Source organism: Lactuca serriola, chromosome 6 (genome assembly GCF_051521515.1).
Source record: "Lactuca serriola cultivar US96UC23 chromosome 6, Lser_US96UC23_V15, whole genome shotgun sequence".
Taxonomy (NCBI): domain Eukaryota; kingdom Viridiplantae; phylum Streptophyta; class Magnoliopsida; order Asterales; family Asteraceae; genus Lactuca; species Lactuca serriola.
This window is the reverse complement of record NC_136413.1, coordinates 82351507-82412500: the sequence shown is the minus strand read 5'-3', so window position 1 is coordinate 82412500 and position 60994 is coordinate 82351507. Positions and strand designations below refer to the sequence as shown.

The 60994-nt window shown below is 34.4% G+C and overlaps 4 protein-coding genes, 1 long non-coding RNA gene, 1 other non-coding gene and 1 pseudogene across 9 annotated transcripts; 3 read left to right on the top strand and 4 right to left on the bottom strand.

The window, feature by feature from the left end:
- Positions 1–549: 549 nt before the first annotated feature.
- Positions 550–3352, bottom strand: LOC145059378 (protein farnesyltransferase/geranylgeranyltransferase type-1 subunit alpha-like). Its single transcript, XM_079007232.1, has 5 exons — positions 2998–3352; positions 2458–2567; positions 2226–2346; positions 2039–2134; positions 550–1114 (listed from the first exon to the last, which is right to left on the bottom strand). Exons 1-5 carry the CDS (start codon positions 3226–3228, stop codon positions 656–658), a joined length of 1017 nt encoding a protein of 338 aa, XP_078863358.1. The 5' UTR covers positions 3229–3352; the 3' UTR covers positions 550–655.
- A 1369-nt stretch (positions 3353–4721) lies between these two features.
- Positions 4722–9178, bottom strand: LOC145059377 (sodium/hydrogen exchanger 8-like; annotated as a pseudogene). Its single transcript, XR_013686753.1, has 19 exons — positions 8861–9178; positions 8590–8640; positions 8406–8497; positions 8240–8317; positions 7997–8154; positions 7759–7860; positions 7572–7689; positions 7437–7489; positions 7295–7360; positions 7157–7201; positions 7016–7071; positions 6697–6881; positions 6573–6620; positions 6387–6494; positions 6113–6317; positions 5747–6037; positions 5564–5667; positions 5124–5255; positions 4722–5035 (listed from the first exon to the last, which is right to left on the bottom strand). The product of XR_013686753.1 is annotated as a sodium/hydrogen exchanger 8-like (transcript).
- A 4343-nt stretch (positions 9179–13521) lies between these two features.
- LOC145058231 (uncharacterized) lies at positions 13522–16900 on the top strand. 3 transcript variants are annotated; one of them, XR_013686281.1, is made up of 7 exons: positions 13522–13778; positions 13943–14067; positions 14137–15708; positions 15810–16061; positions 16134–16284; positions 16478–16612; positions 16724–16900. It is a non-coding gene; the product is annotated as an uncharacterized LOC145058231 (long non-coding RNA). The 3 variants fall into 3 exon arrangements; XR_013686282.1 differs by having other exon boundaries at positions 16137–16284; positions 16478–16900; XR_013686280.1 differs by having other exon boundaries at positions 16478–16900.
- A 4750-nt stretch (positions 16901–21650) lies between these two features.
- Positions 21651–22283, bottom strand: LOC145059960 (uncharacterized). The gene has a single exon (XM_079007714.1). It carries the CDS (start codon positions 22281–22283, stop codon positions 21651–21653), a length of 633 nt encoding a protein of 210 aa, XP_078863840.1.
- LOC145059959 (uncharacterized) lies at positions 22280–23299 on the bottom strand. Its single transcript, XM_079007713.1, has one exon. It carries the CDS (start codon positions 23297–23299, stop codon positions 22280–22282), a length of 1020 nt encoding a protein of 339 aa, XP_078863839.1.
- A 28752-nt stretch (positions 23300–52051) lies between these two features.
- Positions 52052–54450, top strand: LOC145059375 (uncharacterized). The gene is made up of 2 exons (XM_079007231.1): positions 52052–52206; positions 52708–54450. The coding sequence occupies exon 2, from the start codon at positions 52710–52712 to the stop codon at positions 54285–54287; it is 1578 nt and encodes a 525-aa protein (XP_078863357.1). The 5' UTR covers positions 52052–52206; positions 52708–52709; the 3' UTR covers positions 54288–54450.
- Positions 54451–58123: 3673 nt separating this feature from the next.
- TRNAN-GUU (transfer RNA asparagine (anticodon GUU)) lies at positions 58124–58197 on the top strand. Its single transcript has one exon. It is a non-coding gene; the product is annotated as a tRNA-Asn (tRNA).
- The last annotated feature ends 2797 nt before the right edge of the window (positions 58198–60994 follow it).

Here is a 60994-nt window from a genome sequence, read left to right as displayed (position 1 = left end):
CATTTTTAAAATTTTAGATATTTTGAAATTTTTTTGGTATGATTATCTATTATGATATTAATTCAGTTATTAAAAAAAAGTATAGAAAAATATTAAAGTTTGAAATGGATATCTATCGTCAAATCACAGATCTTATTATTATAAGATCACATAAAAAATAAAATTAAATACATAAATAAATAATCATCTAAATCCAAACATACCCCAATGACGCTACCATGATAAGTGTAGAAAGCATAATCAATCCTAAAAACTCAAAACACGTGAGGCATCACAAAGTTAGTAGTTGTCGTTTACGCCAAGAAGTTATAATTTTCCTTAAATTGACTTGGACTAAACATATTCTTCGGTTCAAAATCATGCTTTAATTGGTTTCTATAAGATAAGGATGTATCATTTAGGCCACTCTAAATACTAAAATATTTTACATTACCAAACAACAAAATGTTTTCCTACCCCCATAAACTTAAAACCATTCAAATGGTGAAAAATAAGTTAATTATTCAATTTGTAAACTTAATAAAAGCTTCCAAACAAACAAACAAGATATCAAGACAAAAAACTGAAAATTTCATCAAATTGACATTAGTCTCATCAGTAGTGTCAGTCCAATGCATGTCAAATACAATGTCTTGTCCTAAATAACAAGTGTGGCTTAATGAACACTGAGGTTTTTAACTCCATCTTCAACATGAGAAGAAAGACTACTCTTTCTCCACCTCCAATAATTCACCCTCATCGGATCCATAATTTCCAAAACCAAACAAACCCTAGCCGCCACATCGGAATCCGAATTGTTCGACTCCGGAATCAGAGATTCCAGAGCATTTTTCAGGTCTTGGGTAGGTTCAAAACCATGGACAAGGAGATCCAACAAAAGGCTAAGAGCAAACACACAGTTGACTTTGGAAGTCAACACTTTCAGACAAAGCGTTGAGACCTTGGAATCTGTTACAAATGCCTTCATGTTGTTTTTGTAGAGGCCACGAAGGTATCTCCATGGGCTTTCGTTCTCTGGTTTTGTCAAAATGGCTTTTATGGTGTAATTAACCTCGGAATCTCTTATTCCCTCTATGCCTCCTAATCCCGGGTGTCTTGTTACAACAAAGTATCTCTGAAAAAGAATCCAGTTATGGATTTATATCTAATAAACAGTTATTTACAACTTTAGTGTATAACATCTCTCAAATAAACATTTGTTTGGTTATTCTTATTCAGAATCACTCTTAAATAGAAGGGCAAAATGGTCATTTATTCACATTCAGACAGCTCATCATGTATGAAAAACGGCTATTTACGGTTTTAATTTACGACTGTATTTAATGAATAAACAGTCATTTGTTATTCAACATTAGTTTTGAACAAATGGGTAAAATGGTCATTTACTCACATTCAACCGAAAAAACATTTATGTTCAACTTTAATTTATAGCAGTTGTAAGAGAAACAGTCATTTGTCATTCACAATCACTTTTAAACAGCTAAAAACCCAAAATACCATAGGAATGGGGTAAGGATCAGCAACATTTTTTAAACAAAAGGGTAAAATAGTAATTTATTCACATACGTAAAATTTATTCGGCCCAAAAAAACAGTTATACAATTTTAGTTCATAACAACTCTTGAATTAACAATCAATCGTTATTCAACATCACTTTTAAACAGAAGGGTAAAACAGTCATTTACTCACATTCAGACAGTTCATTCTGTTAAAAAAACAGAATTTGTGTATACAACATTTACTCCAGGCATACATCATTTCAGCACTTAATGGGAAAAGATACAGGGTCTAAGCATGATGAATGAGATTATGTATGAAGAAAAAAGTAATTAATACAAAATAAGATGTTAAATTAGGAATTTAGGGTGGTAGATTTAAACAAAATCCTTGATATATATTCATGGAAAACAGTTTCTAGACCCCAAGAACTGAAAGAGCATTTTGGCCCCACTGATTACATTATGATCTATCTTAGTAATTTCAGCAGAAAGCATGTAGTAGAATAAAGATCTCATGTTAAGAAACTTAATCTATATACCTGATTCCAAGCAGAATTGTTGAAAATATCATCTTCAAGTAGTTTATCACAGTAAGCAAGTTCATCTTCCCAGCCTCCAAGATTTTGAAGGACCCACTGAATATGAAAAAATAAATAAATCAAATCTGAAGCCTTTATACACTATTGTAATAAAGATTGGAAGCAACATGATAATTAAATTGGATACCTGTCTATGAGACCAAGCATGATAATTCTTAGCATCATTTAAGAATATGTTCTTGGTGAACTCAAGTTCTCTACCTGCAGCTTCACTCCCCAATTTCTCAGCAACCCACCTCCTATGGTGCCTGTATTAAGATTTAAGAATATTACAAATCATATCAGTTACAACTTACAAGCTATTTTGGTAGAATCAAAATGCTAAGTGATTTGATCTAAGCAATAGTATATTGTCTCACCATAGTTGGTAGTTTTTTGAGTTCTTGCTAGCAAGATGCTCAACGAATTCTAATTCATCATGCAAATCAGCATTGAGAGCCTCAAGTATTACTCTTCTGAATTGCCACACCTGTGATGTGAAAGACAAAAACATGTTACACGTTGGATTTCATAGTAGATAGAATTGGCGTTTCTTGCTTCAACTATGTTCCCATCAATTTCCTTCATGTATTGCTAACTTCTAATCATGCTATCAAAAGTTTCTTTCTGTTTTGTTAAAACCATGTACCAAACTACTGAAAACCCCCAAATTACTGGTTAATTACCATATTGAAAGATAAAAAGTGGTTTCAATTGTTGTTTCTGTGCAAGTTATCTAGTTTAATACAATCAAACGTATATTACAGATTCATAGAAAGCCATACAGAGATTGAGATCCAAACAGATTCGATCACTCACAAACGAAGTAGTAATAAAACTACAATTAATAGTCAAAATTAGTTTGAGGTCAATATAAGATTATTTGCACGCATAGAGATAGAGAGTTTGTTAATTCTTACGGTGTAATTTCCAGCATTGAAGTGAATTGCTTCGGAGGTAAGCTGAAGAGCGCGATGTGATCGCTCATCGGCGAGATATACAGCTCGAAAGTAATCCATAGTCTCGGCGAACTCTTCAGAGTACGCAATTGGAACAACGGGGTTAGGACCATCGTCCTGCGGTACGGGAGTGATGTCGGACCATTCCGGTCTTTGACTAAGTGGTATCCTCTCATCTTCATCAGAATCCATTCCGTCGACGACGATGATGCTCCGATCCGGCGATCCCCCTATCTCTACCAGAAGTTGGAAGTTCTGCTTTATTCTCTTGAGCTTCTCACTACTACCCTTTTTACCCCTCCCTTGGTCAGCCGTCAATTTACAGTGTTAAAACTGTATGCTGTATAGATCGTTGCTGTACCTCGGGTAAAATAGAATGTCACGTAATAATAGTCCTTTTTTTTCAATATAATAGTCAATTTTTAAAAATAAATACAGATTTTACTAAAATACTTCTCAATATTAGTTAAATGCAACAAAAGAATGGAATTAATCTATCATGGAATTAAATACAACAAAAAAATAAAATTAAATGCAACAAAATGGCTTATAGCCTAATGGTATCTGGTGTTTTCCTTTCTTCTTGAGATTGAAGGTTAAGTCATGCTATGGACATAGATGAATTTAATGTCTAGTTTAGGAATAGGTTAGAATTATCGTTTAAAAAATAATAATAACAAAGTTAATAGTAATTAATATTTTCTTAATCCGTTGGTTTTTATTTTCCATTTCCTCATAGCTATCCATGTTTGAAGGTTTTTTTGTTGTCCATTCTTCTCTATATTTGAAACCGATGTAAAATTTTCTGTGTTTGTTTCTCAATTTTCTTGTCTATATTTGAAACTTACTAGGTTAAAACCCGTGGAAACCACGGGATATAAGTTAGAAATTTTATATAGTAAAAAAAAATTAATAAATATACAAAAACATTTGATTGTGGATGGTAAGTAAGTACAATTTTATTTGATTTAAAAAAATAAACATAAATGTTCAACATAGATTTTGAAATACTTCCTTGAACACAACATTGGAAGTTTTATTAGTCAAATTACCATCCTTATCTAAAATCAATAACTTCAGTCCTTCTCTACTCTTTACTCTAGATAAAGCAACGTATAACTGACCGTGTGAGAAAACCGGTTCTCGCAAAAACAACCCAACCCTTTTTAACGATTGGCCCTGACCTTTATTTATGGTCATAGCAAAACAAACCGTTAGGGGAAATTGTCTCCTTTTGAACTTATATGGAATTTTGTTGTCTAAAGGTGTTAAAGACAACCTTGAAATAAAAACTCGATGTCCAATGTTACTTCCAGTTAAGACCACTGTTTCTATGATGCGATTACCCAATGATACGACCTGAAGTCTAGTACCATTACATAACCCATTTTTCTGGTCGATATTTCTTAGTAACATAACTGGAACACCGACCTTTAAAATCAACTTATGGTTTGGCAAACCGGAGATTTTAAGTCCATTTAGAACATCAGGTGAATATAAACTCTCATCAAATTGATCGTGAAGAAACTCTGTTTGGCAGATGTCTATATTTGAAACTTATGCTGCTTCATTTGCCTAATTATCAACTTATACGCTTCTGAAAATTATTAGGCTAAAGGTATGGGATAATTTTTGTTTTGATATTATTGCGTTGAAATTGAGTTTGCTAGTGTTATGTGGGATAATTTGATGCGAATTCTAAGGTTTAGTTAAACTGAATCATAAATGTCAAACTTGAAGCTGAATCATAAATGTCAAAATTATGGATAATTGCAAATCTCGGTGATATTCTCAACCGATATTGCAAAATTAACTACACACACCACGATTATGTAGTTCCATTATCTCTTTGGTAGACATGGACCCCACAATTTGCTCACACAAGATGGATGGAAGGGCTCCCAAAAGAAGGATTTGCATTAGTCGGATCATATTCATGTTCATGTGCTTTGGGGATCTTAAATAAACAAGGATTTCGCGCAAGTTTCTTCAAGTCACTCTGCATTAAATCCAGAATAATAAAATGACTTATTCATTTAAGCCACAGAAGGCTAATTAACTTACATATCTCTGAGGAATAAGAATACCTGAATGGAATCATGGAGATGAACCAAATCCTCCTTCTCTAACAATCCACACTTGTCAAGATCTTCAACGTATTCATTTAGATGATTTAGCACTGAATATGTCATTTGCCTTGTTTTTAAAACACCTAAAACCTTTTAAAAAAAACATCATTATGATGTATATGATTATGTTCTATGAATTAAAATTCTAACACAAAAACACAAGAGAAAACAATACCAGAATCTGATTTCAACCCCAAAACGAGACACAAAATTGCTCTAAGGATTACAGATAATCATTCCAAAAGCATGCTAAACTTTCTATCCATCCCACTACTAATAGGGTACATATGTAACAGAAACTAAAAGTAAAATACCAATTTCGCCCCTCCACTACTTGCTGCTTACAACTCAAGTGATAAATATATACATATAAAAAAAAGTTTGGAAAATAAAATAACCTGTGGGAAAGTGATGCGAACATCTTCCAGAAACTTTTTTGCTTCCTCTCCTTCTGTCTCACTCTCATTAATTACTTTCAAAGCCAAACCATTTTCACTATCACCTACAAATACAATAAGACTTACAATCTTGGTAAATTACTAAAAAAGCCATTGTAATTTTTTTCAGCTATTATTAATTACCTATAAAGTCATGTAATTGCTGTCTAGCAATCTTATGAGCACGAAGAAAGGCAGCAGATATGTAACATGCAGATTCCAACTTTTCACCTGTGAAATATGTCACAAGCTTCCATGGAAACTTACAATAATTAGGGAAATGAACATAATCCTTCAATCCAATCCAATCACACAGTGGTTTAGAATCAGATGACACCACATCAAGTGCTTCATACACAGATTGCATCAAAATCTTTGATGTAAACTGTGTAATCCTACCTTCCTTCAGCATCACACAATAAGCATCTTGCACACCTAACATGTAATTTAAATAATATAGTATTTAGAAAATGAATTAAGGCGAGGAAAAAAATCAAAATTGTTAATTACCATTTAAGAAGCGTATACGTATCTGTATATCAGATTCAGATAGATACATGTCATGCTCCCCTTCTTTTTCATCATGCAAACATGTGATGTAATTCTTGACACTTTGCCAATCTACAGATCCTAATTCCTCATCATCAACCAGATCACTGAATGCCTCCAGTGATTTCCTCATCATTTCATTCTTGGTGTAATCCAGTATACGTTTCTACCACAATCATTCATTAAAAATCACTTAACAATAGAAATATATACATATAGTTTATTATATTTGTACCTTAGTAGCTGAAATCTTATCCATTTTTAGCATCTGTAAAACAAACTGAGTAGTTGATCCGTTTACAATAAGTGTTAGAAACACAATTCCACCAGTGAACACCACAAACTGCAAAACAGAGTAAAATTTTTAATTTAGATTCTACATAATTTACAATGTCAAGATAAAATATACAAAGAAAAGTACCAGTGTTCCTGTTTCTTGATTAATGTATGCTGATGTGTCACTAGATTGCTGAAAAGAAGTTAGATAAATTAAACATAAGAGATAATTTTCAAGATTTGTTATCAAAGTGTAAAGGATAACTTGCCTTAACTGATAAAGCTAGAGACAATGCTACAGGGCCTCTTAAACCAGACCACATAAGGACAAAAGCTTCTTTCCAATCTAAACCATAACCTAAATAACTCAGAAAGGGATAAAATGATCCAATCACTATACCCCGTGACAGCTGTACTATAACATAGAGGAGGATGACATACCCCCAATAATTTTCTGTGTCAAAGATAATAAAAATATGATCATCCCAATTGGAAATAAAATATAAATATAACTGAAAATGCAAATGTATCTATGATAGCTAGAAGAAATGAAGATATACTTATTCTATTTGATCCTGATCATATTACCTTCATGTTTGAGGATGTTGTCACCTGTGAGTGTAGCTTCAGCTATGATTGCTCCACTTCAAAATAAAAGAATTAAAACAAAACTAATAAATCAAGTAATAATGAAAAATGGGAAGTTTTATTTATTATAGGAATGCATACCACAAGATGAAGATTAGTGTATTTGCAATATATGCCACCATTTCCCTGCAGTTCAACATTAGGAAGGCCTAAAAGTGTTTTAAGTAATTCTTTTTTACATTATATTTATAGCAAGTATTTAAAAAGGTAACAAAATACCAGAAATTACGCAAGATTTCATGTGTTTCACTATCGAAAGCAGTTCTAGCTACAGCAGCAAAGAACCTGTTCAAATATTCTTCCTATTCAAATTAGTATTTTTTTTAAAGGGTATTTGACTGTTTGAAGAAAGTCAACTCACATTCCCAATGCCATTACTGTTAATACTCCAGAAATATCAGCAACTTCTTGAGACTATCAAAACAGAGATACAAATATCAGCATCAAAAGTATAAATATTAGTAAATATAGGTTTGTGAGGTAACATATTACATACCATGAAGTAAGCAAGATAGCTGATAGAAAAATTCATTGTAATTTCTATCACTGGATCTTTGAAAACAAATCCAAGCCACAAATAAGACACCAAACCAAATGCAATACCCATTCCTACACTGAATCAAAGTAAACAAATACTTTTTTTTTAAAAATCAACTATCAAAACTTTAAAGAATAACACTTACGCTCCAAGAGATGCTGTTGCTAAGAACATGATCATACTCCCCCAGCTGAAGCTTGATCCAGTTACCATTCGGAAAAAAAGTGTATACACAACCATTCCCATCCTGAATATTATTTACATGGTCACTGATTAATACTTAACTGATTATCTTGAAGACCTTTTGAAAAAAAATGAAAATATAGCAAGTTTTGTGGGACAAAATATGTGGTAAGTTTGATTGATAAACAGAAAATGGATACCCATCATTCATTATTGATTCCCCTTCAATAATAGTACTCAGTTTTTTGGTTGCACCAAGTTCTTTTAAGGAAGCAAGCACAGCAACAGGATCAGTAGCACTTAAAAGTCCTCCAAGTAGGAATGATATTTTCCAGCTCCAGTTATATGGGAAAAGCAGCTGTAGTTATGTTATGTATTTTGGTTAGTATTTAGAAAATAGATAATGACATCAGAAAACCTAAGAAATATGTATATAAGAAAACCTTCAAAGCTAACCCAATCAAGAATGTTGACATTAGAACCCCAGGCCCAGCAAGAATTACCATTTGTGCCATGCATTTCTGAAAGGATATGAAAATAGCAACTTTTTTTATGACATAACAATTATGTTATATAGTATGAAATGAAGTATAAAAGATTAAAATCAACCTTTATTAGGTGCACATCCATTGAAAATGAACTTTCAAAAAGAAGAGCAGGGAGAAAAACAGCTAACAAAAGATCAGGGTCAATATTTACCCCTGCATGTGAACCATATATGACTTATAAAGCAAGAATAGGAAAGCAAGGCTCAAGTCTGTGCAATATTTCAAAAGAAGTTGATTTAACTTACACATCCTGATTCCATCACCAACCTTTCCTAACCCATGGTTAGTTCCATATTCTGCAAAATATAAATTTTCTGACTTAGGAAAGAACACAATGCTAGGCTACTAAAAGGAAATTAAATCAATCGAAAGGTAACAAAATCAAATCATGCTAAGGAGTAAGGAGAAAGCAATCACATATGAGTACTACCAAGCACCAATTAATTTCTTCCACATTATGTAATCAAGCAAACAACCATGGAAAACAGGATCACGTAACTTACAAATTGCACAAACCTAGTGATCCCATGGCGATGCCAAGAACGAGCAGAGCAGCTGTATAAGGAACTCTAGTTCCTTTAAGTAGATGTCTCAATGCGATTCCGAATACCAATGAAATACCCGCGAACAACACCGCGTCTATCGGATTCGAAGACCCCTCGGAATCACCCTCCTCCACCACAATTATGACGTTTGACCAAGGGCTTTCAACCACCGATACCATTGCCAACACCAATTGAGACCTTCCTACGCCACCACCAAAAAGAAAACAAGATTATACATACGCATACACAGATAGGCAGATACACCAGCAAAGTGACTAAGTGAGGATGAAAAAACCTGTGGATCAGGCCAGAAATTGAAGGTGAGAACGCAGAGTGCTTTAGAGTTGGTTGGTGTTTGGCTTAGTTTTTAGATATTTTTGAGATTTAAAAAAAAAAAAAAAAAAAAAAAAGAAAAGAAAAAAAAGAAAAGATAAGATAGAAGCCAAAAATGGTTGGTAAAACAATTTTAAAACTTACTTTTGGTTCTGAAAAACTCAAAAAAATCTGACTTTTGCAACTTTTCCAAAAATGATTTTTAGCCCTTAAAAAGCTAAACCAAACAACTCCTTACTGCGATCGAAGAAAACAAAATTGAGTGAAATGAAGTTCAGGCAAACACTCTATTTTCACTTTTAAAAAGACTAAACATTTTAATAACATATTTAACAATTAAACTTTTTTTTATTATATAAATTGTTTGTTGTTCATTTATTTTTACTTGACTACTTCATGTGTACACAGTAACAACCGTATTCAACGGTATTACAAATACAACTTTAATACGTGTATGCATATACTACTTACTATATCACTTTTTTTTAGAATTTGACCAAACTTATCAATATTAGCAACCCTATGCACAAATGAGACTAGAAAGAGTTTGTGGTAGATTTTAGTGACAAAAAGATGAAGAGTGTACCTGTACGGTGACTAGTGGAGAGAGAAAGCAAGAACACAATGGAGAGAAAACGTTGAAGGCAATGAGAGAGAGAGAGAAGTCTGGTGAGTTTTACGGTAGAAGAGTAAATACTAGATGAACTTGTCGAAGTCTTTTGATTCCGGTGGATCCGATAAATCTTATGAGTTGAACAGCAGCGCTTAGAGTTTCGTTTTGTGACTCATTTTTTGGTGTTTTGTAGAGACAATTATTTTGTTTTCTCGTTAAATTAGCTTTTCATTTTGATAACTTTACAAATAAGATTAGTTTTACCTTTTTAATAGTTTAAATAGTGTACAAAAGGTTGACGGGGTAGTGACGTTTATGTTTTGCAAAACTAAATTAAACAATTACTTCATTTATAATTAGTTTATAACCGGTGGGCATAATGGTTTACATAACTAATTAAACTTTAATAGTAAAAACTTAAAATTATTAATCAGTTATTTTAAATAAATTATTAATTAAGAGATATTTGTTTAGTTATATAAAATTATAATCTTTGATGTAAATAATTACGTGACCTTATAATTTGTATTATTTTTATTTTAATTGTTATTTTAATGTTATTTAATTTAATGTAATTAGAGTAGGAAATTTAAATTTTTAAATTTGAAATGGATAATCAATAGATTTACATGCAGCATGACATTAATTATGAGGTATAATAAGATGATACATGGCAAAACGAGAATCAGCTTACTCGTTTATTAGAATATAGATATGGTATTATGTAGACAAAATATTTGAGGGGCAATGGCTACCTCTGGCCCCTTTTACGTCTCAAGTTGGGCCATGCTATCATACCCATTAGAATAAGTTGTCAAAAGTCAAAACAGTCGAACCCTCTATCTTATTTTCTAGAGTAATTTATAGTTCTATCTCTTATGTTTAGCCATATTTTTGTTTTATCTTTGCAATTTAGATCCTTATTTTTAGGTTTTTTAAAAAGAAAACAAATTTGGTCTCTCTCTCTTTCTCTCTCTCTCTCTCTCTCTGTATATATATATATATATATATATATATATATATAGAGAGAGAGAGAGAGAGAGAGAGCTAGGTTCAAATGTTTCTAGCAAATAGTGTGTGCCTAAATGCACCAATGAGAATTCAAGAATAATAAATCATTAAATAAATTAAAAAAGGATATAATGGTAAACTCACTATATCTAATTATGGTAAAAATTAAGTCCATTAATCTCTCATTAATTAGTTTAACCATACAAAGCCAACATCCCTAACCATCGACAGCTTCCTCAAATCATTGATACCTCTGTACCTTAATTTCCACCCGAAATCGATTCATACATCCGAGCACCACCGTCGGCCTTTTATCCGCCATCATGACAGCAACTTCTAGATCCTCTATTCGACTACTCTTCTTCCTCATCTTCATGTTCGTCGCCTTCCATCCACCTGATGCCTCCATGCTTACAAATGGTGGCAAAAAATAGATTGATTGAAATAGAATGCCTGAAAGATGTTCGATTAAAGTCGTCAGAATAAGATTATGTCTTTCTTTTCATATATGATTTTGAGTTTTTGAGCCGACAATACTGAACCATAAGACAACTATTGAACAACAAGACCACAGGTTTGATTTAAATTTATGTGATTCTTTTTAATCTATATTTTCTGTCTTTGGTTCTTAGTTAATGCATATACGATGACATATACTACTCTAATTTGTATTTGTGTTTTGGTTTTATTAAAATAATTGATATAAATAACACATATTGAAGTGCACTCTATGTGTTTGTGTTTATGCCTGAGAGAAGACAGAATGACAACTAAGACTAATGATTGATAACTGTATGAATTACAATAGCAGGAAGAGTGAATCAATGTGGTTAAGAAGTTAGACGATCCTCGATGGGGAGTCGTTCATCAGGTTTGTTTTTCTTTTTATCTGCAACTTGATCTTGATTTCTCTTATTGATAATCAACCTCCTATCCAAGAAATTATTCCCCAATCTAAATCCGTAATTCCCCAATCTAAATCCGTAGAGACACACGATCATTTCTAAATTTGTGGAATTTTTATACATTAATTGTTTATTCCATTCTTAAAGAATCAGATAGTGAGAAATATTAATTCTTCTCTTTGACTTTTAAATATATACTTTGATTTTAAAAGTCTAATTCAGTAATTGGTTTGGAATTGTTTTTATACTTGTTCTTCTATGTTTTATTGTAGTGATTTTGAATATAAAAGTCAATTTATGTTAGAATCTTGTTTTGCATATACTGACTTTAGTTGTTTTGTTTTTTCTAAACCATTTGAATTGAATAAAATTATATAAAAAAACTAAAAACTTCTGAGTTTTGTAGATAATAAGAAGAAAACAAAAACTAAAAGTTGGTGTGTATTTTTTCTGGTTATGTAAGCACGAACATGTGTTTCTTTCAAATATTCATGATTCATATATTCTGTTGGAATTTAATGTATGTTAGGATGATGCAGAAATGATGAGGTAACTTATGAAAAAAAGATATGTGATACTTCATTCTCAAAGAATGAAGAAAAACAATAATATTCTTTCAGAATTTCGGGATTCAACATCCAAAAACAACAATATTCTTTCAGAATCCAAGAATTCAAGAAGAAAACATGGAGAATGAGAGTATTCTAGCAGAATGTTGTTATTTTTTAAGAATGTTATTCATTTTTTGTTGATATTCTTTTAGAATATTTATAACTATATTAAAATGTATAAGACTTTTAGTCTGTAAGAATATGTATGAATTTGTATTTAAGTTCGGATGTATAAGAATATATTAGAATGTTTGTTATTTTTCAACATCTTATTCAAGAATCTTGTTTTTCTTCAATAATATTCTATTAGAATAAAATTCTGAAAGAGTATCATTCTAACAAAAAAATATTCTGATAGAATAAAATCGGTAAAAATTGAAATTGAATTAATTAAAAAATTCAGTTTTTTTAAATTAGGAGAATTAATCATCCCTACAAATCCAAAAATTTCCTTTTATAAATGTAGTTAATTGTCCAAAATACCCTTTTGCTAAAATTTGTGTGATTATATGATACATGTTACCCCATTGTAATATCATACACTCTCAAATCATGTCCATTGATTAATTTCATCCGTTGGTCCAGATCTGTGCATTCTGGCACACAATACTTAGTAAAAACAAAATAACCTAAGCCTATATATATATATATATATATATATATATATATATATATATACACACACCTTAATAAACATTTAGCCGCAAATATTGAATTTTAAGAGGTATAACCCTTAAAGTATTAGGTGTGAATCAGTCAAAGTCAGTTAAATATTCTCTCAATTTCAACTGATTGAATCGGTCAAAACAAACTTAGACCCACATTAGGCTGTGGAGAGTGGTCACACCTAACCCACCGAAAAATGTTGCCACCTCTGCGCCACGTCAGCTTCACCACCAATCTACTAGACATTAGAAATGGTTACCATTCCAAAAATGTATTTTTTTTTATTTTTTTAACATTATATCAAAGAAAAAACAAAATACAAACCATAATTTAAATAAAAACACACTTTATATTAAAATTAAAAACACATTACATTAATATAAAAGACACAAATTAAAATCCTAAAATTCTTAAAAAAAACATTGGGGTCCCGGCTTCTTTCTTTTCCTTTTTTTACTGTTTGATAGAAATCGTTGGGGTGTTTGGGATCGATTGTTGACAGAAATCGTTTCCTTGCTCTTCTTCTTTCCCTTCTTTTGACTGTAAATGTCTAACCAACAAGTTTAGATGCGACTGTTTCTTTCGGTGATCTTCCATAATAAATGAGAAACCCTACATCTTTTAGATGCGATTGTTGTTCAGATTAACTTTTATGAATTCCTGATTAATTCTCATCGAATAACGAGTCTCCTTTTAAAAGCCAAAAAGATTGTTGCAAGTCCATCAACAATTCTATCACAAGAAGCTTCTGTGAGTCTTCATCTTTCTCTTTATCTTTTTCTTAATTTCGTTCAATTAAACTTTTAGTCAAATCTTCTATATTGTAACGTTTTCCATAAATCAAGTTTGATGATTCTTGTAAAATCTTCTGGGTACTAAGAATTTCAATTTGAATTTTTGTATTTCATTTTCAGAAACTGATGTATCGACAAGAAAGTGGCCTTTTGATTTCAGACGCACAAAAATTCCTCCTTTGTTGCTTGTAAATGATAGGAAGGATGACCCTGTTACTCCTTTACTAAATAAATGGACATATCAGGTAGAATCATCATGAGGGCATTTACGTCTTTTTTCCATTAATACTCATTAATCTTTTTATATTTTGTAGGCCCTGGTTCATGAGTTGATAGGTTTTAAAAGACAATAAGGTAGATTTAGGAAATGTTGGAAAGTTTTCAAAGGATCAACAAGTCTGCTTTCACTTCTCTATCTCCCAGTTGTAGTTAACTATATTTCCATTGATGACATGTTAAACAAGAAGTGATTATTTTTTTTTCTTTTGTTTCTGTATATTAGAGCATCGCCTTCTCCAAGACTCCATGAATAAAAGGTTACATTAATTAAATAAACGATTAGAACAGAAAGAATCAGAAATGAGACTTTTTGAAGGATCGGATACCATGACTCTTAAGCAACATTTTGGAAAGAAATTAATTGAACGTGAGGATTAAAAAACGGGCAGTTCAAGTAAAAACATAATCATAAAAACACTATAGTTTTAAAGTTGGATTATTTTTTTTTAATTGATGATTGATGTTTTCTTACTCAATTTTATAATTGTTGCAGTTAAATTCAAGTCTCTTCAATCATAGGTTAATAATTATAAATGTTTATGTCTTTTTAAGTATTTGATGAATATCTAATTAACACGTGGTTCTTTCTTCGTGGTTGTTGCTTCAAGGTCTTTGAAGATAAATACCCTTCAAGTAATATTAGTTTCCGACTGATCATAAATCTGTTGTTTTTGGCCTATATACCAAGTATCATGTAAGTAAATCATAAAGCTTAAAGTAAAATTATTATTTAACTAAAATCACAAAACTTAATTTCCAAATAAATTCATGAATAAAAAACAGTTAAATTGCAAATTTTCATTCCATTCTAGAGTCAAGTGAAGGATTAACAAAATGGAAGGAGTCACACTCCAAAGTAATGGAATGAGTGATTCCATTCCATTTTTGATTCAATGAAATCAAGAGGTAAATTTATAGAATCAAAGTTAAAAATTAACTCTCCAAATGCAATGGAGGTGTATGACTAAGTTTCTGACTGGTCTCTTTTGGGTGACAATGTTCCATCACCTCTACAATCAGGTGTGAAAAAATATTATAGGTTTACGAAAAAAAACTTACCCACCTTTTTAATATAACCATAAAAGTCTTTGGTCAAAATGTGGTGGGTTGACCTGTAGACAATTTTTCAACCTGTGTTGATTGAGATTCAGTGAATAATTAAGGGACATTTGCAGAAAATAGCAATGAAATTTACTTTTTTTTTTGTGGTAATAATATTTTAATTTTATTTTTATTATATGATTATCTGGCTTCACACTTTGTACGAGACCATGCCAGAGAGCATTGTTCCATTCAATCCATCAAAATGGTTAATTTGGAAAAAAAATGAGTTCATTGGGTCCAACTAAATTGAAAAAAATGATTTGATTGTGCCACATGGAGAACTTGTCACTGTCGAAACATTTTTCGCATGGAGAGAAAAATTTGAAGCGGATATAGCCGTTAAGAGAGCCAATTAACAGATTTTATTATGTTCCACAATTTATATAATTATTAATTACTACCCTCCGACTTTCAGGGTATTACCAGAATCAGCCCTTTCACAACCCAAAAAAAAAAAGAAACCCACTAGAAGACAATGGTTCCAAAGTGGAAGAACTTCTAACGTAAGTTATTCTGTTTATGACTTTATGATGATGTGGCATTGATGACTTCAAATGGCAATGATATGGCATTAACATAGGTTTTATATTGTTACTTTTGGTAGAGACATGCAACACCAATCATGGAAGGATCTAATAATGAAGAGGAAGATGATGATTCTGAAGGTTTGTTTTCTCACTATTTTTTTCTCTATTCAAATAGTTGTCAATATATAGAATTTATTTTGAATATAATGTCTATTTGGTTGCAATATTTGATGTGTTACCATGTTGTTGACTAAGAGCCACCACAAATTGATGAAGTGACACTCAGAATTTTGTCTGTATCTAGAGTATATTCTTCGGGTTTTTCACAGGTGACATCATGGTTTCAGTACATTTTGTCCCTGGAATCAAACAAACTTACTAAACCTAACTTTGATTTACAGCAGTGATGCACGACTTAGTGGTGGTGGACTGCTTATACAGTCGGAGATGCAACATGGTCCGGTGAACATGGTGTCGGGTGCTCAGAATGTGAATGGGGTTGCAGTCGGTGGACTTGAAGGGTATTTGGGTAATTCGAGGTTTTCCTATTAGGTTAGTCATGGTTATGGCAATGGAATGGAATCACAACATAACATTTCAATCTCTGTAATTATGGATTCGGTTTCATATCAGTTAAATGGAACAGTTATGGGTGACTCTCCTTCATATCTGTCGTTTACTTTTCGGAGTATCCTAATCTGTGGATTAATATAAGAACTCAATTTTATGACCCTTTTTTATGTAGGGATATGAGTTGTTACATCAAAGGAAGCCTTACATCCAACAAGTTTTTATTACTAAAAATTTGGCACTTTGTGTGAAACTCCCATAAAGTAATGTGAAAGAAGTTGCTGAGAAGGAACCCAAGAAGGAGCTCAAGGTATGGAATGGAATCATTCATTCCACTGGAATGAAATAAAAACCTTTTTGTTTTTGTTGGATGGAATTAAAGTGATAAAATTAATTCCATTCTCTTTGTTTCATGTTTTAGAAAAGCTTTGTGGATGCAATCTGTACCACAACAGAGAGAGAGAGAGAGAGAGAGAGAGAGAGAGATTGCCCCGGTTGTTTTTTTTTAATTTATTGTAGTACAAGAATGTTTAACATGAAATTCATCATTTTTTTTTAATTTGAAAGGTGATGGGGTTACTTTGTTAACATTGCGCAACTGTTTTCCCAAATCTATTTGTTATTTAACTTTGTATGTTTTCCCAAATACAATACTATAATAGGAAGAATTTGAAGGAGGCGAATCATGTGAAACATGGACACATTTCAGAATGACACACACAAAAAAAAGCACACACCGACCCGGGCGAAGCCCGGGGTACGCTACTAGTTGAACATTATTTGTATTGATATTTTTCATATAATTCTAACATAGTTTTGAACACTGATATGTAACAAAGGTAAATATACTACTTATGTGCTAATAAGTAAATACAACTTTAAAAAAGTATACTAATCAATATTTATGAAAAATAACATTATCAATCCTTAGTAATTATAGTTCAATTATACTAGTTATGTATATAAAGATTAATAAATTTCATATATAGTTATATTCTTTTGAATTTTCCAATTGGAACATTTCACAAAGTTTGATGCTATTAGAGATAGTCCAGTTATTAAAATCCTCAAAACCAATGTAAGAACTGAAACGTACTTTGGAAAATTACCATTTTTCTCTTTTTTAAAAATATTTTTGGAAATCTTTCAAGGAAATTGGAATATGTGAGAACTAGAGTCTCAAAGTTTTTTAATTTGTAATAGATTCGGTTCATAGGAAATGGAATGGATTTTAATAATAAAAAGTAAATAAATTTTAACTTCATGATTTGTCTAGCATAACCAACAAGGCTCTATAGGCATCCCACATAAAATGTCACAACTCACAAGCAAGCCAAATAGAGTATGTAGTCTTGGAAAATAGTATGAAGCTTTTTGTCAACGGAAGGAGGTAGCATGTGCAATAATTTAAGGTGACAATTGTTTTTGTTTTCCAAGGCTATTCATAATTCTTGATTCATGATTTAACAGATAAAAGCGGTGTTTATAGCCTCAATGTTGTTTTTCTTAAAGTCTTGACAGTATCGCAGCCTGTCTGTATCACACATGAAAAGATCATGGTCCGAGAGGTATTGCAAGTTGTTTTTTTTTGTTAGATTAGGTGGACAAAATAAACATTATCTTTGTTTAGTTCAGGCTAATTGTAATGACCCAATTTTCACTGCAAAAAATTTCATTTTTAAATCAACACTTTGGAAAACATTTGTGAATAAACATCATCATTTCGTAAACCTAATTCGTATCCAAAACCAAAAAATAAAAACAACCATAATGTCAAAGTACAAATCCCAGAATATCTCGTAGTGCGGAAAACAAAGAGCGTGTGTGTGATATGCCGCTATCGCGCCAGCTCCTTCCCCTTCGTTGAAGAGGTAACTGAAACAAAACTATAAACCGTAAGCACGAAGCTTAGTGAGTTCCCCCATAATACCACATATCATACAATCATATAATGAACAGCTAGGAGATACGGGCCTCGCACACACTCCGCTATCTGGGAGATACAGGCCTCACCCACACTCCGCTATCTGGGAGATACGGGCCTCGCCCACACTCCGCTACTAAACCATAACATAAAAGTATCACACAGACAACGAGTATAAACAATTCCAGCACACTAGCATATATCATCATCAGACTCAACTAAGAGATACGAGCTCTGCCCACACTCTGACACTATCATATCGTCTATACGGGCCGACCTTGGTGCCTTAGACCCGTTCCTACTGGAAGGAAACTCACCTCGAAAAGTAGCTGCTGGAAGTCTGCTTGCTAGACGTCTGACTGCTACACCGGTAATCCTCCGGCTATAAATCCATAGCATAGATTAGTCACTCATAAATACCCTTGAGTCAAATGACTGACCTACCCCTGGTCCAAGGTCAACTACTTGGTCAAAGTCAACTTCCAGTTGACTGGACTCGCCGAGTTATGGCACAGACTCGCCGAGTCCCTCTCCTATTAACCTAGTACCAACTCATTAAGTCCCTCTTCCACTCACTGAGTCACCCATAACTCACTACTTGGGATCTCTTACTCGATTCCAAATCCTCACCAGAACATCCATCTTGAGGATTTGGGTTTCTGGGATAATTGCTACACGAGCTAATTCCGCGTGCAGCTACGAAGGGTTGGACCTTCTACCCTTAAACCCGTCTTCACTCAGTAACAGTTCATATGACTCGCCGAGTTTGAAGAACAACTCATCGAGTTTCAGGCAATCTTCATAGGACTCGCTGAGTTGTTCATCCAACTCGTCGATTCTAAGGCCATCTTCATAGAACTCGCCGAGTCCCTTCGACCCATTTCCCATACAGACCAAATCTGAGACATGCAACGCTTCCAAACCATAGATCTATGTTCCTAGGGCATGCTTATCATGTAAAGTTGCAAACTTTACGTGCATGCATGGCCCTATAAGCTCCAAAAGGCAAAACCAAGCTCTTAATGAGGTCATACACTCAATGGGGACCTCAATCACTTCAACCACAGAAACTTTATACTTCTAATACGTCCATAAGGTCTAGATCCGAAGTCCTTTTGGATCATAGAGCACAAATACATGGAGTTTGGTGTTTTAGGGCTTGAAACCCACCAATTAGGGACAAAAAGGGAATCTAATGAACTAGTGATCAAGGTAGGGACTTTTCTACCTGAATGGAAGCCTCTTGCAGGGTAGATGTCGGATCTACTTCTCCTCCTTGCACTCTTCCACCTCCTTCTTCTTCTCTTGAGCTTCAAACTTCCTTCACAAGGCCAAAATCACTCACAAGGACAAAAAGGGGCTAGGGTTTCGTTCTACAGCTCTTCTGGACGTGTTAGGGACAAGGGAGGCCGAGTTAGAGTGCTTAAATAGGGTGCAAACACCCAGGTTAGGGTTTTTGCCCAAACAGGGCCTACTCGCTGAGTCCGGGAACCGACTCGCCGAGTTCGGGGCTCAGACCCCGCGTCTCATCCCGCTCCTACTCGGCAAGTTGGTCCTTCAACTCGCCGAGTCCAAGGCAAATTGCATTAATTTAAGAATTATTAATTACAAGGACTACGTACCAGGAACCAGGTGCTACATTAATATTGCATATAAATATTGTATTCTCGGTTATCAATGCAAAAATAGAATCTTATTTGTCTAAATGTGTGGAAAAGTTTGTAACTTGGCCCTCAATTGTCGTCAGGAACACACAAATGGGCGATCATCAATGGCTGAAAGTTTCATGGAGCTAATCATATGTACAAGACAATTGTTTGATAAAATGCCTACATGATTTAATAGTGGAGTTGTACTTTGGGTTTGCTCCACATTTTTCCTACAATTTTTATGCACCTAATCTTATTCTTTCCAAAGGTACATGCTATTACTTTTGATTTCATGATACTAGAGATCTACATCCTGAATTTGTCTTAAATATCTTTAGTTGTGTTTGAAATATTTAATGGATTTTGGCCAAAAGGATGAAGTTGGTCACATTGTTTTCCGGGTAGTCTTTTCTTACTTTACTAACAATGGCCCACTTATAAGGTGAATTCTGAGATATGCCAATTGCTTGAGAAGAAAGAGGGAATCATTTTCCAAAAACCGAGGGGAAAAAGAGTCAACTATGCATGTTGATCCTTCATTTCACTTGATCCTTTTTTCAATAATTTAGTTTTCTATTTAAAAAGTCTTGATTTTTTAGGAAGCTAATAGAACAATGAAAATAGGAAAGATCCTCATAATGTATGGAGAAATTATGATGCTTTTAATGTGTAATTTTAGTAAGCTTTTTTTGTTTTTGATTAAAAATAGACGGAAATGAGAAATACAAAGAAAATGAATTTGTACTAATTATGTTGTTCTAATATATTTTAGTTATTTTGTTACCTTTCCTTATTGTTCTTTGTTATTTTTTATTAATATGAATCACAAAAAGTTGAAAAATATGCAACTTTATATTTAAAAAATATGCACAAAGGCTCATAATTTTGTTTGTTATAGTAACACACATAGGGATTCAGATAATCAGATTGAAAGAATGAATGGTTTTATAACGTCAAAGAGAAAAACAAATAAACGTATTTTGCATGTTTAATATTGAAAAGGATGAACGCTTCAAAATGAATTTACCATGGGCGTGTTCGTTTCGGAGCGTTTCAGAGCTTCTAGCTTCTAATATTTAACAAAACGCTACGTTTTAAACATAAAGTTTTGTTTGGCACTACAAGCTTCTAGCACTTAGTTTAAACAAAACGCTCCAAATCCAAATGTTACTTCATGTAGCGTTTAACAAAACGCTACAAGCTACAAGCTACCCGCTACCAGTTAATTTTGCCGAACACGCCCCATGACCATGTATATTAGCCATAAATTAATGTTTGGTAGGTTATTTTGATAATCAATATTAGCATGTTATGTTACGGTATGTTTAAAATTTACTTTTTATGGTTTAACGGTGTTCCTTCTCTTCTCTAAATACCTATTGGCCAACCATCTGAACGGTTGTCTTTTTCGGTTTCCCTAAAACTACTACGGTTCATTTCGACACTTCCCCCTCCCCACCACCAACCAAAATCATTGTTGTTCCTTCCTCTTCATATATATATATATATATATATATTATATATATATATATATATATATATATATATATATATATATATATATATAAATGCACCCGAACCAAAAGAACTAATCGCCTTTAAAAAACTAATATCTGAAAAACATATTCGCACCCAGGGGCACAACACAAGCACTACAACTAGGGGGCCAGAATCAAAACTTCATAATTGAAATATGTAAAGAAGTTTTATTTATTTCGAAATTATGACGTATCAAAAGTGTAAACAAGAAAACTAATAAATCGTTACATCATTTATCAAAGTGGAACACGATGATCTTTTGCATTTTTAAAGTCTTCTATAATCGTTTCTAAACTAATCTTTTCAGCAAGTTCCCGCTCAAATTGCAAAACCAATGAGTCATTCAAAAACTTGTCTTCCATTTTGTTCTGTAACCGTGTTTTAATGAGGTTCATTGCTGAAAATGACCTCTCCGTTGTAGCAATAGAAACTGGAAGAGTAAGTATGAGACTATCTACTCGATAAATAACATGAAAGTTCACTACTCTTCTAGTCTTTATCAACCATTGGCACAATTCTGACATAGAGGTCAATAGTTTATAATCTGCATGTTGAACAACATCAATCTCATAATGTTGAAGTTGTATTTTCAAAACTACTTTCTCGTGTTCATTGAAATCTTCAGGATAAAACTTCTCTACTAACTTAATAACATCACCACTTCGAAAAGGCTCATCAACACTCTTAGGATCTAAAGTTGTTGAAAGTCGAAGCAACTCTGTTGATCTATCACTGAATCGATGATTTAGTTCCATTAACTGACAACTAATTGCTTCGTAAAATATATCCAATCGGTAATGATGTTCTAGTGTATGATCACTAAGCTCATTACGCGCTCGGGCCCGTCTAGTAAAGTATGGAGAAGTCATATCAGGGATATCAATGTTGTGTTCTTAACAAAACGACATAACAAGAGACAAGAAAGCATCCCATCTTTCATTTTTTGCAATAACAATTTGGTGGATGCAACTAGCCTCAATGCGTTACAAATATCTTGAGATTGTCTTTGTAAAGCTTGACAAAGTAAATCAGTGATCTCCATTATTTCTTGCTCGAGATGAAGAACAAAAATGAACTCAAATGTAGCAATAGACTCATATGCTGAATTTGCGTCGTCTTTGATTGGACCAATGCCATCCTTAATAATTTTAAGTAAAACCTCACAAGTTGGACTAAACATTTTGATTAAGCTCGAAACTGATTTGAGGTGAGAACTCCATCGAGTATCATCAGCTCGTTGTAATGTACCAATTTGATTAAGACCTCTACCTGTCTCTAACTCGTCAATGGAAATCTTATATGCAATTTCCTCAGCTTGTGCATCTCTAAGTTGGTCGGTACGTTTGGAGGAAGCACCAACAACATTGATAACAAACGATAATCGAGTAAAAAACTTTTGTAATGCCACAACTCCTTGTGAAGCAACCATTAATGCTAATTGTAATTGATGGGCAAAACAATGAACATAATACGCATATGGACAATCATTGGAAATCAATACTTGCAAACCCTTGAAATGACCTCGCATATTGCTTGCACCATCATACCCTTGACCACGGATTGACTTAAGATCAAGATTATTACGTGACAATACCGAATAAATTGCACTTTTAAGAGTTTGTGATGTAGTGTCGGGTACATGAACAAGCCCAAAGAAACGCTCCATAGTAAAGCCATCTTTATTTAAAAATCTCAAAACAATTGACATTTGTTCTTTATTAGACTGGTCACGTGTTTCATCAACAACTAAACAAAATTTTCCACCATTAATCTCCTCACAAATCATCCTCCTCACCCTAGTTGATATAAGGTTTAGAATCTCTTTTTGAATTGACGGTGATGTATATAATGCATGTTTAGGAGCAGTACAGAACAATTCTTTCATCTCTATGTTAAAATAGCCAATTCCCTTCAAGATTTCACGAAAATTTCCTTTGTTTAATGAATCTGATCCTTCATCGTGACCTTTATATGCAATTCCTTGAAAGGCACACAAATGGACTGTATAAATAGTAGCCTTCAATTTCAATCTATTATTTTTATGCTCTTCTTCTGTAAATGTCTCAAAGACATTTCATATATCATGCGCCTCATTTAACAAATCATCACATGATTTTTGTGCAACATTGTGAAAAGATGTACACTCAGTCCCTATGTGATGCAAAAAAGGCACAACTTTTTCCACCAACATTCTTCCAGTTCTGAAATCCATCTATAGTAAATGCTCGTTGGCCGTAGTGTCTCATTCCAGAAGGCTTATTGAATAGAAAACACGGAAGACAAAACGCAGCATCTAAGCTCTCTGAATATTCAAGCCAAGGATTTAACTTAAACCAAGAAGCTTGAAAACTACGTTTATGGGTTTCTGGACCTGATTTTGGATATACGGAAAGTGTTTGATTTACTGGATAACCATAAATTTTCTTACGCAAACCAGGATCTCGTTCTAGTGTACTAAGATCAATGTCATTATTTTCAACACGATTTTTTTTGAAGCGGTTCTCAGTAATTGGAACATTGGGCATAGGGGTATCTTCATCCAAAACAATCTCCGGTGGTTTTCGTAAATCTTGAGTGTTTTCTTTTAAAAAATCCATCAATATCAATGTCATTATTTTCAACACGATTTTTTTTGAAGCGGTTCTCAGTAATTGGAACATTGGGCGTAGGGGTATCTTCATCCAAAACAATCTCCGGTGGGTTTTCGTAATCTTGAGTAGAACTTGAGTGTTTTCTTTTAAAAAATCCATCAATAGTAGATTGTTTTTTAATATTCATGTAAACTACACAATTAAATTTACTAACAATTAATACATAGCAATATAAAATAGCAAATAAACAAATGAAGTTTTTTATTTTCAAAAAATAATATAAAATGCATATAAATTTAGTTAGTTTCATATGAATATATGATCATAGCATAACAAGAAATATAAATACATAAATATATATCATCGTTAACAACAAATATACATAATTTCATATACAAATGTATGATAAATATTATATATGTATATCTTCGGTTAACAAATACACATAATTACATATATAAATATATGACAAATATTATATATGTATATCTTCTTCCAATGCAAATAAAGTAATCAATATAAATAAATAAAAATATTATTGTCAGACATTGTGTATATGTTGCAGTCAGAGTATCATTCCTACTTTATTCAATTTATTCATACTTTATTTAATTTCTATATTTTCTTTTTGACCAAGTAAAAATAATAAATAAATATATAAAGAAACGCAGAGACTGAGAAACATAAAGGCATAAAGCTACTTAAACAAATGGGGAGCGATGAAGTCATGAATAATAAGAAGAAAAACCTCATGGAAAGCAGCAGTCGGCTGAACACTCAAACGAACTGTGGTCGACGAAGGTTAAATTTCAGCAGTCCTGCTATCCTGGCTCGACGACTAGCAAGGAGGTGAGAGGGCGTACGGTACAAATGTGGCGGCGACCGGAAAAGAGTACAAGACAGCAACGATTTAAGTCTTAACAGGCGGCGTTCTCCGGTGAGTTTTGAGAAGTAGTTTTTCGACGGTTGGAATAAACTTTGGATTCTTTGTTCACTTTTCCAGTTTAATTTCTTAAACTTAAACCTAGGTTAAATTGTTGTAAATTTAATTAGATTTTGGGGTTTTATAGATATTTAGTTTCCTTATTTTATAATTCCTAAAGAAACAAGGATTCTTTTGATTTTGTTATTTACCTTCTGAAAAATTTGTTAACAATTTCCTAATGATCTGGAAACCAGGGGGCAAAGAGGCCATTCTAGTTATTTTTTTTCAACTTGATTGTGTATATACATACATTAGGACAGCCAAAAGCGGGGGGGGGGGGGGGGGGGGGGTGGCCTCGCCTGGCCCCTGTGAGGATCCGACACTATTCGCACCCGTCGTTTGGCGGGGGTAAATGGCTAGTGTGTGTGTGTGTGTGTGTGTGTATATATATATATATATATATATATATATATGGGAAAAAGTGAATATACCCTGAAGGGTATGTAAGCTTAGGTACTCAAACTCATCATACTACGTCGTTTTGTAGCATATATACATTGTAATTGTCCAATGTTCTTATAATTCAACTTCTAACTTAATTTACTTCCAAGATTTTTATAAATTTCAAATTTATATTCCTCTTACATAATTTTCATTTTCAACTAAAATATATATAGTCTAGCAGGTATTCGACAAAAATGTAATGTAAGAGGAAGATAATAGTGAAATTTCGAAAATCTTGAAAGTAAATCAAGTTAGTGCTTGAAGTTTAAGAACATTATAATGAACATATCATACAAAAGGACATATTGTGATGAGTTTAGGTAGCTAAGCTTATATACCTTTAAGAGTATATTCACTTTTCCATATATATATATATATATATATATATATATATATATATATATATATATATATATATATATATATATATATATATATATATATATATATATATATATATATGTTGGTTCCCTTGAGATTAATAAAAAATTAGAGATTATGAAATAGTTGCATAGCCTTTTGATTTTATGATCTTTATTTGTAAAATCCGGCGGTGGCATAATTGTAAATACATAGTTAACTATTCAAATTAACGCCATTAGTAATCATTTTAGGGTTAGTATTGTAATTTTACAAACAATCATATCAGTTTTGCGGAGGCTACGATATTGTAACCGCTTATACTCTTCTTTTCTTTCTCGATCAAAATCTCACTTTGAATCTCTCACGAAAACCCTCTTTTTCTTTCTCTATCGCATTGAGCCTTAGTTTTCGTTTGTTAGTTGTGCAAATTAAGTTTGAAAAATCAGTAAATGCCTTCAAAAGAAAATCTAAAAGAAGTCGCATTTTCGTTAATCGAAATGAAATGTTAGAATACGATTATTTTTCATTTTATTGATAATGCATGTTTGTTTTAATTACTTAATTGTAGTTTTATGTTGATAATGATAATTTTTGTTTTGATTTAGTAGTATTTCGTCATTTTTACTTGATTTTGATGATTTTTTCGTTTACAGTTCATCTGTTTTTTACTATGTTTGTTTGGTGGTTTTTGATCTAAGTAGTTGTCTCAATTTTCACAGATAAGGATTTGAAAACAAAATATGTTCGAAAAAAGTTCAAAAAACAAAAAAAATCTCGAAGACGGTAGATGTGGTGTTATTTCCAAATGTACAGTTCAAAAAATCGATGTTCAAAAAGGTTTCTGTAATGTTTTTTTGTCACATTTTCTTCTATTATTTTTTATTCATAATTTATTATCGTATTTTGTGATTTTGTATTTTTATGTATCCAACATGAATATGAAGATGTTTTTGGCGAAGTTCAAGAGAAAATTTCAAAGAAAATAAATGTTAAAGGTATGTGTTATAACAATAACTGATTTTGTGATTTTTTTCAATGGAGTGATATTTTATAGTTTTAATTATATGTTTATTTCTAATTCTAATCATAAATGATTTCGTATGTTTGCTTATGTAGGAAACCAATCTGAATCTGAAGATGATTCTCGGCAATCAAAAGAGAAAATGTCAAAAAAAAATATAGTAATGATAAATGTATGTTTTTATAATCATTAGTGATTGTGTGAGTTAAGATTATAGTTTATTAGTCATATGCATTTTTGTTCTGTATTAATAACTAATTATATTTAAAAAAATTGTAGTAAATAATTCTGTTTGTGAAAAGGAAAGTGAAGATGTTTTAGAGAAAAAGTCCAAGGTTAAAAATGATAAAGCTATGCTTTTGCAATCATAAATGGTTATGTTTCTTCATTTGTAATTGACTATATATATATATTATATATATATATATATATATATATATATATATATATAGTTTTTTTTACTAACACTATTTTCTAATAAAAATTGTAGTTAAAAATATAACTTTACAAATAATGTATCAATAGAAAGCTCAAGGCACACACTATCATCTTCCAAAAAAGAAAAGGTCAGGAAGTGGTGCAAACACTATCAAAGAAATCCAAAAAAACAGTTATTGAACAACCAAAAGTGGATCTGACCGTTAAGGGAAAGAAATTAGTTTTGCAGAAGGTCAAAACCGTAAGTAAGAAACGTGAACTATCTGATGAAGATGATTCTGATTTTCAAAGTCGTCCTGGATCTTCAAAGAAACTAAATATAGAATCTAAAGTTGTAAAGAAAGAGAAAAAAATTGTTGTTATAAAAGAATTTCCTTCATTGAAGAACAGATGCTCGCCCGGGTCGTTGTTGGGTGCTATTCAAAGTTTAAGTAGAGAACAGAAGGAGTGCGTTAGGGCTATGAGATTTGGGAGTTTGTTACGGATGAGGATGATTTACATACCATTAAAGATTGTTTATTATGTTCTTGATCATTTTAATTTTGAAACTCTGAAGGTGGATTTTGAGAATTATCAAGTTAGTGTTGATAGTAAATCTATTCATGAGATGTTAAGATTGCCATCTGGTGGTTCATTACTTTCAAACATGGATTACTTTCAGAAAATGATGAATAGATTTGTATGTTTGAGTGGAATAAACAGTATGAAAATATTAATAAATTAAGATTGAAATAGCTAAATAATGAACTTGTTGTGTAACACCCGGAAATTTGAGGAGCAACTTTGGGTATAAATCACCTTTTAAGGATTGAACACGGCGTGTTGGAGGCACCAACACGGCATGCCCATATAAGAAGAGGTGTGAGTTTCATTTTGGGCAACACGACGGGTTACCTCTTGGAACACGATGTGTTGATGGCTGGAATGAAACCCTAATCTTCTGGGTTTTGCTCCCTATTTAAAGGAAAGTGGAGGCTAGGGCTTGTTCACCCTCATCCCCCATCAACCCTCAAGCCCTAAAAGAAACCCTAATCATCTTTCCCTCCTATTTTTGAGCTAGTCTGGTGTTTTTGAAGCTAATAAAGGAAGAAGGTGGAGGAAGGAAGAAAATATCCAACAAGCAATCCCTCATTCTTCAGTTTGACACTCTTTTGGACCTTTGTATCGGTTAGAGAGTTGAGATTCGGAGTCGGTCATCATCAGTTTTGTTCAATCTGCTATGTGAGTTCTCCTCACTGTACTTGCGGGTAGAAGGCACCAAGGCCGGCTCATTGGTACGATAACTTGATATTTGTTGATATGATGAGTATGGAATAGATATGCATGCTAGTTCTGATATGCTAGTTTGGTAGGTCGATAGGACTACCTGTGATACTGTCTTTATGGTTATTTGTATATGTTAGTATCTGTTACATGTCGACATATTATGTTGGGTTGAGGCTGTACTGCTTCGAGTTGTAGCCAACAAACCCTGGAGCATTCCAGTTATGAGATGAGGGCCAAGTGGGGCATATGAGACTCATACTAAGGGCTCAAGTGCATTCCATATACGAGCTGAGGATCGAGTGGTATCCCAGACTCGTATTGAGGGCTTGAGAGTATTTCAGTCCAATGACTGATTGGGTCAAGAAGCAAGCCAGACATAAGTTGTGGGCCCCAGGGACAAGCCATACTTATGGTGTGGGCTCAGGGAGCAAGCCAGACATAAGTTGTGGCCTGGAGGGCAAGCCATACTCTTATTGTGGGATCAGGGGTAATCAAGTCTTTTAGTTGTGGAACCAGTACATGCTGTTATTTGAATATGTTAATTGTTCGTGTGTTGGTATTTTTGTAACCACCCAAAAATCACAGGTAGATATTTCATTTTTAAAACGTTAGTTAAACCACAATTGTCAATCCATAACATAAATCTTTACATAAAATCAGAGTGTTAATTCAAAACATATTCATATTTTCAGAGTAAAACATCCCAAGCTGGCAAACTATGGTGTGTGCCATGCGATCAACCCAAGCTCTTCCCTCCGCTACCGGAAGTACCTGAAACCAAAACTGAAAACTGTAAGCACGAAGCTTATTGAGTTCCCCAACCTACCACATACCATACACATAACTGCATACTGCAAATACCGGGCCTCGCCCGCCACAACAGGCCCCGCCTGGCTTCGAGCCCCGCTCGGTGTACATATTTGTTTCTCTTAGGCCCCGCCTGTCTCTGGGCCCCACCTGCTAAACATGTACAAACATATAACATATCGCATAACACATAAACTATAACTACTCTACAACATTCATGTACTAAGGCCTCGCCTGTCTTGGGCCCCGCCCCTGTCCTGCTACTGATGAGTCATGGAACCCCGTCCACCCTCCTGCTGTTAGTGAGATACGGGCCCAGCCCACACTCAATCCTTTCCTAACTCGGGCCTCGCCCCTGCTCGGATACTAATGAGACATGGAACCCCATCCATACTCTGCTAATGGTGAGATACGAGACCTCGCCCACACTCACCTCCCTACCAGGCACATACAAGTATTACACAGACAACAAGTATACTCTATCATGCAAACCATTCCTTAGGCACCCACCCGACATTGGACCTTGCTCCTGAATATCATACTAGCAACCAGTGCCTAGGGCTAACCCCCGGGTCTTCTTACTCATAACTACATGGGCCGACATTGTGGCCGTAGACCCATTCATACGAAGGGAAAACTCACCTGCACTACTAAACTCAGCTAATAACCCTCTGGCTGCTATCCGACAACTCCCCGAACTGCTGCTCCTCCAGCTCCCTGAGCTACCAATACCAATAACAACACTTAGCCTAACTGTCCCCAAGAAGCCAACTAAGTCAACTCTGGTCAAGGTCCTTCTCAAGGTCAAAGTCAAAGGTCATAGTCAACTTCCAGTTGACTCGACTCACCGAGTTGTTCTACCAACTCATCGAGTCCATGCTCCTCAAACATCAAAACCACCTCGACTCCACTCGTCGAGTCTAGAAACAACTCGACGGGTTATCCTTTAACTAAACATTCGGGACCATCTTCAACCGACTCGTCGAGTTGTAGAACAACTCGTCGAGTCCATCTTCATAGGCTAAGGAGATTGCCTTGGACTCGCCGAGTTCCTCCTTGAACTCGTCGAGTGCCATGACCTTCATGCCCATTACGGACACAGACTGACTGAGTCCTTCTCTAACCCCACCCACTGATCTGACTCATAAACGGGTTTGCAACCCGACTTGTCAAGTCCATGAACAGACTCGCCGAGCCCACTTGTGACATCTCTATTCTGTCGATTCCAGTCCATCCTAACACCTCCAACTCATAGATCTGGACTCCTTATGCTAGCATTTCACGTAAAGTTGCTAACTTTACATGCATGCAAGGTACTATGAGGCTAGAACACTTAATCCAAGCTACAATGAAGGCCTAGATCATGAAATGGAGCCATGGCTGGGCAAAGCTGCCCTCTCAGAGCTTCAAAAGCTCATAAATGCTTAGACCTTAAGTCCTTCTTGTCCTCAATTGCTCGATACTCGAATTTACCTTAGAAATGGTCCAAATGTGACAAAATACAAGCTAATAAGAGGATCTAGATGAATAACAGCCAAGGCATAAGCTTTTTACCTCTAAGTGGTCTAAAATGCTACCCTAACTCTGGATCTATAGCTTCTTCTGACACCCCCAAGGCCCTTCCTCCTTCTCCAAGATTCAATTCACTCTCAAGGCAAGAACTATCTCAACAATGGAGTTGGGTGGCTAGGGTTTCGAGTTCTGGACAATAGGGGCCGCAAATGAGCCCTAGGGAAGTGAACAAGACGCTTAAATAGGGTACCAAGTCCCAGAATTAGGGTTTCCTAACCCAGACCCGACTCGCCGAGTCCACTTGTCGACTCGTCGAGTCGGTCACTTAATCTTGCACACGGATCCCGCTCCGACTCGTCGAGTTCTTCCCTAGACTCGAAGAGTTGACCCCTTTTGGCTTAGGGTTTCCTTTCCTTTCTTGGTGATGTGTGTAAACTCACTTAGTTTTAAACCTACTTTTAATTATCAAATAACACACAAAAGGCAGTGAACCTATCAATTGTGGTACAGCTAAATAAGTAGGGTATCGAACACAAGGAACGACAAATTAAACTAAAAACTAATTTAATCTAAGTTAATTAAGAAGTAGAGGTTTTTCTCTAGTTTTACAAGACTAGAAACTTACTAACTATTACTAATTTAAGACTAGAAAATAACGATTTAACTAGATTCAATAATTGGAAAGGAACTTCTGTTTAGTTCAACTTGGTTAACTCTATGGTTGATTTCAAGGTAATGGTGCAATGGATTAATTCTTTCGTTGGTTACCGATTCAAGTGATTAGATTCGTGTTCACTACCCTAATCCTTAGCAAATAAACTAACTTAAACAGTGGCCAATTGTCTAATTTAATTATATTCACTAGATTAATTATTCGGGTTAAGTTAGACTTGCAATAGTTAACTAATTTATGCTTTTAATTAACTCCTTGTTTGATGGTCATCTTACAAGCTTGCACATGAATTTACTCAATTTTCTTATTAATTCTAGTTTCATATTCATTAATCCTAGACATATAGCTTAGTGATCACATAGCATATGAGGTCAATAATCAATAGATGTTCATGCTAATTAATTATCTTCCTATTAACAGAAAATCAATTATCATTCATACACAAGGTTCTTTAGCAAGCTAAAATAACAAAAATTCACCAACTTGGAATTAATCCTACCAATCAATCAAACCATATTGTCAACTTTGTATCCCCAAACAGAAGTCTAAAGGTTTTAGCTCATAATTAAAGTAAATAACAGCAAACAAACAAAGTCAAGTTGCTTAATTATAATGATAAAACAAAAGAATAATTGGAATGATGAAATTTTGCCTCAATTACTCTCCGGAATTGAATTCTAGCTTCCTTCCGCCGTCTTCTAGGGTTTCTCTGGCTTCTCAATCGTAGCAAAATACTTCTGAATCGCCCCCAGAACTCTTTCCAATCGATCTGTGGAATTATCTTTAAATATACGAATCGACTCGTCGAGTCATGTGGTGACTCGTCGAGTCCCTCTCACATTCCCCGTATTGTGATAACTCTCTGGGATCCCGAGTCATTATCTTCTCGATCCTTCGATTGGACTCGCTGAGTAGTCGATCTGACTCGCCGATTAGATGCCATTTTTAGTGTTTTTCTTCTTGATTTCATTCTCGATCTTCCAACAGTTTCTCCCGCTTCCTTTCGCTTCCGAGCTTCATCTTAGGACTGAAAAACATAATTTAACACTTTTAAGTACCTTTTGTCCATAATATGCAATAATTTAGCTAATAAATGAGTAAAAATGTATACTTAATATGAACTAATTATGCACTTATCACTTGGTCTTTCTGATTTTGGGTGTTACAGTTTCGGGGGAACTCACTAAGCTTCGTGCTTACAATTTCAGTTTATTGTTTCAGGTACTTCATATGATTGTGGCAAGGCAAAGGCGTGACTGTACATATCCTTGGTTTTACAACTGATTCAATCTTGAGAGACTCTTATTTTAAATAATGTTTTGAAACAATGGTTTTGTAACGCTTCTATTAGAAAAAATGGTTGTTTTGAAAAGTTTTAAATTTGTTAAAATTTTTGGGATGTTACAAGTTGGTATCAAAGCCTTGGTTTGTGTGAATTGGAGGAACACTCATGTGATTCCAGTCTCAAACTAAGGAAAAAGATTTTAAAAATGATTTCAAATGGTTTTCAAAATAAACAAGGAGGATGCGATGTGTACGATCAGTCGGAGCTAGTAAGTAGACCCCAAACTACCACATGGTTATTTGAGATTATGTTATGTTATATTAGAAGAGCATGCTAGTAATAGGATAGGGATCTTTAGGAATTATATGATAGAATCGGCTGATGTATGATGCCTTATCTCTTGTATAATACCTTATTGATTATTGTATGACTCGTTTCGGGTGTTAACTAACTATTGAGTGAATGCGCTAAGTCACATATTGCATGAGTTAAATGGCCTTAGGGTAAGGGGTTTGGTCCTACTGTGCAGCTCTTGTTTGAGTCCAACCGTTATGGGATTGAATTTTTTAGCCTAAGATTGTTTAAGTTGTGTATTATGTGATAGTGTTCATGCGATAGTTATCTGGCACCAATGGAGGGTCGTGTGGAAGTTAGTGGTAGGATGAGTTATGTGGGGTCAACCAGCTAGTCGCGATATGTTTAGCCTTCCTCTAAGGAGTGAGGATAGAGTGTATGATTATACTAGTGTGTATCCGAGATGCTGGGAGATAGAGATCAAGAATTTCGTATGGGGATTCGTCTGATTTTATTGTGTTTTAGTACCAGTCGACTCCACTACTCGAATGTTGCTTGCTTTGTGCATTGTGGGACTCACATTGATGGGAGCTAACTATCAAATGAATACTAAAAGTTACACGCTATGGAGGTTAAATAATCCTAGAGTGAAGGATTTGGTCATATTGCGCAACTCTCGTTTGAGTCTAACCATTGTAGGGTTGGGTCCTTTAGTCAGCAGGTTCGGCTTCAGACTCTTGGGCTTTCAGTTTGGGCCATGTTTGGACTTAGATGTTTAGGGCCTTGTTGGGCCATCAGAGGTTTGGGATAATGCCTTTTTTAGGTTCGCTGTAAAAGTCCCATGAAAGAGATTTGGGTCCAATTTATAAATTTGGGCCATAATTGGGCTTGAGGTGATTATTTTGGAATTTAGGCTATTGGACAATTAGATTGGGACTAGGCTTTAGGCCAAGTTAGGTAAAGGGTAAAAAGGTCTTTTACCTGATTTTAGACTCTTTGTGTGAGTTGGGATCCAATTATTGATTGGATGCTTATTTTGTGATTGATAGCGCAGGGATTTTAGTGGGCCAAGCTAGAGATTCTTTCTGTGAGATTCGGCAGTGCGAGATGGGTTTTCTCACTTTATCAATGGGTCAAAGGCACTAACGTCTCTACCATTACTTTGTTATGTAGAATGCTAGTTGTCTCTGTGATACTTGCATAAAAGACCAGGATCTGCCCCTGACAATTGTATGAAAGACCATGGGGGTAGCCCATTACACTTGTATGTAAGACCGGGATTTGGTGCTCAAAATTGTTAGGAAAGACCATGGGGTAGCCTATGGAAATTGTATGTTATGGTATATGGTATTTTAGGGAACTCACTAAGCTTTATGCTTATAGTTTTCAGTTTATGTTTCAGGTACTTCTGTTTTCAAAGGGAAGAGATCGGGATGATTGCAGAGCACACACCACTTAATTCCACATTTTGTGATTAGCTCTGATTGTTACGATGTATTGATAAAATTTGATGACCTTGGTTTTATGACAATGACATGGTTTACTGTTTTATAAACTTAAAAATGAAAAATTTTCGGGTCTTATTTTGGGACGTTACAAGTTGATATCAAAGCGTTGGTTTGAGGGACTCAGGCCTTGGTTTGAGGGATTCGGGCACACTCTCGAGTGTGATTGGACTCAAACTAAGGAGTTGTTAATTTTTCTTAAAAAGAAAACAGGTTTTAAAAAGATTTTTGTAAAAGGAAAGAAATTTTTAAAATGATTTTTGTAAAGACAAAGTGGGTGTGATGCGTGCAATCGACCGAGTGCAAATAAGTGAATCCCAAGAATATCCATACATTTGTTATGCTTATATGTTATGGTAATTTCATGCTAGGATGAGGCTAAGGATACTTTCAGGAATTGCATGATAGATTGGCCTGATATGTGATGCCTTGTAGCCTAGGGAGCATTGGATGCTATGCTAGATTGGGAATATGTATTGGTATAAGTAATTGCTAAGTGCATGCTTTAAAAATTGTATACGGTTAGGATCATATAGCCCTAGAATGATTGATTGGCCTCATTTCCTGTTCCTTGTTTGGTTGTGGTCCTAATGTAGAGTCTTTTATTCGACAATCTATTTGATCCTGTATTGTGTATAATTTGCATGCATAAGGCAACCGATAGTGACAGTGGAAGTTCATAGAATGAGTTGTAGTGTGTGAGTGTGAATGATCTTTGCTTATTCAATGGATTGGAGTGCTACTATACGATATACGAATATTGCTTGATTTGTGCCTTGTGGAACTTTTAAGTGATTTGAGTTAACTATTAAGTGAATATATTAAGTCATATGTGATGAAGGTTGAATAATCTCAGTGTGATGGATTTGACCCTATTGTGCAATCTCGTTTGAGTCTAACCGTTGTAGGGATGAGTCTTTTTTACTCGAAGGATTATCCGAGCTTTTTTGCATGTGATTGTATTCATGAGGTGCTTAACTGATATTATGGGGATTTCTTTAGTAGTTGATGGCAGGGTGAGTCGGAAACCTAGGAAAGCCTAGGAAGTGCTTTAATGGATTTAGTTGAGTTGTTTAGAGAGCCTTTGGGGTAGCAGTTTGAGAAAGCGACTCAGAGGATTTGGGATGATTCTTGAGGAAAGTATGGATAGGTGTGTAAGGTAGTATTGGGCCCGTACTGCTGAAAACACAGGATCCATACTCAAATAGGGGAGAGTCTTGGAGAATCTATGAATCCTGTGGGATGAGGATTCTTAGATATTTTATGATCATTTGTATGGTTGTTTTCAGAATGGTGATGAACACTTGGGAAGGAGGTTCAGGTTCGGATTCAGGCTTAGGTGCGGGTGTTGGGTCGATCAATGAGCACTTGCGGTAGTTCATCGCAACGGAGATTACCCACTGTATTTTGGAATGGACTCCTGTGTTGGTTTAGTGAAGGAGGAGATTTTGGAGCTCTTGGATGGTCGTCTCAAGGCTTTTCAGACCGAGTTTGTAACGGGGCAGTTGGGGGCTCATCTGGAGCCCAAAGGTGGTGGAAGCCTAGAATCCTTCAGAAAGGAGGATCATATCGCTAGTTCTTGTCATATGACATCGAAGGTGGGTTATGAACCATGTTATCGGGGGGATCAATCCCATGATTGGATTGCCTCTGAGGTTTCGTGAGCTTTACGCAAGGATCTACCCTTTATCATTGGGTGTGTCGCTGATAAACTGGTCGTTGTGTTCGAGGGTTAGACCTTGGTTGTTCAGACGGTTAATGGGATGGTCGGGGTAACCCATGAGCAGGAGATTGGTTTGGATAGGCAAATAGGGAATAGGAAGCGGACTCATGGTCCGACTTAGCGATCTGAGAAGTTTAACGTCGCCATGGCTGGTGTTAGAGGCCCAAGGGGCCGTGATGTTTTTGTTGGATTAGTGTCTAAGTCCATAACTATTTTGGTATGTACTTGACCCGATGGTGCATGGTCCTTTTGGGTTGCCTTCACCAAAGCAACTTGATAGGATGAATTATGGAGAGAAAGGATTAAATATGATTTATTAATATATTATGAGAATAATATATTAAAGGAGAAATCATATTGTTTAATTAATATTAGTCAATAATTAATTGGTAATTAGTTTTGTGACTAAAAGAGATTAATTAAACTTAAGGGACTGAAATTGTAATTATAAGATAATTGCAATTTGGGCCATGGATTGCCTTATATCATAAGGTGGACGAATTCTATGGGGGAAGCCCATATGAAATCGTCTAAGGCCTTATGGAAAGGGCTCCATGGGTTGCTTAGGGCTTAAGCATCCAAATTAGGGTTTCCTTGTTAGATAACCCTAATTGCCTCACTATATATAGATCCCTTAAGGACCAAAAACGTGGCTAAGCATCTTGCTAGGGTTTTCACATGATTTTGACAGCCTCCATCCTCTCTCCTCTTCATCCTCTTGCTTATGGTGTTTGTGAACCATTAGAGGAGTGACACTTGTGACTCTAAGCCTTCCAAAGTCAATTCAAGGAGGAATTGGGATTGTTATTGCTACATAACAATCAAGGTAACATCTTAAACCTAATTATATGTTAATATCGATTTCCATATGCTAGAATTAGGGTTTATAGTCTTGGATAACTTGCATGTACAATAGAGAAACCTAGATCCAAGCATTAGGGTTTGTATGAGCACATAGGATGTCTTATGACCAAAACCCATCAGTGGTATCAGAGCCTAGACTGGTTTCAATTGTATTGATGCTTAATATGTTTGAAAAATTCGATTTTTTGGATTCTGGAGGCTGGACTCGCCGAGTCCATAGCTGAACTCGCCGAGTCCATGCAGACTCGACGAGTCCAAGCCTGACTCGACGAGTCAACTCGTCAGATGGAGGGTATTTCGCGATTTCTTGCTATTTTTGCTTATGGATTGTTACCTAATCATATTAGATCAATATAAATCCGATTTTTTGATATATATGACTATATTTTTGATCTAATTGAAGATATTTATCAATTAATAAGATAATTGTTTCCTTATGTGATAATTGATTAATTATTTTGACTAAATTGATAAATTGTTTTGCAAGAAATCATTAAACAAATCAAATATGGATAATTATGTGATTAAATGTTAATTTTGAATTATTTGTTATTTGATCCTTGTTGTTATGAAAAGTTTCATATTTTGCCCTTTAGGTTTGATAGTTTAAATTTGAACCCAAAAGTTTTGTTGTTTTGAAATTTAAATAGTTGAAACCCTAATGTTTTGAAAAAGGTTTCAAAACTTGCCCTCAAATTTTGGAATTTAAATTTTGATTAATAGTTTAATTTTGATGTATATTTAAATTCTAAACCCTAATGTGTTGAAATGTTTCAAAACTTGCCCTCAAGTTTTGGAATTTAAAAGTTGATTAAAAGTTTAATTAGGAATGTTAAATTCTAAGACTCTAGTATAGTTTTGAAAAGGTTCAAATCACACCCTTATGGTTTTATTAATTAATTAAGGTGTATAATTAAAAGAGGTTTAATAAATCCATAAAAGTTTAGGTTTACAATTTAATTGAATTAAAAATATAATTGTTAAATTAGACCACCTAGTATTTTGAAAGTATAAAATACACCCTATACTATATATAACATTAAAAGTCTAACATTATATATATGTATGAGTAAAAGTCGGTCTTACCGTTAGTAGGCCTCATTCACGAAGCTGGTCTATAAGGGGTGTTTAAGGAAATTGCCTATAAAATGACGATTGAATGGGTATCCACTCTTACCCACCGCACTCTTGATTAGTGGAGGGTCGTTAGCTGAAAGGGTAGGATGGGACAAAACCTTCCATTATAAGTATAATGATATACTAAAGTAACTAAATGTTTTACAAATTCCCAATCTTAGTTACTTAGGCTAAAGTGAATTGATGCAATTCCATGAAATTACACTTTGTGCCCTTGCGAAGACGTTAGTGGAGCGTGTGTGGTTAACCGGCACACTAAATGGTTCTAAGCAAAGGTATCAAAGGGTGACTCAATGTTTGTCATAGTTCGGTGGAGCGTGTGTGGTTTACCGGCACATCGAATAGGTGACTGTAACATGTGAGGGCACCATGTAAGTTTGCATGGTTATTCACACCCGCTTTGTGATCCTCGGCATCCCAGTCACAAACAAGAGGGGCATATCGAGATTTAAACATGTCATTGAAATGTTCAATGAATCTCAAAGGATCTAGGAGTTTTCATAGATTTAAAACTTAAATTTCTTTTTCGTTTTTCGTGGTGGAAATTAGTGAATCGTCATTCACTTACCTTCAAATATTCTGCAATTAGGGTTACGGCATCCCTCTCCCGAGTTGTGGAATATTGTGTTGGGTCCTAGCCTTAGTATTTAATTTGGGTGATTTACTAACGACTCAATCAATCAACTAACTTGAATTTGTTTTCTCCCATTTTGTAGATGTCAAAGTTCGACAACTATGGTCTTCCCAAATCCCGTGGAACAAGCATTCCACATGAAGATGGTATTCCACGATTCAATCGAGGAACGAGAAATCATGCTTCACTTCCTCCTCCTCCTTCTATTGTTCTCCCCAACCCACAAGATCGAAGAATTGAAAGGTTCAATATCACTAAAGCCCTATTGGAAATGAAACATGAAGATGGTAAACCCGTGTGTGCCCACGTTCTAGGAATGAAATCACACATTGATAGGTTGATAATGTTGGGTGTGTCATTCCCAGATGAGTTGGATGTAAATTGGGTTTTGCAGTCACTTCCTAAATCATATAATGAGTTCAAAAGAAAGTATTATATGATGAATCATGACGACAACCTCATTGACCTGACTCACATGCTCATTGCTGTTGAATCAGAAATGATTTGGCGAAGCAATGGAGCATTTTTGTTGGGAAAGTCAACCAACCATGCTTCCGAGGACGTTCTAGGAGAACCGACCTGCGTTTGCTGCCAAAAGAAAGGGCGTTGGATACAAGTCTGCCCAAAGAGCCTGAAGAGTCCAGAAGATGGGAGAATCAAGGAGTATGGCTACGCTTCAGGTAAAATCCACTATCTAACTCCATTAAGTTCCTATTCATTAATTCTTAATACATAATGTGATAAGACTGCATTTGAATGTTTTACAAGATCGGTGAAAAGAAAGGAAGCTTGGTGAAAGAGTAAGATGAATCTAATCACAAGGAATGGATCTTGATCCCATGGACTTGAAGATTAGATTTTGAGCTTAGATAGTTATGATAGAGTTGTTAGGAATTTTTTTTCTTTTGAAATACATAGTTTTCAATGGATTTTGCATTGTAAGGAAAAATGTTTTCCGCTGCTTTTATAAATAAAATAAATTTTCGTTTGACTTATTTATTTATTTGTTTATTTCCTTGCAATGAAATCGTTATGAAAATTGGTGTTTGTATATTTCTACAACAAATGGATATGATTCTTATTTATGGTGTTTATGGAAAAGTCGAGAATTTACCAAATAGGGAGAGTTTCTCATCGCCCAAGTTTCAATTGGACAGAAATTTGGAATCATGCAACTTGGTTGCACGATGAATGAGAAATTTCATATTTGGAAATTAGACTAATTCATTGACAAAGTGTCAAGTGAAGGACTAGGAGATCGAGCACACAAACTTGCGTGTTGATCAAGTCCACCATAAGAGTAACAATGATATTCGTCATGATTCACTAAAGGTTTAGTAAATATGATTATACTTACAAGATTAAGTGTAATTATGAATTGATTGAAAAAGTTTAAATCAATAGCAAAACGAATAAGAAGAATCAAGTAGGCAGAAAGATAAAAGTTTCTCCACTCTAAGAAGAAGGGAGAGTAGCTTTTATGCTTTATGATAGGACTTAATAATTAAGAACCATATCTCAATTGATCCTCTAAGTGAGTCTTAGTACAATTGTATGAGGAATCAAGGATTGAAGAAATGGTTAAATCAAGAAGTCTATCATACTTCGTTCCAATAACAAGTCTTAAAGTTAAGATTGTGATAATGAGTGAAAAGTATTAAAAGGTTTATAACATTCATCAAATGTGGAAAGTTGTGATGTCTTGGATAAGACAAAGACCAACTAGGACCAATTTATGAAATGCTTTGATAAAAACTACACTAACTCTTGAATATTTGTTTGTCAAGAAATGTTTATTGACAAAAGAATCTTATATGTCAAGGAGTCAGTGGGAGTCTTAATGGTCTTGAAAAGTTTCAAGAACAAATCAAATAAACATTATCGATCATCACTAGCACACGAGTTGAGGTTTACAACCTATCATGTTGACATTATTTTGTTTATGTGCCAATCCGATCGAGTTAATTATGCATGTGAGTTCTATGAGTTCTCATTTTGAACGCATAAAAGGCAAAGCACCTTAATCAATGAAAGGTACATTGATAGGAAAGGGTGAGCTGTTTAACTACTTGGAAGACATGGTGGGCAGCTGTGCTACCATAAGGCAAGAAATCAAGATTTAGAAAGTTCGGTCCATATGAGTTTGAATTTGTCGTAAACTTTAGTTTTAACAAATTCACATGGATAGGAACACACACACCGTTTAAATCTAAGTGTCATAATATTTCCTCCTTCATGAAAATGATTGTGAGGAAATACTTTCACTAAGAAAGATTTTAAGAAGATAGTGATTGTAAAATTGCATTCTCGAATTCGATTATGGTTGCGGTATCCCTTTCCATAATTTGAATTGTGAGGTTTGACAATTGTTTAGACACACATATGAACTATCTAAGGCAAAGGTGTATAAGTTCAAGAAGCCTTGATAAAAGATTATCAAAGCACTAAGTATTAGAAACATGAACTTAAGAAATTCAATAAGCATTGTTTTTCTGAAAGTTAAGCTGTTTCTGAATACATATCAAAGCTAGTGGGAGAATAAGTGTTATGTTTATAATAATCATCATGATAGTGGGAGCATAAATGTTATGATTGTATGATTATTAAGGAAAGTATTGCAAGTTGGCAATATTAATTATAGAAAACAAGAGTCATTCTTTGCAAAGTTGTAAGGATGGAATAGTTGTTTTGCTATAATTAAGGGAGAGAATATTATGCTTCATTTCAAATCTAAAGGCTTAGGTTGTGGAATGTTAATAAAATTTAGTCAAAGGTACATAGTGTGTTCTTAAAATTTCGATTATGATTACGGCATTCCTCTTCACAATTCGAATTTTGAGAACATAGCAAATAAAACATTATGCGTCGTGTCCCATACGCTTCGGGTATAGGATCGATTGCAAATGATTTAATGTTTGACCATTCTAAAATTTTGCAAATGTCTAGTGCATTTAGAGGGAAAAGGACTAGAATCGGTTTTGACTAAAATAATTAAACAGCTATCAAAGGACAATCCAAAGTTTGACGAGGATTGATCGCTTGTGAGTAGTTGGAAGCATGGTATTGGATGGACCATATCGACATTATTATGAATAGAAAGGATTCTATTAAGAATGAGTTGTCATATGGAAAATATGGAAGCGTGTCCATATTGGGAATTGAATATTGAAAATCTATGTCTAGATTAGAAACTTTTATGCAAAAGGATGTTCAAAGGAATGTACTTTGAGTGAGAGACATCATATCTAAGGAATTGTATTGTAACAATCTCTGATAGAGGACTTTGTAATATCATTGGCAATAGTCTTTGTGACTTTGGTGCAGTAACATTACGAAAGGATCGTTGCATAGAATGTTAGAATCTAGCATATTCTATAAGTAGCAAGAATTTGATATTCTTTCGCTTATGAAAAAGGATTTGGAGTTGTGAAATGAGAATGATTGGAAATGTGCTCAATTTGGTCTATTTCACAAAGTAAGAACCATAGGTAAACATTGTGTGCATGCTAGGAGCATGGGACAAGTGTAATAATTCAAGTAAGAAGTTGATTACCCGAAACGACAAATAATGAGTAATCGATATGGTGATAAATAAAAGGTGTTTTATTTATACTCAAAGGTTTGAGGCCATAAGGGATTAGTATTATTCCTGTGTTTCACTTTGCATGTTTTGACTTCCTGAATAATTTAATTGGTTAAGAACAGTCAAATTATTCGAACGGGCCACAGTCGTTCATATGTGTGGAAGTAGGTATGAATGAAGACTATCGTGAATTGGTGTGTGGATTGTCTAAAAGAGTATTAGACATAAGCAAATGTTTGCTGCAACGTTCATGAGTGCTTATGAATATGAATTTGAGCATTGGATTAAACCCACGCTCACTTGGATCACTCCATGAATTGCATCACGAGTGATTGGTGAGACGATAACATCTTATATTCTTAAAACCGAGATGTGTGAGTTGTATCTTGCGAATCGGTTGCACATTGATAATATGTAAATGCACTAGTAACTTGGTGTAACATCCCCCTCTGGCACGTATCACAATATTGTCCGCTTTGGGCCACTCAGCACGAGGACTTCCCAGGGGGTCACCCATCCATTTGTAACATCCCCCTCTGGCACGTATCACAATATTGTCCGCTTTGGGCCACTCGGCACGAGGACTTCCCAGGGGGTCACCCATCCTGGTACTACTCCCGCCCGAGCACGCTTAACTGCAGAGTTTTTATGGGATCTGCTGCCCTCACGGTTTTAAAACGCGTTGTGTTAGGGAAGGTATCCACACCCCTTATAACAAATGGTATCAGAGCCAGGGCACGGGTCGATGTGTTCGACGGGGACGTCGAACCCTATAATGGGGGGTGAAAGTGGGTTAGATCTGATCCCACATCGGCTTGGAAGGAGAACGAAACATTTCCTTATAAAGGGGTGTGGATACCTTCCCTATCACAACGCGTTTTAAAGCCGTGAGGGCAGCAGATCCCATAAGAACTCTACAGTTAAGCGTGCTCGGGCGGGGGTAGTACCAGGATGGGTGACCCCCTGGGAAGTCCTCGTGCCGAGTGGCCCAAAGCGGACAATATTGTGATACGTGCCAGAGGGGGATGTTACACTTGGTGTTATAAAACATATTGTTGTGTGTGATTCGGTAAGTGAGTGCAAGCAAGCATTGTATCAAAGTTTATCTGTTCCTTTTATTCAAAGTAGGATAAAAGAGATATCTTTGGGCCCCTCGATGATTTAGTGATGACAAACGTAAATGCTCGGCCGGGCTAGGGCTAATTTGATTTGTTCAATTAGTCAGTCGTCATAAATCGGGAATCGAGATATAGTAAAAAGAGAATGATTTGAAATCATGTCTCATACGATATCTAGAATGGAGGAATATATGATCCCTTATCTAAGGACACGCGTATCTGATATGATCAGAGTTGACAGCGGCTTTGGAAAGCTACGATTGCAGATTAGGATCTGAAGTCATACGCATAATAGTTATTAGACTTATCCAAGTGGGAGACTGTTGGATTAGTGTCTAAGTCCATAACTATTTTGGTATGTACTTGACCCGATGGTGCATGGTCCTTTTGGGTTGCCTTCACCAAAACAACTTGATATGATGAATTATGGAGAGAAAGGATTAAATATGATTTATTAATATATTATGAGAATAATATATTAAAGGAGAAATCATATTGTTTAATTAATATTAGTCAATAATTAATTGGTAATTAGTTTTGTGACTAAAAGAGATTAATTAAACTTAAGGGACTGAAATTGTAATTATAAGATAATTGCAATTTGGGCCATGGATTGCCTTATATCATAAGGTGGACGAATTCTATGGGGGGAGCCCATATGAAATCGTCTAAGGCCTTATGGAAAGGGCTCCATGGGTTGCTTAGGGCTTAAGCATCCAAATTAGGGTTTCCTTGTTAGATAACCCTAATTGCCTCACTATATATAGATCCCTTAAGGACCAAAAACGTGGCTAAGCATCTTGCTAGGGTTTTCACATGATTTTGGCAGCCTCCATCCTCTCTCCTCTTCATCCTCTTGCTTATGGTGTTTGTGAACCATTAGAGGAGTGACACTTGTGACTCTAAGCCTTCCAAAGTCAATTCAAGGAGGAATTGGGATTGTTATTGCTACATAACAATCAAGGTAACATCTTAAACCTAATTATATGTTAATATCGATTTCCATATGCTAGAATTAGGGTTTATAGTCTTGGATAACTTGCATGTACAATAGAGAAACCTAGATCCAAGCATTAGGGTTTGTATGAGCACATAGGATGTCTTATGACCAAAACCCATCAGTTTTCACAAAGGATGAAGGGGAACATAAGTATGTGCATGACAAGTCTAAGTGTGGTAGGTGCATATGGAAGGGCCACCTCCGCCAAGAGTGCACCCCAGAGGTAGAATTGTGTCATCGTTGTCATCAGCTCGATCATATCAGGGCGAATTGCCCCCGCTTAGTGGTTGGGGCAGCTCAGGTTCCATCGTAGGTACTTCGACATGAAGAGGGGGTCAGGATTTCTTTAGGTGATATTACGGGTATATTATCTTTTGCTATTTTCTTGATTATTATCTGTATTTATATTGCTTTGATATCTTGTTGAGTATGGGTAAGTAATATCTCTGGGTTAGTTTTCTTTTTTTGCCTGGGTTATATCATCAAGAATTGTTTCATGCCATTTTGCATGCCAAGAGTCATTAGTGGGCCGTATTTTGCTGAGAGGTATTCAATTCTTTGGGAGATTGTTTCGGTTCTTTGTTGGATTCAGTTTAGGGGTTTTAATTGAGAGATCTTTAGTCGAGTCAGCAGGTTTAGTTATTCAGCGAAATCGGAGTGCGGGCGGGATAATATTGTTGAGGTAGGATTGGCAGTCGTCTTCGTCTGGACCTTGGAACCAATCACTACCATTGCTAGGGAAGGAACGATAGCAAGTAGATGTAGATGGCGGTCACATGAGTTCGTTTGGTTATTGGAAGTGCCAGGGGAAATTTATAATCATAAGGGTTGAATATGGTTAGAATCTAGAGATTATGTGGAGGATGAGGAGTTGGGGTGAAGATTCGCCAGTTTAGAGCAAGGGTTATGGTCTTTGTCACTAGTAGAAAGGACTAAAGGATTTGGTGCGGTATCATGGGAAGTGATTAGGGTTATCAGACTTGTTAAGATTTCGGGGAGTATTCTTCTAGATTTCAAGAGTTGGGCGATCATCGATATTGGCTAGTAATGGAACACTATTATTGGTGAGCGCAAGTCATCGTCGGTTCATGTTATATGAAGGTAAGATAGGTTGGGAATCCATAATTATTATGGGACGAGAAAGCTTTGACAAATCCAAATGGGAGAGAATCGTTCAAATTTATGGGAACTGAATCAAGTGTGGAACTAGGGTGGGTTTCACATCCTAGTTGGGAAGGAAGACGACTCAAGTTGTCGTCTAGATTGAAGTTGCGTAAGTTAGGAGTTCAGGAAACTTCGTTGGCGTCTTCTTTGTGTTGGATAGCAGGCATGTGGATGGATCTAGGTTGAGGGTTGTGTTAGAGCATCACTGTCTGTTATTGTATGATGAAGGATTTGGGGTTCAAAGCATGACCCAAATACCTGATTGGAATTTATTCGGGCGTGAGTTCGACTCAAAGTGATTGGGGTTGGGATGGTATAGACATGTTAAGACCATGGGTGGTAACCATGGCGGGTTAGACATGTTGTAAGACTGTGGGGTGGTCGTAACACTCACCGGATTGGTAGATAGTATAGAAGTGTTGTAAGTCTGCAATAGGATCGTAGCATTCACCAGTTTGAGGTAGACCATCATTAGGATGGTTGTGAGTTTAGATAAGGATCAACTTGTGCCTTGTACAAGGTGGAAAGTGGGTTTAGGAGATCCTCTATGTGTCGTGAGAAGAGGACCATTGGGGTCTAAGGTGAGGTGAGGTTGGGCATGTGTAGCTCTTTATGGGGTAGGACCCATGGGCGTAGCCCGTATGTTGGTATAGGTTGGGTGACACCTGTGAGCTAGGCTCGTGTGGTTATAGCAATACAGCTGGGACCTATTAGAGACCAGTTGGGTCAAGGGATTGGATTATGAATTTAGTAGGATGATTATGTGGCCAGGGAGTGGCATAATGTGGTGCATAGGCTAGTGTAGCCTTATCAGTTAGAATTTTAGAAAACCTGGTGGATGGACCAGGTGTAAGGATGGAAGTCTCAGCGGTGTTTTGGGGATTTTTATATCCCGGTTTAGTGAATGGTTGCCATGAATCAGAAGATTTCGGGTGAAATGCAAATTCAAGTCCTTGGATCTTCGATTATGGGTTATGTACCGGGTTGTCTTTTGGTTGAGACTCGCGTTGGGAATCATTAGTGTATATGTGCAAGATCATGGTTTTAGCAAGTTATGGATTAAGGAAATCTGTAGGCCAAGGGCATCAGTTGGAATGTTCAATGTTAAAAGGATGATTTTCAGTTCTGATGGTAGGAGGAAACTCTTGTGATTGTGTTTTAAATTGGTTCCACCTATGTGGAGGTCATGCAAGTTATGAGACTTCAAAATTATAGCAGTAATATGTTGGATCGACAACTATGGGATCGGTGTTTTGTTTAGCACTAGAAGGTTTTGTTCCGAGCGTTGGTTTTCAAGGGGGTGGTAAGGAGTGATTTTGAGGACGAAATCTAATTTAAGTAGGGGAGAGTTGTAACACCCTATTTCGAATCGTTTCCTTATGCGGGGTGGTGATCGCATGTTCTTTCCATTGTAATAAGTTTAAAGTACAAAAGTAAGATACTTTAAAACCTTTCCAAATGCAAGAGAATAAGATACTTTAAAACCTTTCCATGTCATCTATATTTCCCATGCATTATCCCATATTGACAATGCTTGATTATTATGAAGACAAGATGCTTCCAAATCATGTTCTTTCCATTATAATAAGTTTAAAGTACAAAAGTAAAACTTGCACAATTCTAGTTTACGTTTTATATTATCAAGAAAAGGATAAAGTGTTTTTTCTTCGTTCCTTTATTCATAAGCTTTATATAAGACATTCTTTTTATATATAAGCTTTATACATTTGATTTATATAATAAAACCCTTTCATATATAAACAAGATTATACATAAATATATAAACCATTCCTTATAAATTTATTTTGATACTTGTTATTGAATATTATTATTTCCATTAAATAAATAATTTCTAACTAATTACAAGAGTTATATACTTATTTATTAAGAATCAAATTCTTATAAATAATATAATTGCATCAAGTTGTTATTAGTGTGACCCTTTAGGATCATATATTATCTAGCAATATCATTTTATAATGACTCTTGGGCATACAAGATCTTTCATTGGTACGCCTATTGTATGCGGTTGAACCTCTACTTAACACAATAAGTGCTTAATACTTCATATTTTACGTCCAAATTGCAGATCCATGTCCCAAATATCGTTCTTGACCATAAAGTTTCCAACTTTATGGTCTTGCATGGCCAAAAAGTGCTAAATGCTAGAAACCCCAATCTCTTATTCCATTAAGACCACCAAGCACATGCATGAGGAAGAATTAAGAGCCAATACCTTATTTTTATGCTTCTAAACTTCTCAAAACGTCTGAAAGGACATGTTAAATGGGTTGGAGCATGCCATACTCAGAAAGGTCAAAACTTGGGACCAAAATTATCATGAATCAAGAACTTAATAAGATCTAAGGAATTACAAGCCAAGTTTAAAGCTTTATACCTCTTGGAGGTTGCTAAATAGGTGAAGATCCCAAATCCAAAGCTCCTTCAAGTTTTAAAGGTAGTTCTACTTCATTCTTTCTCCTTTAAGACCACCAAAAACACACACAAGGGTCAAGAATGCTCAAGCAAGGGGATAGGGTTTGCTAAAATTGTTTGAAGGTGTTGGAGGATGATGAGACATGAGGTTAGGAGGCCTTAAAGTTGGTTAAATGAGGTCCAAACCCTAAAAATTAGGGTTTATGGCTCACACACGTATGCCCCATGTACGCTAGGTACGCCCCGCGTACGTGAGCCGATCACAATAGTTACAAAAATGTCATTATGGGCCATTTTGCAAGCTTTCTCATGCACAAGGGCTAAAATACAATAACTCTACATACTTAGGGTTAAAATTGAAAGTACATCATCATCGGAATGTTACAAAAAAATATTAATTTACAAAGATAATAGTTTTGTCTGTAAATTTATAATAATTAGTTAAAATTAATATATACATTGAATATTAAATTTATGTTCTGTATGAGTAGATATTTGATAAAATCATGATTTTATACAATGAAATATAATTTTGAATAGAATTTGACTGAAATGAAGAATAAATAGGTAGTTTTATATGGATTGAATAAAAGAAAGTAAGTAATAATAAGAAAACATTAACAATTTCTAAATTAAACCCATCAAATTTTTAAAGACTTTAAGAAACATTAATCAAAGGAAAGAACAAAAGTAGTATGCTATAATACAAATAAAAGAAAATTTTGTTGCTATTTCTTGCATTAGGTCCTTAAATAATATGTACCATGCTTTAAAATCAAAGAGCTAAAATGCAAGATATGTCCATATATTATGAAAAACCTATCAAATCATGACAAAAAAATGAAATAACTTAAAATTTTTAGTTTATACATGAAATGCTATAAATAGATAAATATTTTAAGATACAATATTGTAACAGGAAACAATGAAACTAAGATAATATAATGTACACAAAAATTATAATGTGCTATACTTTTCTAAACAAAAAAAAAAATACAATATAATACATTTGTTGGATTGTATACATAAACATATACACAAACAAAAATAAATATATACATAAACAATGTTGAAAGAAAGTATGTTAAGATGCGCAGATAATGCAGTAAGTCGCTATGTTGGACCATAATCATCGGATTCTTTTCTGTTCATCATTATTAAAAGAAGACAAAACTTCAAAAATTGTCCCTGTGGTTTTCGAAAATATCAAGTTTAATCCCTAAGTTCAAAAAACCTCACGGATCGTCCTTGTGGTTTCAAAACTTTTTACAAATGGTCATTCTCGCTAACTCCGTTAGCTTTTGGCCATTAACTTAAGGGTATTTTCGTCATTTTACTATGACAAGGACCATTTATGAAACTTTGTCTTATTTAAAAATAAAAGAAAAATATATATATATAATTATTTAATATAAAGAGGGACCACCTCTCTCTCTCTCTCTCTCTCTCTCTCTCTCTCTCTCCTCGTACATCCACCATACTCGTTTACCCCATTCCATTTTATCTTCATAGAAACAGGTCACGACTATAATTGCTTCTCCAATCGCTACTCGATCATTTGGTTTGCGTTCGACTGCAAGTGACCCTGAAGGTCGACCATGGCTGCCTTTTCCTCATAATTAAGGAATCAATCTTCCTTCAAATTCAGCAACAGCAATCGATTTGATCAAGTAGGTGGAATCTATGAAGAGTTCTGGATGCGTGAGACTAGTGTTTGTTCGTGGGGATGTAAGATTTCTTCTTCTTTTTTGCTCTGGATAGACAGACTTTGAGGAAGGAAGAAGGTACAGTTGGTAAACTTGATAATATGATCAAGCTTAGATCTTCGACTAACAATGTCTCCAAACTTCTTTCTGTTAATTTTATCACACAGCTCAGAAACCCTTTTCCCCTGGGTAACAATGTTTTTGAAACACTGAAGAACTTCACTTTAAATATTTAGTCCCTTATCAACAGAGGCGTGCATATGAGCAAGCTTAGCGAATCAACATTTTTCTTCATCCTTTCGTGCTGTAGCATTGTGCTCCATCATGATTTCACTGACTTCTTCTAATGGAAGTCTCCATTCCTCACCTAAATCTCCCAAATTGACTATCACTTTGCTTTTAGGAGCTGAGAAACTGTTAGGGGTTGAGGAGCTACAAACTTCAGCAACATAAGCTCCCACTGAGAAGGGATCCTTTATTTTTCTTGGAATGAGTTGATCATCATCAAACTTAATGTCACTATGAGACCTTGAGGAATCTCCCCATCAGAGAATGCATCAAGATAGATGACATTAAGAGGAACAACAGTTTACCGCATGAAATCTATATTCAAAAAACCTTCATAATATTCATAATCTTTATTAGTCTCAAATTGATTGTCAGTGTTTTCAGGCTCAGGATCTGGTTATGAGGAGGATAGGGTATGCGAGGAGGAGGATTTGATGAAGGAGGATGTGGAGGAGGATTATTACCAGATGGGGGTGATGAATGATCATTATAAGGAGAGTCAGAAGGAGTGTCTTCCACAATTTCATCATCTTTAATCAAGGCAATAATGCGTTTAATTTCGGCCATGTCGCTCTCAACTTTGGTTAGTCTTTCTCGAAGATTGGCAGCCTCTTGGCTCCACCGATTTCCTTCTTCGCCATAAGTGAACAACGAGAGAGAGAGAGAGAGAGAGAGAGAAGAGCCCTTTAATTAAATAATTATATTTTTTTCTTTTTTTTTTAAATAGAGAAAACCTCATAAATGGTCCCTGTGTATTGAAATTGAAATGACGAAAATGCCCCCACTTAACGGTAGAAAGCTGACGGAGTTAGGCGGAATGACCATTTGTTAAAAGTTTTGAAACCATATGGACTATCTGTGAGGTTTTTTGAACTTAAGGATTAAACTTGATATTCCTGAAAACCACAGGGACCATTTTTGAAGTTTTGTCTTAAAAGAAATAAACTTTCTTATAAAATCTTAATTCAAAGCTAATTAAATGTGAGTAGGTTTTCACAATTATTATCTAAAAAAATATTTTTGGCAAAAATATAAATGAAAAACAAGATTATGATAATAATCAAATAAATTTCATCGAAGAATATATAAATGACATATAACAAAGCTTAAATGATTATACAATACCTACATAAAGTATTGCTACAATCTACAAAAGAGGAACCTTTGATTATTTTTAAGGATACTCAATGAAAAAAAAACTTTTGTAAATCTAAATTTATTAGAATGATAATTTTTTTTTTCATATTGGTTTAGTATAAATCACTATTAAACTTTTATTTAGAATTGGTATTGATGTTCATGTTCTCATAATTCTAAGAGATAAAAAAACATAAAGACTTTGAAATGAACCAATTTAATTGTTATCCTTATTTTCCGGTAGTATTATTTGATAAAAATATTTTAAATATTTTAGTTTTAACTTTATAAACTGAAAATTTAAAATTTAAAGATGATATCAAATCTTTAGCAATAATTTATCGTGTTTGTTATAAAATCATAAAACCATTTTAGGATTAAAGAACTCATTTTATCAAGCCCAAAAAATATACAATCATTTTGGTTCATACACCTAAAAAACTAAAATGATATAATATTACCCAATCACGTAACTGGAATTTGCTATGTATATGTATGTATGTGTGAACACAGTCGACTGCAATCGTGCTCCATCCTCCGCTATAGAAGCTTCCATTTTGCTCGAGAGAACCAATTTGTTTAGCGTTTGAGAAATTCTTTTTAGGCCTTTCTTTGGGTCATCACCCATGAACCGTGTTTGGGCTTTCACGTCATTCCTTACGCAGTAGGCTTTATTTACTAAAAAAAATCAAAATTATTGAAAAATATAAAAACCTCAACCGCCTCTTGAAAACCCTAAAACCATAAAACCCTTTCGTTCTCTTCTCTTCACCGGAACGCTTCTCTTTCGACTACGCTCGTTGCTTTTCATTCTATCGGTATTTCTTCTTGTTCTTTGTATCTCTTACCTTTTCCAATTCAATTCGATTACACAGTAATTTCATTTTTGATTCAGATTATCAACTATTAGCTTGTTATATTGCACCTCTTATGTATAATTGATCCAATAAGGATACATACAGACCTTACAACTATTACTTAACCTTATCGCTCGAATTTTGATATCAAATCGGCTATATTAGCTAGCCATATGAATCTCCAGCTACAAATCCACATACGAATGTTCCAAAAACATCAAAATTAACAAAGTTTAACCTATACAAACACAATTTTATGCAGCCTATTTGTTTATTTTACAACAAGTGCACAATTTTATCAATTGAAAGATGCGATTATTATTATCCCCTGTACTTTGGTTCACAATTTCGTTTACATATGGATAATTTCTACTATGCGCCAATCATGATTCATGCCATCAATGACTGATATTGAAAAAGTGATTAATCTAATCCTTTTGTTTATATATATTGACATGACAGAAATGACTAGTCAAGAAACAGGAGGAATGTTTACAGTGGCACAAACCATAGGCAGTGTTCTATGCTGCAAATGTGGGATTCCAATGGCTCCAAATGCAGCCAACATGTGTGTGAAATGCCTCAGATCAGAAGTAGACATAACAGAAGGCTTACAAAAACACGTAATCATAATCCACTGCCCTGAATGTGACACATACCTTCAACCACCAAGAACATGGCTCAAAGCCCAACTCGAATCCAAAGAGCTCCTAACTTTCTGTGTGAAAAGACTAAAAAACCTCAACAAAGTCCTCCGATTAATCCATGCTGAATTCATCTGGACTGAACCACATTCCAAACGCCTCAAAGTCAAACTCAAAGTCCAAAAAGAAGTTCTTAATGGAGCTGTTCTTGAACAATCTTACATAGTCGAATACGTGGTTCAAGATCAAATGTGTGAGTCATGTTCACGAGTTCAAGCAAATCCTGATCAATGGGTTGCAGCTGTTCAATTAAGACAACAAGTAGCTCACAGAAGAACATTCTTTTACTTAGAACAACTTATCCTCAAACATGATGCTGCTGTTCGTGCAATCAGAATCAAACAAATGGATCGAGGTATTGATTTCTTCTTCTCCAATCGTAGTCACGCAGTTAAATTCGTGGAATTTGTTCAAAAAGTTGCTCCAATTAAAAGCCGAAACGATAAACAACTCGTGTCACACGATACTAAAAGCAACAATTATCATTATAAGTACACATTTTCGGTTGAAATTTCTCCAATTTGTCGTGAAGATCTTGTATGTCTTCCGCCAAAAGTCGCTTCTACCCTTGGAAACATTGGCCCTTTGGTTTTATGCACGAAAATCACAAACTCAATCGCGTTTCTTGACCCTTTGACTTTGAGAAACTGTTTTCTTGATGCTGAACAATATTGGAGGACGAATTTCACTTCACTTTTATCTTCTAAACAGTTAGTGGAGTATATAGTTTTGGATGTTGAGTTAATTTCACATGAAGTGAATGTTAGTGGGTCGAAATATGTTATGGCGGATGTACAGGTGGCAAGGGTTTCTGATTTTGGAAAGAATGATACGATTTTTTTTGTGAGGACTCATTTGGGGCATTTGTTGAATCCTGGGGATTTTGCATTAGGGTATGATTTACATGCAGCGAATAGTAATGATATTGAGATTGATAAGTATAAAGGGCTTTCGATTCCTGAGGTTATTTTGGTAAAAAAGAGTTATGAAGAAAGGAGAATAAAGAAACGAGGGAAGCCGAGGGCTTGGAAGTTGAAATCTTTGAATATGGAGGTGGATAATGGTGAGACTAGAGGTGGAAGGGTAGATTTGGAAAAGATGAATAATGAGTATGAACAGTTTTGTAGGGATCTTGAAGAGAATCCGGAGTTGAGATTTAATATTTCGCTTTATAGAAATGAGGAGTATCAGAAATCGGAAATGGGGTCGGTTTTGGATGATGACGAAAATGCCCCTTCTGTGCCTTTGGAGGAATTGCTTGCTGATATTAAGTTGAGTGATGATGATTATGGTGAAGATGATGATGATGATGATGATGATGAAGGAATGAAGGAGTAAAATTGGAATGGAATTCCAATGCCATGTTTGTTTTTTGGTTAGTTCTTGTTTTTTGTTTTATGTATTTGATGTTTGTTTGCATTTTATTTTAAAAAATTACAAGAGATTTGGGGTCATATTTTGGATTTGATATATAAATTTCATGTTGTTGCTGTTGATGTAATTTTTATCTATTAAAACGTTATGGTCCTTTATCCTTTTTTTTTTTGTGTCTTGATTTTTATATGGTTTATTGTCTTATAAAATCATAAAAAAGATTATCATGCTAGAACGTTTTGATGTTGATGAGTATTGTTATTTGTTAGATTTGAAGAATCAAAGTTATAAGCTTGTGTTTGGTGCGTATGGAGACCGATAGAAAAAATCACAAAAAATAGTTCTTGAATTAAATAACTATTACAATCATTAAAAGTAACATTAAAATTAAAACTTTACATATTTTTGTTTATAAACAACCTGCATGGTCAATCATTAAAAGTAACATTAAAATTAAAACTTTACATATTTTTGTTTATAAACAACCTGCATGGAAAGACCAATGAGATCATATGGTTCAAGATTTATTTTGAATCCTATTAATTTGTATTTGATTTTTTTTAAAGAGATAATAACTTAAGAGGGTAATATATTTTTCAGTTTGTACACATTTAGTTACTGATGTTTTTTTGTCCATATTTTCCCATTGAACTTGTTCAATTGTTCAAATAACATCCTTATAACTTGCTATCGGAGGTTAAACCGGTTTCTAGCATGTTTGCCACCTCCGACGACACTCTGGTCATCTTCTCCGGTGAGTCTCCAACCATAAATCTAAAATAATTTAATTTTTTATTTTTTGATCAACAACACACACAATATTTCATCTTCAAACCAGAAATCTAAACCAAACATGAACTCAAGAACATAAATCGAAAAATCTGATGAAGAACATGATGAAAAACCCATAAATCAAAGTTGTGTTCTTGAACAAAATGGAAAATCGAAGTTAATGAAGAGCACGAACTCAAGAACATGAACTTCGGTGTCTTCATATCGTGATTCAGCTTGAAGATCAAATATCTTACACTTAAATATCATTTTTTTTAGAGAGAAATAATGATAAATGTTCTTGAGTTTGAATAGAAGAAGTATCAGATGAACACATGCACAATGATCTTCAAGGTTTGTAGATCTTCATCGTCTTCATCTTCTTCTCAAATCTGATGTTCGATCATCTTCTTCTTTCCAGAAACAATTTCCAAGCACATAGAAGAAATCGATTTTATGTGAGCTGGTTCAAAGCATAATGCATCGACGAACTTGTACATTGTGTTGCATTGTTTGTACTTTGTTGACTTCCAAGAACAAAGAAGATGAACACGATGAACAAAAGATATGGAACAACACTCTGGCGATTTTTGGGTTTGAAAACCCTAACTCGAGTTCATCTTAAAGCTCATTAGACCTTCAAGAACACAAACAAAAAAGATTTATGCCGGTTTTTAGATCTGATGAAGATCAAGAACACAAATATGATTGAAGAACACGAACACAAACCCAAAAGTCATCTGCATCTGTTCAAGAACATACAAACACTCATGATTCTCGATTTCTTATACGAACTTGATTTCAGATTCGAGTTCAGTGTGTTCTTGAACAAAAATGGAAACATGATTTTCGAGCTTCAAACTTTTCACATGAACACTTCTAGATTCGAGTTCAGAACAATGTGTTCTTGACCAAAAATGGAAACTTGATTTCAAACTATAACTCAAAAACATAACTTCAGTTGAAGATCTTTTGATTTCTGGGAAGAAGATGAACACACACACACATCGATGAACTCATTTTTTTGTGGTCTATTTGTTCTTGAAGATGGTCAGATTTGGGTTGAAGGATTTATGGGTTTACGATTTTTGGGTCGAAGGGTTTGAAGGGATGAACATGATTGTGTATGTGTTTTCTGATCTAAAAAACCCACACATACACACCGATTGAAGGGTTGGAGAATTTTTGTTCAGATCTACCAAACACACACACACTCACACACAAATATGAAAACATTTTTGATGAACTCATTTTTCAGATCTAGTTGTTCTTGAAGATGTTCAATTTGGGTTGAAGAATTTCTTGAGGAAAACACATGAACGCCAAAAAAGATGTTCAATCTAGGTGTTTTTTGTTTATGTATGTATTTTTTTTTTTGGTGTTTTTGGTCGGAGACTCGCCAGAAAAGATGATCGGAGTCTCACCGGAGCTCACAAGAACGCCAAAAACCGGCTAAACCTCCGATAGTAGGTTATAAGGATGTTTTTTGAACAGTTTAACAAGTTCAATGGTAAAATTTGGACAAAAATAAAAGTCAATGACTAAATGTGTACAAACATAAAAATATGTTACCCTTTTAAGTCATTATCCCTTTTTTAAAATTGTACCCAAACACAATAGCTACCACAAAATTTTAATTTTAACATTCTAAATTTTAATTTTCAACATTCTAATAAATATATTTCAACATATGATTCAAGATGATAACAATGTTTTACGTCCATTTTTTATTTAGTATAATAATTAGTAGGTCACAGTTATTAGTTAATGATAGTGATCGATTTTACTTATACCACCTGAAAAAAAATAGTAAAAGCATAATAACTCCTCAGATCCATTGTTCGCTCATACAACCTCCCGCCAAATTGAAGATGATCTCGAATTTTGTTATCAAACCATAGGTTTTAGAACTCTTGAACATGGTGATTTCAAGGAAGGGAAATGGGATAAAGTTATGTTTCTACACAATGGTTGTTAATAAGAACATCGTTATGTTTCCTATGACTTTTATTCGTAACCATCATCATCATCTTTTTCTTTTTTAATTTCTCTCGTTTATAAAAAAAACCCTAAATTGAGTCCAAAAACTTAAGTTTTAATATCGACAAGAAATCAAACTTATGAATACTATGATATTTGTGAAAAGAAATTCGTGACTAAGATTGTCAATGTAACTTTTTAAAAAAGTAAGATTTTTGTTGTAAAAAACGATATATTAATTCTAAGGTTGTCAAGACTTGGGATTTCATATAAAATTGTTTTCGGCTTTGTAAAATTATAATTGTAAGATCGAATCAGAATGTAAGATTCTACCAAAAGATTTTAAAACATTAAAAACACATTTTCAATCATATGTTAACCATTCAGTTAATAATAAACAATTTAAAACATAAAAAATACATCATTTATGATTTCACAATAAACAATTCAAATATTATAAATAGTTGGTTCAAGAAAAAATATTAGATTTAAAAAAACAGTAACGATCCTATGATCCATAGTTGTTTTTCACGCTTTATGTGATTATTTTGTAATAAAAGATAGAATAACAGTTGATACCCAAATATTTAATGAATAACTTATATAAATAAAAGATACAAGTAATATCTTGTTTTTAAGAATGATAACATGAAACATTAATATATCTTCATGACAAGTGATTATTCATATTGATATCCACATACAGTATATTCCTCACATGTTAATTTATAAAACACTTCCTTTCTTAAACTTATATTTACAGTTTTACCATTTTCTTTCATAATAATGTGTCAAAAGCTACCATACAGAGGAATAAATGAATGATCAATACGGAAGATAGGAAGAGCAATTGGGAAAACCAAAATGGATTTGAGCATTCTGGATGAATAAAGAGGTCTAGGTTTTATTAATATTTGTTCCTTCCATAAAATAAAAGGGATTTTTATTTTGTCTCTATTAATTGTAGTAACCAATCACATACGTACTTTCATAAATATATAATATCTAACAATGTTATCAGTTTATATTTGTCTTTTGAAAACAAATTAGCTGGAATAGCTCAGTTGGTTAGAGCGTGTGGCTGTTAACCACAAGGTCGGAGGTTCGACCCCTCCTTCTAGCGATATGGTTTTTTTTTTGTTTATTTATTTATTTTTATTTTTATTTTTATGTTTTTTTATTTTTTTTTATTTTATGTGTTTGTGTTGCAGAATTGACTTAATTTCATCAAACAGCTAGGTGGCCCCTTTTTACATTAATAATTGTGACACAAAACAAAAGAATATATAATTTGAATTATTGTAACATCCAATTACAAGCGATTTTTATTTTTTATTTATTTATTTTATTTTATTTATTTTTTTTATGTGTTGTAGAATTGACTTTAATTGCATCAAATCATGGGTGGCTCAATGTTATATTTTTCTAAGCTAATGTTTAGGGTTTCTAATTTTAAAAGGCTCCATATTTTTTAAACTTAACTCGATATTAATATATCTCAAATCTCAATTAGTCTATTACTAATTGCCCGATAGGCCACATCACAATAAGCGCTATTGATTCTTAAAGACGAAACACATACGGCACATCAAAGCGATCTTGAAAACTGAAACGTCACATTTAGCCAATTAAGGTTAATTATTTTCAGTTATCCATTGATTACAGAATACAAATTTTCAATTGTCAAGTTTTGAATACTTCTGTGTGGATTTTGCCTTTGGAATTTTTGAATTTGGGTTGGAACGAACTCAAGGAAGCAGTCAACGAGTCAAAGCTATCATTGCAGCAAATATTTTAGTTAATCCATTACTTGTAGTATTCTATTTGTTCATTTGTAGTTGTCTTGGTGATACATAAACAATGGACTCATTAAGTATACCAGTTTGGAGGCTCTAAGCGAACCAAAAACAAATTATATATATTCATTCGCTTAGAGCCTCCAAACTGGTTGAGCCACCTCTGCATCAAAAAACTAGGTGACCCCCTTTTTTACATTAATAATTGTGACACAAAACAATGAATATATATGATTTGAATTATTATAACATAATCCAATTACAAGCGTAAGAAAGAATGTTGCTTATTTCACTAACTATAGACCAAACACATAACCCACAACAACCTTCAACACACACACACGCACACACACACTCTCTCTCTCTCTCTCTCTCTATATATATATATATATATATATATATATATCTTTATCCCCTATTTCTCATTCTTTTTCTATTGAAAAAAAAACCCATTGATTTCACAAGATTACACATACATTTGGCCCAAAAATACTTGGATAACATGACAAATTTAATAGATTTAAATATCTTCATTAGTTACACCTTGTTGTCTCTCAAGAAGATGAAGATTCCAACAAATTTCTATTTAGAATCAAAGAAACAATTCAAGAATTGAGTAACCAAAATTCCCAAAAATTATAACATTCTATTTCGAGAAGTTTTTTATATCGGGATTGTGGACAATAAATGGATAAGTAAAAGCTTTGGACTTCAAGGGAATAGGGTTTAAACCCTATTGGATGTTGATAATATTGATTATGTGATCTAAGCCCTTGGTTTGTGTCTAGGAGTCAAAGGGTAAAATGGGAAAAGTGATGTTTTTGACTTCTTTCATGAATTAAGGATTTTAGTTTGACATGTTTTAAGTCAAATGTAATTATATAGAGTTGTGGGGCTCCTCAATACTTTTTTATGCATATAAAGAACGTCGAAAATGGAGTTGAAACGAAGAAGTTATGACTGTTTAAAGTTGGAGTGAAATTGGGTGAAAAACCATCCTCACGAGGTGGCAGAAATGTGTCTCGACGTAAGAGTCCTCACAACGTGAGAAGTATATTCTCACGATGTGAGAACTATGCAGCCCAAGCCCATAATTTTTTCAGGGTTTTCAAGGTATTTAAAGTTAAGGATTGATGTTTTAGGGTATTTTCTTAGCCTCCATCATATCTAGAACCCCTTGGGAGAAACCCTAGCATCTATTTTCAAGATTTGAGTCTCCCTTCTCCTCTCTCATCCATTTTTGGTGTGTTGGAGCAATGTCTTCATGTAATATTGATCCTTGAAGCTTGGCAATTGAATATCTAAACTTTCATCAACCTTCTAGACCTTTGTAAGTTATAAAGTTCCAAATTTTATTGCAATTCATCTTTGGATCTAAGTGTATTTGGTGTTTTGGTCCATTGTCATGAGTTTTGAGTGAGAGTTAGGAATAAAGTTTGCAAATTTACAACTCTCTTAGGTCCCAAGAACATTGTATGTTTCAGATTTGGACTCCAACACATTTTGATCGGTTTAGAATGTTTTCCTCGACCTCATGGACTAGGAAAACTTTGATCTTTTTCCTTCCCTTCCAACCATGCAAGTTATCTTGGTCATTTTGGCCACTTTGGTGTATTAAAGTTTAGATCTTAAAAGCTTGAGACATTATTATGGATAACGTTGGAAACTTTATCCATCTAAACATCATGTTGATTCAGATATGAAGGTTGGAGACTTGGACTTAATGGATTTAGTTGAGAAAGATGCATTCTTGGTCCCTTTAAGACTTAAAGACTAGATCTTGGTTGTTTCGACCATCCTAATGGATAAAGTTGGAAATTTTATCCATTATGAAGCTACTGAGGATCTTGATCTAAGGCTATGGGCATTGGTCTAAAGAGATTAAGCTCTGAACGAAGATTTTGGCCTTCTGACCAGAAGTCACAGCGTGAAATATGATGTATACGACGTGACGGTGTCCAAAATCATGACTGTTTTGTCGTTGCATTCTCACAACATAACCAAGGAAAGTTGTTTGTTGATTTTTTGACTAGTTTGACTTTTGGTCAAACTTGGGTGGAATTGAGTATTTGACTAAGGATTGGTCTCATTTTGGTTTTAGGAAGTTTGAGTTGGCTGTTTTGA

Coding starts and splice junctions, on each gene's coding strand:
- LOC145059378 (XM_079007232.1), bottom strand. CDS start 3,228: ATGGATTCTGATGAAGATGAGAGGATACCACTTAGTCAAAGACCGGAA. Junction 2,568..2,997: donor TCAATGCTGGAAATTACACC/GTAAGAATTAAC, acceptor TTCACATCACAG/GTGTGGCAATTCAGAAGAGT. Junction 2,347..2,457: donor TCAAAAAACTACCAACTATG/GTGAGACAATAT, acceptor ATCTTAATACAG/GCACCATAGGAGGTGGGTTG.
- LOC145059960 (XM_079007714.1), bottom strand. CDS start 22,283: ATGACTTCTCCATACTTTACTAGACGGGCCCGAGCGCGTAATGAGCTT.
- LOC145059959 (XM_079007713.1), bottom strand. CDS start 23,299: ATGAAAGAATTGTTCTGTACTGCTCCTAAACATGCATTATATACATCA.
- LOC145059375 (XM_079007231.1), top strand. CDS start 52,710: ATGACTAGTCAAGAAACAGGAGGAATGTTTACAGTGGCACAAACCATA.